Source organism: Podarcis filfolensis (assembly GCF_964270895.1).
Source record: "Podarcis filfolensis genome assembly, chromosome: 2".
Taxonomy (NCBI): domain Eukaryota; kingdom Metazoa; phylum Chordata; class Lepidosauria; order Squamata; family Lacertidae; genus Podarcis; species Podarcis filfolensis.
The window spans coordinates 96,679,962-96,747,162 of NC_139605.1; the positions used below are offsets into that span (position 1 = coordinate 96,679,962).

The 67,201-nt window shown below is 46.2% G+C and overlaps 2 protein-coding genes and 1 long non-coding RNA gene across 3 annotated transcripts; 2 read left to right on the forward strand and 1 right to left on the reverse strand.

The window, feature by feature from the left end:
• Positions 1–2,381: 2,381 nt before the first annotated feature.
• GPRC5C (G protein-coupled receptor class C group 5 member C) lies at positions 2,382–28,859 on the forward strand. The gene is made up of 5 exons (XM_083598864.1): positions 2,382–3,411; positions 14,818–15,883; positions 21,238–21,332; positions 23,022–23,168; positions 26,313–28,859. Exons 2-5 carry the CDS (start codon positions 14,842–14,844, stop codon positions 26,343–26,345), a joined length of 1,317 nt encoding a protein of 438 aa, XP_083454990.1. The 5' UTR covers positions 2,382–3,411; positions 14,818–14,841; the 3' UTR covers positions 26,346–28,859.
• Positions 28,860–29,651: 792 nt separating this feature from the next.
• Positions 29,652–37,925, forward strand: LOC310755761. The gene is made up of 2 exons (XR_014544519.1): positions 29,652–35,962; positions 36,647–37,925. It is a non-coding gene; the product is annotated as an uncharacterized lncRNA (long non-coding RNA).
• A 9,980-nt stretch (positions 37,926–47,905) lies between these two features.
• GPR142 (G protein-coupled receptor 142) lies at positions 47,906–55,744 on the reverse strand. The gene is made up of 4 exons (XM_083598932.1): positions 55,702–55,744; positions 53,474–53,714; positions 51,520–51,666; positions 47,906–49,044 (listed from the first exon to the last, which is right to left on the reverse strand). Exons 3-4 carry the CDS (start codon positions 51,644–51,646, stop codon positions 48,143–48,145), a joined length of 1,029 nt encoding a protein of 342 aa, XP_083455058.1. The 5' UTR covers positions 51,647–51,666; positions 53,474–53,714; positions 55,702–55,744; the 3' UTR covers positions 47,906–48,142.
• Between the last annotated feature and the right edge of the window lie 11,457 nt (positions 55,745–67,201).

The following is a 67,201-nucleotide window of genomic DNA, read 5'->3' on the forward strand; positions in this document are numbered from 1 at the left end:
TGGACTACAACTCCCATCACCCCTAGCTAGCAGGACCAGCAGTCAGGGATGATGGGAATTGTAGTCCCCAAACAGCTGGAGACCAAAGTTTGGGAAACCCTGTCCTAGGCTAATGCTTTTTCTAGGTGAGGAAGGGTGTTGCAGAGCAGTTGGAATCGTAGAAGTGTAGAGTTTTGAAAGCACCACAAGGGCCATCAAGCCCAACTTCCTACAATGCAGGAATATTTTGCCCAAGGTGGAGATCAAACTCAGAACCCTGAGATTAAGAGTCTCATGCTCTACCAGCTGAGCTGGAGAAAGCTTTGAATCTCAAAGGGGTAAATGACTATGTTTTGGGAGACTTAAAGCATTAAAGCCAATTGAGGAGGGCGAGTAATTTTTTAAAAATTTCTTACATTTATGCCACCTTTTCCTTGAAGGAACTCAAGGTAGTCTACATGGTTCCTCTTTCCCCATTTTGTCCTTAAAACAACCCCATGAGTTCGCTTAGGCTGAGATACAGTGTATGGCCCAAGGTCAGTGGCTGAGTGGAGATTCGAACCCTGGTCTCCCAGGTCCTAATCCAACTCTCTCCCCACTACACCGGTGTTTGAAACTCCCCTTGTTGTAGGGACAGGGAATTTCATTAGCGTGAGCAGTTTTTGAGCTTCGGGAGCAGTACTGCGCCCAAGATTTCAGATTAAAACTGCAGAGTGGAAGGAAAGGAGGACCCCTTTCTGCCTCCTCAATTCCAGCTACTCTCTGAAGACTGGAGAAGAGACCCTCTTAAGAATATTAGGGGGGTGGGCAGGGGAAGGATTGGACCATGTGAAAAATGAACATACCTTGCTATTAAAGAAAAAACATGCCTAGATATTTTGTTGTGCCTCCCTAATTAATTAATTAATTAATTAATCCTATGGTGTTGGAGGAGACTCTTGAGAGTCCCATGGACTGCAAGAAGATCAAACCTATCCATTCCTAAGGAAATCAGCCCTGAGTGCTCACTGGAAGGACAGATCCTGAAGCTGAGGCTCCAATACTTTGGCTACCTCATGAGAAGAGAAGACTCCCTGGAAAAGCCCCTGATGTTGGGAAAGATGGAGGGCACAAGGAGAAGGGGACGACAGAGAACGAGATGGTTGGACAGTGTTCTCAAAGCTACCAGCATGAGTTTGACCAAACTGCGGGAGGCAGTGGAAGACAGGAGTGCTTGGCGTGCTCTGGCCCATGGGGTCACGAAGAGTCGGACACGACTAAACAACAACAACAACAAAATTTAGGATTAAGGTGCCATTTAGCTTCTAGCTTTCATATGTTTCTAACACTGGACTACACCACAATGGCAGTAGCAGCTTCTAGGAGCCAGGTGCTTATGTGCAGTTTGGGGTTCAAACATGCAGCCTGAGAGACTTGGACCAAGGTGTGTAGTGAAGCCACAGACTAGCACGGCTCACACAGCAGCCTGAATCTCTGCCCTACCCCTTCCTCAAACTACTGCAAGCAATTGCTCCTTGCTATTCTGCTGATGGTTGTTTCCCCCTTTGAAATCAAGGAATCATATGTGCTGTCTGGGAGGCAGACCGACACCCTTCCACTTAGTGAGTGCATTGCTTCCTTCCATTTGGAACGGGTTTTACTTGTTTGGTTCCTGCAGTGTTTTATCTGTTTTTATAATGCAACGTTCTATTGTTGTGATCCGCCCTGGGGACTGGGATGAGAGGCAGGTAATAAAATCTGATGCACAAATAAATGAATATAGATTCTGACAATTGCCTCCAGAGTAACAGAAGTAAAAGGGAATATTAAACTAATTATCTCTGCCCGAGCTAACCTTTAACCAAGGCCTCATCCCTCCTTTTAGTACGGAGGGGAAGTTCTGATGCCTGTGACGGAATTGTTTGCACGGGTGGTGCTGTGGGTTAAACCACAGAGCCTAGGACTTGCCGATCAGAAGGTTGGCAGTTCGAATCCCCGTGACGGGGTGAGCGCCCGTTGCTCGGTCCCTGCTCCTGCCAACCTAGCAGTTCGAAAGCATGTCAAAATGCAAGTAGATAAATAGGTACCACTCTGGCGGGAAGGTAAACGGCGTTTCCGTGCGCTGCTCTGGTTTGCCAGAAGCGGCTTAGTCATGCTGGCCACATGACCCGGAAGCTGTACGCCGGCTCCCTCGGCCAACAAAGCGAGATGAGCGCCGCAACCCCAGAGTCGGTCACGAATGGACCTAATGGTCAGGGGTCCCTTTACCTTTTTAACAGCTATCCTATGCATGTTTTCTCAGAAACAGCTCCCACTGCGTTCCGTGGTCTGGGGAAAGTGTGTACAGGATAGAATCTGGTTGCACAGGGCTGGGCAAAGGCCCAATAAGAGCCCTGGATGGGGGCTGATGGCACAGTGATGTCAATCTTGTGTCTTTCTGGAGCCGAAAGCGAGGGAGCGCTGTGCAAGGGAAGAAAGTGCACTCGGGAGGCCGTGGACTCTCCTTCCTTGGAGGTTTTTAAGCAGAGGTTGGATGGCCACCTGTCATGGATGCTTCAACTGAGATTCCTGCATTGCAAGGGGTTGGACTAGATGATTCTTTTGGTCCCTTCCAACTCTACAGTTCTACGATTCTACTATTTGTGATTTGGCAGCAAGCCCAAAGAGATCCCACTGATGTGAGAACAGGGCTGATGTAGCGACAACAAATCCCAGGGTGCCTCTGAGCATATGCAGAGTGCCTCTGAGCACATGCGTTCACCCCCCCCCCCACGTTTCTTATGGCAATTAAGCCACCGGGGCCACCACCTCGTTGTGAAATGCAGCTTCGAAACAAACGCGCACACACGAAAGATTTAAGCTTCACCAGTCATGCGGGATTTGTTGTACCTGAGCGCCTGAATACAATGAAGAAAGAGGGAAGAGGCGTGGAGGAGAGAAGGGGGAGTGTCGGCCACAAAACCAGGTCTGGAATCGCAGCGCCAGAGAACCGACTGGAGGATGAGCCGGAGGAGGAGGAGGAGGCGGGCGCGGCGGCACTTTCGCTCCGGCGCGTCTACTCGAGACACAAAGATTTCGGGGCCGGTGGGCGGGGAAGGTGATTGATTAGCCTGCAATCTGGTTGCACAGGGCTGGGCGAAGGCCCGATAAGAGCCTTGAATGGGGGCTGATGTCACCGTGATGTCAAGCTCGTAGCTTCCCGGAGCCGAAAGCGAGGGAGCGCCGAGCGAGAGAAGAAAGAGCCTCTCCGCGCCCACCCGCGCCCAGCGCGGCTGCTCTGCCACGGCACGCCCCCTGCGCCGCCTGCCTGCTTGCCTGCCTCCCAGAGCCTCAACTTTCGGATCCGGATTGTGAAAGGCACCAGGTGGTAGTGGCCGGACCGTAACCACTTCGGAGTCCCGGGGGCCCGGCTTGGCGCCGCTTGGCTTTGTCCTCCGCGGTGGGGAGAGGCAGGTAAGAGCGCCCGAGCGCTTTTCTTTCGCTCTGGGGACGTGTGGGGTGCGGATCTTCTGTGGAAGTCGCCCACTGGAGAGCTGATCCATCTACCTCACACTCCCCCGCACGGGTCTCTAAAAGTTTGGAACCTCTCCCCCCCCCCGCCTTGCTGACCCGGTTGACTCCAGAATATTTGTGTGCGTCAAAGGTGTTCCCCTCCCTTGGCTGAATGGAAGGGACAGAGCCCGTCTAACAACAACACCCCCTGCCTCCTGTTCTCAATCTCCCCTTCTCTAGCCTGTGCGTTGGGGGAAACTCCTAGGTTAGCCCTTTAAACTATGCATTAGAAATAGCTTACGCAGCTGTAGTGTTTGAATTTGATACAGATGCTTCTCCCGAAGAATGATACTGTCATGGTGTGCATTTGAGTTTTGGTTTTCAGATTTAGGCATTTCTTTTAAAAATCTGTATTTGATACTGGGTGGGGGGGGGGAGGCTTGAAGCTTCGAAAAATGGAGATGAGGAAAGCCTGTTTAAACAAGAGAGGAAATAGCCCGCCCCCCCCCCCAAGGTTAGATTTCAGCAAGGAGACAAGTCAAAGGGTTTTGAGAATCTGGGCTGGCAAAATGTGAATTGGCCTCTGTTTAACCGCTGGTGTGGTAGTTCTGTTGATACACAAAAACGCACAGGACAAAGGGTTTGCAAAATGCAATCTGTGCCTATGTACTAGGTTGTGTCTTAACCCTCCAGTAGGATCTAATAACTGGAATAGGGGAAACTAAACCATAGCGAGTTGTGAGTTATAGTGGAGGGTGGCGTAGTAATGAAAACGGCCCCCAGAAGACCAGGAATCAAATCTCTGCTCATTCTCAAAGCTTGCTAGTGGGTTGGGGTTATTGGGAGGATAATGTGGAATAAGTTCACATGTGCCACCCCAAGTGCCCTGGAGGAAGGGCATGATGCCAATGTGTCAGATAAATAAATGTTGTTTCTCTCACATGTTGCCCTGGTAATGTGGGAATGGGAGTGGTGTGGGTTGGCGTGGAGAACCAGGTGAGCTCTGTTTTGGGAAAGGAAAGGAGTCCTGCGGTACTAAGGGAAGAGTACTAAGATGTAGATTTTGGGCAAGGGATAGTGAGTTGTAAAGCAGAACCCTTAGCTTCTGTCTGGTCCTGTTTAAGTGGATTTGGAGTTTTGGACTCCAGGCCAGGGGTCACATAGTTTTCCAAGCTCTGGAGTAGATGAGAAGGCCTTGCCAAGCTCCTATCTCGGAACCAAGTTAAAAAAAAACCCCAAACACCAAAGTTATACTGCCCAATGGATGGCACCACAGAGCTGCAGGGGTTGCCAACCCTTGCGAGCTAATGGGCACTTTTGCAAACCGAAGAAACAATTCTGAGTGTCTCACACGTTCTATTGGCTAGGATAGAATGCTTCTCCCAAGCCTAATTTCAGTAGCGGGGAGAGGCAGGGACCCTGAGGCTGCCACAGAAGGTCCGCAGATTCATGTGTGCCCACTAGGCCACATTGCCAACTCCTGCTTTCAGGCAGGTGACAGGCCACCCCATGTGTGAGAGTATAGCTCTGTGATTTGGAGTGGAATACAAACCTTTTCACTCCCACTGCCTCCCCACACTTGCTTGCTTGCTAATTTTGCCATATGACCTTCAGGAACTCCCCATTTTTTATTTTGCCTGCAATATGAAAAAGCCAATCCTAGGTACGACGACTGGGGATGAGGCCCACTGGATTCAGCGGTGCTTACTCCCAACGGTCACCCTCTCCTGAGAAGTCCTTGGGGGATTTTGAACTCCGGTGAGAAGGGCGAGATCCAATAGGATCTGCTACACCAACTCCTGACTTTCCAAACCATTCCTCTCTCTTGCTCTCCAAAATAGATAGTCTCTCCTTGCTTCCTCCTGCCTTGCCTTTTCTCCTGCCCTCTGCCCACACCAGGCTCTTAGCTGGAACCAGCCTCTTGAGACAGATCCGGTAACAGCTTCCAGCTACCTTGATAAATGTGGCTTGCTTCCTGGAGAAGGAGTGAATCATACGGGATGGGACAGCCTGGGCCTCTGAAGTTAAACTGGGGCGGGGGGGGAGGGCATGGCAAGTTGCGTGGATTGTTTTGTTTTGCTCTGACGAAGACGTGCCCACGATGGCACTGGGAATGGGAAGCACATTCCCAGTGCTGTGTTACGCAAGATCCTTATTTAGTGCAGTGAAAGAGATCACCCACCCAAGCCTCTGTTGTGCAAGAAGGGACATGAGTGGAGAAGTTTAAAAGACCCTGAAGTGTTTAACAAAAGTGGTTGCCTTGCTCTGTGCTCTTGAGGTGGCATGGAAACAAGCAGATATGTCAGCACTGTTCTTCTTCTTTGGCGATCCCTCGTAGCTGAGTAAGATTGTCTTTCATAAACACGGTTTTAACAGTGAGTCCATAAGTGACTGTGGAGGCCAATTCTGGATCCACACATCCTTCCACAGTGGGGACATAGGTTTCAGGGCAGGAGTTGATCACGGTGTGGATTTGCCGAGTGTGCCTTCCTCTTGGCACGTTTCTCCCTTTCATCCTGAGTTCGAGTTTCTTCAAAGCCCACGACACCTTTGGTAGAGGCTGTTCTCCAACTGGAGCGCTCGCAGGCCATTGTTTCCCAGTTGCCGGTGTTTCTACTACATTTTTTAATATTTGCCTTGAGAGAGTCTTTAAACCTCTTCTGTTGACCACCAGCATTACGCTTTCCATTTTTAAGTTTGGAATAGAGTAGTTGCTTTGGAAGATGATAATCAGGTATCTGCGGTTGTGTCAGCGCTGTGGTTTCACATTGGCATGCGATTCCTCTCCCCTTGAGCAGTGCCTCTACACGGTTAGTATTATTATTATTATTAATAATGCAACATGTTATTTGTTGCTTGCTCCTGAGAAATGTTGATAGCGTGTGAAGCTGTGCTATTACTAAAAATTAGACCATTTGCCTATCTAGCTCAGTACAGTACCTCAGGTTACATTCAGTGGTACCTCAGGTTACATACGCTTCAGGTTACAGACTCCGCTAACCCAGAAATAGTGCTTCAGGTTAAGAACTTTGCTTCAGGATGAGAACAGAAATTGTGCTGTGGTGGCGCGGCGGCAGCGGGAGGCCCCCATTAGCTAAAGTGGTGCTGCAGGTTAAGAACAGTTTCAGGTTAAGTACGGACCTCCGGAACGAATTAAGTACTTAACCCAAGGTACCACTGTACTTTGTTTTTTTTTCTGTTTGGCACTGGCTCTTGAGCAAGGGGTGTTTCCTGTTCCTCCTTCCCAAGATCCTTTTAACTGGAGATGCCAGGACTGAACCTGGGACCTTCTGCGTGGTCACCCTTGGAGCCATCCCTAGGCAGCGATGACCCATTAGAGCAAACCAAATCGAATTTCAAGATGTCGCTGCCAAGACCAACAAGTGCCCAGTTTCAACGTGGTGTAAGCACCGTTTTCTTGCCAATTTAGGATTTGAACTGTAGGAAAAGTGAGGATGAAAGTTAAGCCACTTCACTGACCATATAGGTTTTTTTTTGGTGGGGGGAGTTCTGGTGAGCCAGCAGCGATGTTAACAGAACTACCGCCAACCCCAAGTTGCTCTTCTTCATAATAACTCCCACTGGGGCATCTACACCAGGAGCTTGCATGGGTTAATGTTGATCAAATGCTGTTCATTAGCAGGGCAAAAATGTTCTCTTTTAAAGACAGAGGTGGCGGCGGCAGCTAGACCAAGTCCTCACCGAATGATGGTTTCTTCCATCCTGGCACTCAAGGCAATGCATGTTGGGATCTCAGGCCGCCTCCCATGCGCACCTCTTCCCAAACACATGCAAGCACTCAGACCATGCTTTGGGACACAGTCTCTCCTTCCTCTTAGTTGTGTAGCATGTGCCATAGATGTTCCATAGAGACCCAGGTGCTTAGGGAAGCAGTTTCAGCGAGGAAACCCTGAGGCAAGGAGTGGCGGTGAGAAACTCAGAATTATAATTGCCGCATTCGTTCAGCAAGATAACGAACAAAAAGAACCCCCCCTGCCTTTTGCGAGGTGCAGACTTGCAGAGCAGAATGCTGCTGTAATGCTTCCAGTACACAGAGCAGGCGGCTGGGATTTGACAGTGCCCAACCGTCCGGACTGAGTGACTATTGGGCATGCTGTGGCTGGAGGGGGAAAAAAGGAACACCAGGAATACCTGCACATGTTCATTATAATTTCCAGGCTGTAACAGCAAGCTGGTGGTGTGTACCTCGGTTTCCATATGTAGACTGCAGCTTTCTACACATGCTTAGAAGGACTTAGAAAAACGTATTTTTATTTGTTGCATTAATATTCCGACTCCCCCCTCCCAACGAGCTCAAGGCAGCATGCATAGTATTCCTGCCTTTTCCACTGCAGCCTCCCAAGAACCCTATGAGGTAGGATAGGCTGAGAGAGAGTGGCTGACCCAAGGCCCACCCTGTGAGATTCACAGCTGGGTGTGTGTGGATTTGAACGTCCCCAGTCGTTGGAGAGACGCGGGTGGCGCTGTGGGTTAAACCACAGAGCCTAGGGCTTGCTGATCAGAAGGTCAGCGGTTCGAATCCCCGCAATGGGGTGAGCTCCTGTTGCTCAGTCCCTGCTCCTGCCAACCTAGCAGTTCGAAAGCACTTCAAAGTGCAAGTAGATAAATAGGTACCGCTCTGGCGGGAAGATAAACGGCGTTTCCGTGCGCTGCTCTGGTTCGCCAGAAGCGGCTTAGTCATGCTGGCCACATGACCCGGAAGCTGTACGCCGGCTCCCTCGGCCAATAAAGCGAGATGAGCGCCGCAACCCCAGAGTCGGCCACGACTGGACCTAACGGTCAGGGGTCCCTTTACCTTTAGTCGTTGGAGGTAGCACCGCACGCAAGTGTTTCTCATGCTCCTCATCATTCATCTTGACTATCACGTGGATAGCCTGTAAGCCATAGGGGACTTTGTGGCTCTGCTGAAAGGAGTGATTAAAAAACCCCCACCTCTTGAGGTGTGAGATGAAATCAACCTGCCTATTTCCTGAAATGATTGGCAGAGTAGAATTAAAGCCTCACCACAAACCAGTGGCTTCCATAGTGAATTGCAGCTATTGTTCAATCTACACAGTTATGCGCTAGGCAGGAAACAGTGGATCCCATAGCCACACAGCAAGCATCCGTAGTCTCCACAGTTCTGGAACGCAGTGTGTTTTTTCCCTATGCAAACAATGAAATGGGCTATATAGAATGGTGCATTTGAAAATAACATATATGTGATACCTGATCTGTAATGGGGCAGGTTTGTTGTTTTCCTTCCAACCCCCAAAAGTTTGCAAATTCTTTGCAAAGAAAGCGAATGCGTTCGCACAAATGCATTGCAAGTTTTGTGGCTTAATCATTAAGCAGTCTAACTGTGTGATTATTGAGATGGAAACCACATTAACTAAAACAAAGCCCTGTCCAGCTGCTAGGGCAGGGAAGAAATTTATTTGGAGTAGATGTACTGAAATGAGAGGTGTGGACTGGCAAACGGAACCACCAGCAAACTTCTTGCTGCTCAAGCTAGTCTTGCACCTCCAGACAAGAGGGAATTCTTGAATATCTCTCTGTCCACAGATAAGCCATCAGACAAAACTCTTTTAACACTAGTGGGGATGATAAATAATCTCTTAAGCAGGAAGTCTAATATTCCACACCATGAAAAGTATCCAAGTTTGGTGACCAGAAAATGCTGAATTATGCAATGCTGATTTATGTAAGCTGGGGAGGAAATCACATAAGTGCTCTGGCTTTCATAGAATTGCAGACTTGCAGAGCTGAGAAAATATTCTGTGTGTCAAGCCCTCCCAGATCAATGGTCTCCTCTGAAACAAGAACATTCGTGCCCTAAACCCCTAGGTGTTCAGTTCAGATAAGAGTTGTTCTAACAGTTTCCATTTTACTAGGAACACTGCCAGAAAAAGATGGTTGCACCCCTTTTGCGGGCAGGAATTAATCAGGTTTGCCGTCCCTTGGCATGGAGATGTAACGATGGAAAGACGTGTGGCTGTTTCATGGTGTCTTCTAGATTTTGTGAACTACAACTCCCATTATCCCTGACCATTGGCCCTGCTGATTGGGGGATGATGGGATTTGGAGCCTACAACATGGAGGGCACAGCTCTAGCTATTTCTGAGCATCAGTTGAGCATGGGCATAACATGGACGATGTCCTGTTGCTCCATCATTGTTCCGGGTATTCCTGCCTCTTTCTGATTTTTGAGCTGTATCCATATGTTTTCTGAACCACCGATAGAACTTCAGTCTTAAAAAAATTAAATGGTCTTACTTAATCAGGATTTCATCTAGACCTCCAGGTTAATACATTACATGGAGCCAATTAAAGCTACATTGGTGATGATATATAGAATGCAAGTTGGTACATAGGGATAACGAGGATATACCGTTGGTTGTTTACCATGATGATTGTTTTATATACAGTGGTACCTCGGGTTACATACGCTTCAGGTTACAGACTCCGCTAACCCAGAAATAGTACCTCGGGTTAAGAACTTTGCTTCAGGATGAGAACAGAAATTGTGTGGCGGCGGTGCGGCAGCAGTGGGAGGCCCCATTAGCTAAAGTGGTGCTTCAGGTTAAGAACAGTTTCAGGTTAAGAACGGACCTCTGGACCAAATTAAGTACGTAACCAGAGGTACCACTGTATTGCTGCCTACTACAAAAAGTCCCAAAGCGATTTGCAAGCAGAATAAAAACAAAAAAACCCCAAGCCTATTAACAGCATAATCAGAATACAAGCAACTAGTTTCTGGAGCTGCCCAAATGCCCTGGAGAAGGGAAAAAAAAACATCTTTGCTTGGTGCTGAAACTATGACAAGACAGGCCTTATTCTTACCTAAGCCAACGAAACAAGTCCTTGAACAGTCCCTGCTAAAAGCTGTCTGATGCATTTAGTTCATTTTAACCTTGCATCATTCGGTCTCAAACTTTATGATGGTTATAGTTCAGAAAAGAGACTGAAAGGATAAGGGACCTTCCTGCTTCTCAGCACTTTACCTTGAGACTGGAAAACGTGCTTTTGCATAGCAGAGAACGTGCAGCGTTCATGCTAATGTATGGACTGTTACGTTTTGGAGCTGAACTAGCCCCGTGCCTGTACTCCTAAAGGTAACCCAAACTGAATGGGCGCCAGCATTCTCAGCTAGTACAAGAAGCGGCTGTCTGAATAGGAGAGAGAAAACTGGAGCAGCACTAGCTCTCACATGCTGTAGCATAAAGCCCCAATCCCCAGAAGCTGGGACTAGCCCATGATCCAAGCCCCACAACAAGCGGATTTGGAAGGCATGTGAGAGAGTTCTCTTCTTTCGGAAGTCATCTGGAATCCTCTAAGCCTGGGAACCAAGAAGTGTTGAGTGGCAGCCAAGGGGAGGCCAACACTTTGCCGGCCGATTCTTTCTCAGGGGGAACATGGCTGGTCTGGGAATATGCTTTGCAGTGGGGCAGCTAATTATTTTGTTTTGTTTTGTTTCCCCTCCCTTTTATGCTGCAGTTACAGCTGTTTTTAAAAATGGCATCCTACGTGAGGATGTGTTCTTCTTCCCCTGCCCTAGTGATTTCTAAAAAAATAATAATGATCTAAAAGTCACCTCTGTTTCCTTGAACTCTAATCCTTCAAAAGCCAGCCACAAAAAGGGGGGGATTCAGGCGTTTTTCATTGGCCTGCCTGACCTAGCTTCTCTCTGGCCTCTCTCCTCTCCAGCCTTCAGCAATTTGCCAATCTGGAGGGGAGGGACAGGGAGCCGGATGCCTCCCTTGCTTAGGCAAATCTTTATTTTATATTAATTTTGTGAGCACTTTGAGGTCTTTTTTGCTGTTGCTGCTGCAAAAGAAATCAAGGTAATAGAGTCCCTGGGGTCAGCAGACTTTTTCAGCAGAGGGTGGGTCCACTGTCCCTCAGACCTTGTGGGGGGCCGGACTATATTTTGGGGAAAAAAGAAAGAACGAATTCCTATGCACCACAAATAACCCAGAGATGTGTTTTAAATAAAAGGACACGTTCTACTCATGTAAAAATACCAGGCAGGCCCCACAAATAACCCAGAGATGCATTTTAAATAAAAGGACACATTCTACTCATGTGAAAACATGCTGATTTCCGGACCGTCTGCAAGTCGGATTGAGAAGGTGATTGGGCCGGATCTGGCCCCCGGGCCTTAGCTTGCCTACCCATATAATAGACGTTGGGAACGGAATTGCTAATTTAACTGTTAGCCTGCTTCCAGGGAGGTTTTGGTGAGGCACATAGGGGGTGGGGCAGGATGTCTGACCTAAATCATCCCAAGAAGATGCTAAAGGCAGCTGCCTCTAGGTGAAACCTGAGATGGCTGGCTGCTGGTAGTTTGGTGGTGCGGTGAGTAAGCGTATTTTTGCCTCTAACCTTGGAGTGAGGAAGAAGTCTCAAGAGGGTAGGGTTTAATGGATTGCTGCTGATCACTCTGGGAGTCTTATGGTTTCTTCCTCTCTTTTTTTTAAAAAATAATATTTATTAACAGTTTAAAGACTATAGAAGAAAGAAAAAGAATTCAACAAAAGAATACAATACAATACAAAAACAAAAACACTACGTAACACTGACACTAAAACATTGAATTAACAAAACACAACAAACACACTTTGAAATACATCCATAATTTCAGTATCTTATCTTTCATTCACTTGTTTCCACGACCTCCTCACACCTCCCTTTTTGTATTCCACTTCAATTAACTGTTTCAGCAAATCCTTTCCATCTTCATCAGTGTTCTGTCCTGTAATTTATTTTAACTTATTCTAACCTTATTTTTTTTCCCTTTAATACATTAAAAATCTATTTATACTTAATTCCTTATAACCTTTCTGCTAAAGCCATATAACTTCATTCCAACATTTTTCTAGCATTCATTAATTTTACAGTATTTCTGCAAATAATCTTTGAATTTTTTCCAATCTTCTTCCACCAACTCTTCTCCCTGTTCTCGGATTCTGCCAGTCATTTCCGCCAATTCCATATAGTCCATCAACTTCATCTGCCATTATGGTTTCTTCCTCTCAACACGTTTATTTTTCTCTTCTCGCCTTGGTCCATCATTTTAAATATGCTTCAGCGTTGCCCCGAGTCTATGTAATTGTGGTGTCACCTGCCCATATACCCTTTGGATGGGATAAGAACCTAATGGGCTATGTTATGATAAGCCAGGGCAGTAGCCCATCTAAGCCCCGTACTTTACCCAGATTGGCAGTGGCTTTCCCCCTCTCTCAAGAACGAGCTATGTATTATGTGGGGTGCTCCTCGCTCCCAGTGCTTGAAATTATCCAGGTGCCAGGCTCATTTTTCACGTGGCTATCGGCCACTTGCGACCAAGTGAAGATGCCTGGGCGCCAGGATGATGCCTGACATCTCCACCATCTGGGGATTCTTGGGTCTTGATGTTTTCACACACTCATGCTCCGTCCTGTAGGAATAGGCCAATATATATAGGGTCAGTCATTTAAAAGAGGCACCGTGGGACATGTGGACTCTGTATCCACGGGAGTCCTTATATGTGGCCTGTCCCTGGATCAAGTGACTTTTCTTCTTTAAGTTCTCAAAGTTCTTACCCTAGTTCAACGTTGTCATCTGAACTAACCAGGTGTTTAACAGAGAATCAATCACAGTCAGCCCATCACTTGAAAAATAAGACTTTGGAGTTGTCTTGTCCCAAAATAGACATTTCGTTTTGGCAACTGTAATCTTGGTTTAAGGAGCCATTTGGCACCTAGCTTATATATCTGAGTTTCTGACACGGCACACTTCCTATCCGAAACAAAAGCTGTTAGCGCTTCAGGAGTGGGGAGGCTCGAACATTTCCCCCGCCAATAGGGCTATAACAGCAACTTGAGGGGAAATGATCAGCTCTGGAAGAGAACATTGGCAGAAGGAAGGGTTAAAACACTTAACTGCCTGCCCCCCCAATCCATGCTCCACTGCTCCTATTTGGAGCCCCCCCCCCCAGCCTTAAAGTACCGATTAAAATGGCAGAAGATCTAATCTCGAATGTGTTGTTTGCCCCTGAGGCACAGGCCTGCCTCAGTGTGGAGGAAGTGAATGGAGTAAGTTTATTCTCCCATACTAGAAATTGGGGCCATCTGAGGAAGCTGAACGTTTGGAGATTGAAGGCAGACATGGGGCAGATTTAATAGAACACACTTCTGCAAGATGTGCTAGTGGTCATCAAATTTGGTGGTTTTAATCGTTTTTCTGACAAGCGACTTAATATTAAAACCGATTAAAAACAACACAAGCAAAACAACAACAATTCAAATAAAAGACCAAGAAATCAAAGACCAAAACAAATAGGCAGGGATACAAGTCCTGTCCCTCTGAAAGAGGTCAAAATATACTTCAGATTAAAGGCAAAAAGTTTTTAGGCGAGGTGACGGGAAGACTTTGCTTGTATATGTATATAACCTGTTATATATAAACATTATTGTTGGGAATCACACTCAGGTCTTGCTTGTGGGATTCGTATAGGTATCTGGTTGGCCAAAGGACTAGATCAGGTCTCCCCAAATGTGGCCCTCCAACTGTTTTGGGACTACAATTCCCCTCATCCCTGACCACTGCTCCTGCTAGCTAGGGATCATGGGAGTTGTAGTCCCAAAACAGCTGGAGGGCTGAGTTTGGGGATGCCTGGACTAGATGGAATTTTTGGTCTGATCCAGCAATGCTCTTCTTAAGTTCATTACATCTTTCCAGGTACATTTTATGCTGTACCAACTGAATCATGGCCCTTGCCTTTTCAGTTTTTAAATGCTTCTGTCACCATATGTGTCACCCTGCTCTCTGGAATAATTGTTGGTTAACGCAGTACCTCGGGTTACAGACGCTTCAGGTTACAGACTTTGCTAACCCGGAAGTAGTACCTTGGGTTAAGAACTTTGCTTCAGGATGAGAACAGAAATTGTGCAGTGGCAGCACGGTGGCAGTGAGAGGCCCCATTAGCTAAAGTGGTACCTCAGGTTAAGAACAGTCTCAGGTTAAGAATAGACCTCCAAAACGAATTAAGTTCTTAACCCGAGGTACCACTATACAGTAGCTGGTCTCCTAAACCTCGACAAAGCCTAGCGGGGCTGGGCAGGGTATAGACCAGGGTTTCCCAAACTTGGGTCGCTAGCTGCTTATGGACTACAATTCCCATCATCCTTGGCCCACTGGTCCTACTTGCTAGGGGTGATGGGAGTTGTAGTCCAAAAACACCTGTTGGGAAATGCTGGTATAGACCATCACCGGTTCTGTTATATAACCAAGCACCACCATCGATACTACAAAATTGCCCAGTCCTGATAACAATACGCTTTCTTTCGGCTACGCTAACCTAGTCTTTTTCTTCCTGTTTTTCAGTTCTTTCCCAAAGTGCCAAGGAATATGTGCCATCGCTCCAAAACAATGGGTGTACCCAAGGCGCTGCTGCCATACCTTTGGCTCCTGGGACTTCCCACCAAAGTATGCTTGGCGGAAGTGACTCCATCGCCGCCGGCAGGCTGCGGCAAGGACTTGCAGTCCATCTATTACAACCTGTGCGACCTGTCGTCAGCCTGGGGCGTCGTGCTGGAGGCGGTAGCCGCCTTTGGTGTCGTGACCACCTTTGTTCTCACCGTCGTCCTTGTGGCCAGCGTTCCGTTTGTCCAGGACTATCGGAAGAAAAGCTTGATAGGGACGCAAGCCTTCCTGTTGTTTGGCACCTTTGGGCTCTTCTGCTTGACTTTTGCCTTCATCGTGAAGCAAGATTTTTCCACGTGCGCCTCGCGACGCTTCCTCTTTGGCGTCCTCTTCGCCGTGTGCTTCTCTTGCCTGGTGGCGCATTCCCTCAGCCTCAATTTCCTCGCCCGGCGGAACCACGGGCCCCGGGGTTGGGTCACCTTTGGCATGGCCTTGCTCCTCGTCTTGGTGGAGGTCATTATCAACACCGAGTGGCTCATCATCACTGTGGTGAGGAGCAACGATTCGCCCAAGGACCCCTGCCGGGTGAAGAATGAAGACTTTGTCATGGCGCTGATCTACGTCATGTTCCTGCAAGTGCTTGCCTTCGTTGCCTCGTGGCCTGTCTTGTGTGGACGTTACAAGCACTGGCGAAAGCACGCTGTCTTTGTCCTGCTCACCACCTCCCTCTCTATGGCCATCTGGGTTGTGTGGATTGTGATGTACATTTACGGCAACCAGCAGGAAGGAGGCCAGGCCTGGGACGACCCCACGTTGGCCATTGCTCTCGTCTCCAACGCCTGCATCTTTATTTTCTTCTATGTCATCCCAGAGATCTCCCAAGTCATCCGGCCAGGACCAGAGCAAATCTACGAGGAAGATGTCTACCCCACCCGGGGAGTGGGATATGAAACCATCCTCAAGGAACAGAAATCCCAGAGCATGTTTGTGGAGAACAAGGCCTTCTCAATGGATGAACCTTCTTCAGGTAGGTCTCAGCATACAGGTTGTGGAGAGGCATTTGGCAGTGGGCGTGGGGTTGGTTTGCGGAAATTTCCATCATGCTGTTCTATAGGCATGAACACCACAAAGCTTGTTTTAAAATACAGTCGTACTTTGGTTTTCGAACAGCTTAGTTCCCGAACGTTTTAGCTCCCGCACGTCGCGAACCCAGAAGTGACTGTTCTGGTTTGTGAACTATTTTTGGAAGCCGAACGTCCGGCAGAATTTCCACAGCTTCTGATTGGCTGCAGGAGCTTCCTGCAGCCAATCAGAAGCCACCATTTGGTTTTCCAACATTTGGAAGTCGAATGGACTTCTGGAACGGATTCTGTTCAACTTCCAAGGTATGACTGTATTGCTTTAAAAAAATGCTTAGGTTTGCCTTGTCTTTATCTTCTGAGTTTTTAGAGTACAATACAGTGCAAGTGGGCAGTGCCGCAAGCAGGTAATGGACATCTTTGGCATACCTGGAGAAGAGCAGGAGGAACCAGGGCTTGACTTGTGGTGCAGAGTCAGCCTTACCCTGTTGGTTTCCTGTCTCATTCTGTGTTGCAACATGTTTGCCTGGCTGAATAGACTTGGAAGAAAAACCAACAACACCAAGGCATGCAAGAGCACTCATATGTTCAGTTTGACTTGTGGTAAAAAACAACAACACATTGGCTAGCACTGGCATAGACAGACCTGACATGGCCTTATAGCTGATCTCCACCCTTGCTTCCCTCTCCTCTCCTCTGACTTAGTAATTCAATTTCCTGACTTTTCCTATGTTCCAGTCACTTTCACTTTCATTTAATAATCCACACAGAATCGAGAGCGGCTAGTTCAAATCACAGCTCAGATCTTGGTTACGTTGCAAAGTATTTAGCTTTGCTAAATTGTTTTGGATTTTGAGACTCGGAAACCCACCTTGCAGAGAAGATGTGCTGCTGAAAATTTATAAACTTTTATAAGAGACTTTTTATTTATTTATTTAACAAAATTGGTATGCCTCTTGATTGTACATAAAACCTCTAAGCTGTTTCACACTTAACTTCAGACTGAGAGCATCATAGGATTGGGCTATAAATATATTGTTTGGCTTAGAACATGACGGTGTGAAATTTATTTATTAAATTTCTATCCCGACTTTCCTTCAAAGGAGCCCAGGATGGCATTGGCTTTACTTTCATCCTGGGCTAAGTTCAGGTGATGATAATTTGAAATTTAGGGAGAATACCCTAAATCCCGCTCCTTCTGATTTTCCAGAGCTGGAAGTATGCATGATCTGACATCTGCAAATACAAGATTTGTGTCCCTTTCCCCAAAATTTTAGTTTCAGGAGTTTAGAAACTTAAATGAGAGGAATCGCATCTTGTAAAATAAATTGCTGGATTCCTTTTTGCCCTAGTAGTTGCTCAAAAGGCCACAATTCCATCTGCGTGAGATGATGGACCCAGATGAGTATTTCTGTAAAGAAATTGTTTTGATGATTGGATTACCTTGACTTCTCCCTCTCCACTTACTAGTGCGTGCCCTGTTTTAAAGAATCTACTACTGTGGCACTGATTCTTTGCCAGCGGACTTAGAAAATGATTCATGAGCACATGATGCTGTTGCAGCTCATCACAGATCCCCAAGTGAGCCATTCTGAGCTTCCTAAATGAAGTGTGGGGTATATGTGCCACATATAAATGAGAAGCTGCTTTGCCCGGGTGAGAAGGAGCCATTTCCTGCATTGCTCCCTGTGCTGAAAATGTCACTTAAATATATTCTCTCTAACCTCTGTTCTTGGCTGCCAACCTCCCACCTAAGACTCCACCTTAATCCCACAGAAAGTGTCTTCTTGAAACCTGTTGCCAGTTTAGCCTCCCCCAGTTTCAAGCAGAGGGAAAAACCTGTATGTGTCACCGAAAAGGACAACTTGGAACAAGCTGTTGTCATTCTCTCTCCAGGCTTTATAAGAAGCATCACCAAGAAAAGCCCCAACATGCAAAACTATCCTCATCTGCATGTTATGAAGTGAAGAACTCACAGCATTGTTCTGTGACTCACTTCGAAATGCCTCTGCTTCCTGCTGTTTTACACTTATTCACCATGTCTTTGAATTTCCTTAGATTATCTCTTCAGGGATCAATTTTGCTATGTATTCCTCCTTTGTTTCGAATTTCTGAATATTTCTGCATTGAAAAGTAATCTGCTTTTTCTGTGTCTAGTTTTGGATTCCCTGTAGAACTTGGTTCTCCATATTTCAGACACTGAAGTAACTCCAAAATTGTTCCCCCCCACTTCATTTTTTAAAAAAATTAATCTTTCACTCTTTGTGGAAATATATATACTACACTGCTGAAGAAGTTAAGACCTTTCATTTTGTTGCTCTTCTATAGAAGGAGACAGCAAAGCTAAGGGTGGTATGTAAATCTAAACAACAACAACACAACTAGGTTATGATAGGGATGACAACAACAACAACAACAACAACAACAACAACAACAACAACAACAACAACACAACTAGGTTATGATAGGGACAAAGAACCTGAATTGGCTGTAGAAGTCCCATGTATGTTTGATGGCAATAGTAACCAAGCTTGTTGCCATTTCACACATGGTCAAAAATCTCAACTGCTCCACAATTCTTTGTTGGTAAAACCAATAGGCTAAAATATATGACTACATGGCTGACAGGATTTTATTACAGCACGCTTTGCCTCTTAAACCCTAGAGAGCACTCTCTTATTTAGGAAAGGTCTCCTGAGCACAGTGTGCTCATTAAAACCTACTCTGTCTATAGTTACCCACAAACAAGGCTTTGTTTTATGACTGGCTTAAGTCACAGAATGCCCCAGCAGGCTTCTGATGGTTGTTGCACTTGGGAACATTGATTAGTTAGTGCTTCCTGCTTTGCTTCCAACTGCATGGAAGAATTATAGCAATCACTTCTTTGCAAAGAGGTGAAGGCTTTTGCAAACGCATAGTGGCATATGAAATGAAGCATTGTACATTACGGAGACGAAATCTAACAGTTTTGCTCTCTCAGGGCTAATTTGTACGTCTGACTCTCTCTCTCTCTCTCTCTGTGTGTGTGTGTGTATGTATATACATATATATATACATATTGTTGTCAACAAAAATCTGCTCCTTTCCCTTATGGGGTATCCAAGAGTCCATACAGAGTCCTAATGTAGGTTCTTGGATACCCCATAAGGGAAAAGGGCAGATTTTTGTTTACAACAATATACATATATAGTGATTCAGTCAAAATGAGTATAAATGTGATTGTTGCCCATGCAGTCATTTAGAGCGGCCACCCTTTTTAACCAGGATCTGCTCTTGTAACCGTGTAAATTAAATATGAGTTAATGCAGTGTTGAATTGAGAAAAAAATCTCATCTTTTTGATGCAACTTTGTGAATGCATCATTGGATATTGTGTTAAAATTGGCATGCTTTATTTTGGCTTTTAGGCGTGGTTCTTCTGCTTGCGAGAAGTTTACCATCATGTATGCCTCTTGTACGCCATCTCTGACCCTATATCATGGGTAGACAACATGGTGGCGTTCAGATGTTGTTGGCTGGGACTGATGGGATTTGGAGTCTAACAACATCTGGAGGTTACCATGTAGGGTATTCTATGTATTTGAGGGACGCGGGTGGTGCTGTGGTCTAAACCACTGAGCCTGTTGGGCTAGCTGATCAGAAGGTTGGCATTTCGAATCCCCGTGACGGGGTGAGCTTCCGTTGCTCGGTCCCAGCTCCTGCCAACCTAGCAGTTCGAAGGCACGCCGGAAAAAGTGCAAGTAGATAATTAGGTACCGCTCCGGCAGGAAGGTAAAAAATGCCATTTCCGTGTGCTGCTCTGGTTTTGGTGTTGCGCCGGAAGCAGTTTAGTCATGCTGGCCACATGACCTGGAAAAACTGTCTGCGGACAAACGCTGGCTCCCTTGGCCTGTAAAGCGAGATGAGTGCCGCAACCCCAGAGTTGTCTGCGACTGGACTTAACTGTCAGGAGTCCTTTACCTTTACCTTTATTATGTATGTATGTATGTATTTATTTATTTTTAAACACAACCTGCTTTTCACCATCCAGGTCTCAAAAGCACCAAAGTTTAAAATGTAAATTAAATCTAAAAAAATTTAAAATCTCAGAAATTTAAAATCTATTTAAAAACAACATCAGAAAATTTAAAACGTCAGATAAGTATTCATGATGCAAAGGTCTCTAGGTGTCTGAAACACAGTATGGGCGGTGCCTCTCAAACTTCTAGTGAGAGGGAGTTCAATAGAATTGTGCCCACAACACTGAACTTACGTTGACATGAGTCATGTTTCTGTCCTCTGGGCGGGGGTGGGGTGGGGACCACTATGATCTCAGTGTTCTTTGCTCAACACTAGATTGTGGAGTATGGGCTTTTCCATGCTTCCCTTCGTGCCGCAGTTTCTAAGCACAGGTCTCTGTGACTTCCAGGCACAGGTCTGAGCACGATTTTTTTTCTTTCCCCAGGGAAGCCCACTGTTTACTGCTGAATCGGAACAAACAGCAATTCATGGAAAACCTGATTGACATTTATTATGATTCAGCAGCAAAGAGTGGATTTTCCTGGGGAAAGTGGTGGGACCAAAACGAAAAAGAAAAAAAGAAGATCTGCTAGCACCTGTGTCTGGAAGTCATGGACGTGCCTAGAAAAAGTGGCACAAACAGAAGCATGCATCATAGGATCATAGAGCTGTAGAGTTGGAAGGGACCCTGAGGAGGAGGAGGAGGAGGAGGATGATGATAATAATAATAATAATAATAATAATAATAATAATAATAATAATTTTATTTCTACCCCGCCCATCTGGGTGTGCTTCCCCAGCCGCTCTGGGTGGCTCCCAACATAATACTAAAAACACAATAAAACATCAAACATTAAAAACTTCCCTAAACAGGACTGCCTTCAGATGCCTTCTAAAAGTCAGATAGTTGTTTATTTCCTTGACATCTGGTGGGAGGGCATTCCACAGGGCAGGTGCCACTACCGAGAAGGCCCTCTGCCTGGTTCCCTGTAACCTCATTTCTCACAGTGAGGGAACCACCAGAAGGCCCTCGGATTAGCTAGCCCAACCCCCTGCAATGCAGGATGATGCAACTGTCCCATATGGGGATTGAATTTACAATCTTGACATTATCAGCACCATGCTCTAATCAACCGAGCTACCTGGGGCGAACCACTATTCTGCCTCTTACATGGGTTATTTGAGTAAAAAATCTTCTGCTTCTGCTCAGCCTGCGCTGTCTGAAAACCATCTTTGTCACTGAAGATCTCCCAAGCCTGTGTGCCTTTTAATGTTATTTTCTTGTGATTTCTCTTTCTTTTCAGCCAAAAAACCTGTGTCTCCATACAGCGGATACAACGGGCAGCTGCTGACGAGTGTGTACCAGCCCACAGAGATGGCTCTCATGCACAAGGGGCCTGTAAGTGAGTGTGAAGCTCTGCTGGTGTTTCTTATCTTTCTCAACTGTAGCTTAGCTTCCAGAATGTTGGGCTTTTTTAAAAAAATAAAAATAAAAAACACAACATCCTCTTGAGCAGTTCAGCAGGAGAAGTTGGCTCCTGACAGAGAGAGGTGAAACCTCTCATAAATGTCAAATCCAGATATTCTGTGTAGTTATCTCTAGATAAGGGGGCAGGATAAACAGCGTCACTCTGTGTGTTTGCATTCTTTGGATGTAAACTTAACACTCACAGGTCTTTGAGTGCAGCCCTCTTTCTGGCCTGATACTGCAGGATAATGGGGTGAAACTGCTTCTGATCTGTGCCTTATTCAGATGGCAAGCCTAGGACCCTTTGCCTCAACACCTAGTTTGAAAAAATATTTTCAGAACATTTTATTTCATGGTTAAGTGTTCAGTTATGCGAGCCCTCATTTGGAGTCTGAGAAGGTACAATCAGAATCAGGCTCACCACCTCACTTGCTTCCTGGGAGAAGTAGGCTTGACAGGAACATGTTAAAAAACAAAACAAAAACCAAATAAGTTTATTTGGCCTATATCGTCCTGCAGAGATTATATTTGTGGCAGGGGAAAGGATTGAGGCTAGGGAAGACAGTTCATCTGACTATTTTGTCATCTGACTTGGTCAAAGAAAGCGTTCAGATTCTTATATCTGAGCTTGCAGACACAGCCCTTGGTGCTACCCTTTGCGGGAGCTGGGAAACGAACCAGGAAGTCTTCCAATAACTATAGTTTCCTGTTTCATCCGAACTGGGGGAAACGATGGTTAGCATGAAAAGCTTCAAACAAGCCAGACACAAAACCATGGTTTAAAGTTGGTTTTAATATCCTGGCTTATTCCAGAGTTGTTAACCATTGTTTCCTGCTTCAGACAAAACTGGAAACGATAGTTAATTGGAAGGTCCCATGATTTGTTTGCCAGCTCACGCAAAGAGAGAAATGAAAAGGGGCTGCAGGGCATGGCCAAGAGAGGCTCATCCACACCTCAGCATATTAAAATGAGGCATGATTGTTTAAACACAGTCAAAATATACTCAGTGAATTTGGGATGTCAGAGATGATGAGAGATGAGTTTGCACCTTCCCTAGCATCCATTTGTATCGCCACACAGAAGTTCACCTAACACTGTGGCGGAAGCTGGATTTGGGCATTTACTCAATATCTTTGGTATCACCGCAGCAGCTACTGTATTTCTACTGTTTTGCAAGTTTTAGTATATTGCAATTTAGGAATCCAAGGTGTGCATGAACTTGAAGTGTGCATGTAACCATGCTGTTCCAGGGACCCAAGTGAAAATGCTCTCTGACTGAGTCATGCCCTTGGAAAGTCAAAACAAAACGGTTTTTTCTTCTTCTGTTTTGATCTAAAAAAAGCCTCAGATCTGTTGCATGTGCCAACAGTTTCTCACATGTGGAAATGATGTCAAAAATCAGGAAAAGTTTCATACAGCCTGGTGAAAAGTGATTTGAAAATGGAACAGTTCAAGCCTTCTTCATTGAAGGTCAAATCCGTATTCCTATAGATGACGCGTGCAGAATGTTGATTGGCTGTGTTTCTTTGACCATGCTGCAGCTCCTGGTTGCCTTTCTGACCACACTTTCTGCTCACTTCTTACTCTTTTTGTTGTTGTTGTTGTTGTTTTGCTTCCAGTCTGAGGGCCCCTATGATGTCATCCTCCCTCGCGCCACAGCCAACAGCCAAGTGATGGGCAGTGCCAATTCTACACTGCGTGCTGAGGATGCTTACATTTCACAGAATAAGCAGGCAATGGCACAGAAAGATGGAAAGAGCGGGCAGGTGTGTAATTGGCTAATGCAGCTGCGACTGGAATTCTGTTCCAGTCCCAACTACAGATATATAGTGAATCCCTATCTTTCTGCCCCTCTGAACTGATTTATACACTGCTTCTAGCCCGGCTTGCCTTGATACAATCTCTGCAATTCATAATACACCCATGTGACTGCAGCTGACCTGTATGTTGCTGTTAGTTCATACAGTGGTACCTCGGGTTAAGTACTTACCGTATTTTTCGCTCTATAAGATGCACCAGACCACAAGACACACCTAGTTTTTGGAGGAGGAAAACAAGAAAAAAAAATATTCGAATCTCAGAAGCCAGAACAGCAAGAGGGATTGCTGCTCAGTGAAAGCAGCAATCCCTCTTGCTGTTCTGGCTTCTGTGATAGCTGCGCAGCCTGCATTCGCTCCATAAGACGCACACACATCTCCCCTTACTTTTTAGGAGGGAAAAAATGAGTCTTATAGAGCAAAAAATACGGTAATTCGTTCTGGAGGTCCGTTCTTAACCTGAAACTGTTCTTAACCTGAAGCACCACTTTAGCTAATGGGGCCTCCAGCTGCCGCCGCACCACCAGACCACGATTTCTGTACTCATCCTGAAGTAAAGTTCTTGACCCGAGGTAATATTTCTGGGTTAGTGGAGTCTATTACCTGAAGCGTATGTAACCCAAGGTACCACTGTATTATGTGCCTTGCAGAGCAATGCACGATTTGTGCAACCGCAGAACCTGGAGAAAATACAAGCCGTGATTTGGTCCTCACTTTGAATTTTGGAATATCCTGCAAATTTTATTTAGGTTGATTGCTAATTTTTAAATTATTATTATTACCAGTGGAGTTTTTTTCTGGGGGGTATGCAGGGGTACGCATACCGCTAAACATTTTGTGAATCTTTCTACATTTATCCATTTATTGTATTTATTTCCCCCGATGTGAACTATAAAAAGGGGGTTTTCTTCCCTGTTTTTTTTAATTGGGTTTTATAAGCAGGAATAATGTTATCAAATGGTGATTTTCTTGAGTCAAAATGAGAGTACTCCTAAACATTTTTAAAGGAAAAAAGCACTGGTTATTATACACCACTTTTCAAGCAAAGTGCTTCTCAAAGCAGTTTTCAAAAATGTACACCCCCCCCCACAAATTCCTAACACGGTTTTTAAAAAAGACGTTTTAAACAGCATAAAATACTAGTAAATATATGATGTAGAACTGAGCACCATAATTGGAGGGCCACCACTGAGAAAGTCATGGTTGGCATTTGCCAGCCAACCTACCGTAATTTTTGCTCCAAAACACGCACTTTTTTGCTCCTAGAAAGTAAGGGGAAATGCCTGTGCGTGTTACGGAGCGAATGCACTCGACCGGAGCCATGGCTGCCGTCAGTCAAGCAAAGCGGGAGCCGCTTGCAGGGCTTTGCACGCCTCTAGCTTTGCTTGCTTTACAGCCAGGAGGAGGGGGAGGAGCCGAGGAGGAGGGAGGGAAGGAGAGCCATGGCAGCAAAGCGGACAGCAGCCGCTTACATGGGAGGAGGGACAGACGGGAGCCATAGCGAGCCGGAAAAAGCGCCGCGTAGCCAGCAACAGCTGCTGCAGCCTCAGCTAGCAACGCTCTCTGAACGGAGCAATGAGGCTGCAGAGGGACGGCAGGGCACAGGAGGGCTCTGAGCCACGAGCGCAGTGAAAACCAGTAAAAAAGTTTTTAGAAAGGCTGCTGGGGACAGGAGGGCACGGGATGAGGGAGAGGGGGAAATTACGATTCTCCCAGCGTCTCAGCTGATCCGCTGAGCAGGACTTGGGTTGCAGGGGATTTGCCATTAGCTGCGTAAAGCAGCAAAGAGGGTGAGAAGGAGCAAAGCGGGAGAGGAAAGGAGCTGCTTACACTGCTGTAAGTGGCTGCTGTCCGGTTGGCTCCTTTAAAGCAACAGTGCTCTTTCCCTCCCCCCTCCCCGCTCAGCTCGCCGAAAAGCTCCTTTTCCACACACCCCACACGAGCTCCTTCTCCCCTTAAACCCCTCACCTGCATTATTAGCCGCATCCTTCTCCACACACCCCACGTGTGTTCCTTCTCCGCTTAAACACCTCGCCTGCATTATTAGCAGCATCGTTCTCCACACACCCCACGCGTGTTCCTTCTCCCCTTAAACCCCTCTTCTGCATTATTAGCAGCATCCTTCTCCACACACCCCACGCATGCTCCTTGTCCCTTGAATGCTTTTCCTTCCCTCCCCACTTAAAACATGGTTACAAAGCACGGATCCACATGGATCCTCAGTATTTTTGCACTGGGTCACCCCAAGTTGACCATCAGATCACATAGCATATCCATGGCTACAGCCTGCACCAAAAAACACACATGCACCCACTGTTTCATGGGGCTGCAATGGCGCAAAAACGTGGTTACAAAGCATGGATCCACATGGATCCTCAGGATTTTTGCATTGGGCTACCCCAAACTCACCGTCAGATCACGTCTGTGGCCACAGCATGAACCACAAAAATCATACACCCACTGTTTCATTTAGAATATTTTTTTTCTTGTTTTCCTCCTCTAAAAACTACGTGCGTGTTATGGTCAGGTGCGTGTTATAGAGCGAAAAATACGGTAATTGTCTTTGTAGGTGGGCCTTTGAAGTGGATTTTAAAGGCAGGGACAGGTTGATAATGGATGCAGATGGTCCTTTAAGTAACCTGGTCCCAAATTATTCCAAGGCTTTAAAGGTCATTTGCAACACTTTAATTTGGTTCCAGAAACACACTGTAAATATACACCAGTGGGTGGCTGCATTTTCTACCATCTGAAGTTTCTAAGCAGCTTTTAGAAGCCTGGATGTCGCTAATAAATAGGTGGTGACCAAGGCAAGGTCCATTCTCTCCAGATAGGATTGCGGCTGGTGAACCAACTGAAGCTGTTAAAAAGCACCCCTTGCCAACTCCCAACATCTGAACCACACTCCAGTAAGTGTGGAGTGTGAACTGCAAAGCTGATCCTTCAGAGGAGTGCAACCCAATCTAGGGTCAGTTCCAAACTCAGAAGGGCTCGTTTCCTGCCCCCACCCCATCCCAGTTGGCTTTAGTTAGCTATACTTAAAAGACCATTCCTGCTGTAAGAAAACTAATGTATCAATCTCGTCTTTTGTTTCAGGCTTCATCTCCTTACAGCAAGAGCAGGTGGTAGAAGCCAAAGTCTTGATTTCAGAAGGTCCTGTTCCTCGAGGATGCCTTGCAAAACCTGCCTTTGCGAAGTTGCATCTAATGAGGCTAGGCCTCAGTTAGCCATTGAGATTTCATTCTGGCAGTGGAGACAATACAGTTTTTTCTTGTTACACATAACTCCAAGTGCTCTGCTTGACCTCTGCTTTAGAAAATCTGGGTTGCCGTACTGGGATACACCTGTGGTTTGCTTGTTTTTTAAAATTCTGGACAGCAGGAATTCTGTGTTCCTTGGAGCCTTCAATCAAGTTCTTCTTAGTGCCACCTCTGCAGTACAACTAGCCAGCATTTTGGGACCCTCTTTCCTCCTCCTCCTTCTTCTTTTTTTTAACATGCCACACCATTCATGGACCACGTTGACTTTGCTGTGAGTGTCTCACATTCTTCTGCAATGCTACCTGTTTTTGTGCTGTACAAATCCGCCTTTCCTAATACTGAGATGATCTTGTCTAGGCCACAACTTGGCCTCCTGGTGGATGATTGAGTTGCCCCTACCTTTCACCCCATTGCCAAATCCCACAAGGGAGTGCTTCAGAACTGAGAAGGGTGCTGCTGTTTCGATTCCTCTTCAACGGAGGCCGGGTAGATGCTAGTCCTTCCGCGGAGAAAAACTTTGTCAAGTGTAGAAAGAACTGTGGTAACCGCTCTCACGTAGCCCTCCTGCCTTTGGACCAACCCTGAAGTGCAACAGATATTATGCCTGTCCCAGAATCCTGATTGCTCCGGATCTGCTGCCTCTCCACCCCTCAGGGCAACACAAAATGAAGGCCGCATAAGGACTTTTTAATGTTCGGTGCTTAGCTCTGGGTGCCAAGGTGCATGAGGCGGGTTGCAGTTCTGCCTTATTTTGCAGGCAGCATCTCAGATGTCTGTGACGACTGTGTTTTGGGGGTATTTGTGAGTTCTTGGTGCCACCCATTGAACATACAGGAGGTGCCAACTGATGGGGAAAGCTAAAGGAGACAGATGGGGTACTTCCTAGTTTCCACACAGAGAGAGAGTTGTGGGAGATTCATGACATCTGCTGTTCCCTGTCAGTAGATGCAACGTCAAAAGGGTCCCCCTCCCAGTTCTGCCCCCCAGCACAAGCTCATTTGGACCTCTGAATGAGATTCGCAAAGTGGTCACCTCAGTTACACGACAGATACATAAGTTCATCCCCACAGAAAGGAGAGAAGGAGGGGAGATGGAATTATAAAGTGAAGCCAGAGGGTCTAGCAGTTCAGGAGAATGGGGAGTTTTCCATGCCCAAAGTTGCTGTATTTCCACTGGAGTTTCAGAGGTTAAAGCTTTGGAAGTCTTGGGCTGCAGAGCTCACCACAGAAAAGTAATTGCCTCTCTTTAGTTTTATTCATACTTCACTCCTCATCTGCTGAGAATGGGCCGCACCTACTCTGAATCTCCTGCCTAAAATTCTCTTGGCTTTTATGCCATGCGCATTATAAAGTGACGCCCCCTTTTTCTCTTCCATTGTTAGGCAATCTGTCTCCGCTAATAACAACCCTATAATCCCCTTGCCTTCTCCCTGTATGTATATCTTGCCTTTGACAAAAGTGGGCTTTGACCCATGAGAGCTTTGTGTTGTGATAAAACAGTTACAGTACAAACCTCACCACATAAAAAACAACAACAAAAAACCAAGTCCCTCTGAGCTGAGTGGGGCTTACTCCCAGGTAAGTGGTGCCAGGATCTCAGCCTTAGTCTTTTAAGGTGCCACCACTCACATGCTGCCCGTGCACTGCTCTGTGCCAGTTGTGTTGGGCTATGGCCTGACCGTTTTCCTGGTACTCTTAGCATCCTGAGGCTCCACCACCTTTTATCTCCTCTTCCTTGTTCTCACTTTGGAGAGCGGAAAAGAGGTTCTGTTTTTCTCTCAGATACAGGCAGGGAGGTGGACGCTGCTGTTGTGTGGGCCTGGTTGGGAGAAGGGCTTGAAGAAATGGACATGCAGAAAGTGCTAGCTACACGCTCCCGGCAATGCCTTTGTACCTGGCCTCTGCTTTCCGAGAGTGGGTCTACTCAGTGCCTTTTGTAGATGGGCCTCACTTTTATCTTAAGCACTCTCTACAATGGCAGGAGAGGGATCATATCCAGCTTTTAGAATCTGCCGCCCTACCACTTTGTGCTCAAGAATATGAATTTATGCTCACTGAAGCCAAGGCTAGTCATGAAGAGCCTCACACTGAGTCATGATTTCTGGCTAGCCTTACTGAGAATGATGTTCTGCGCCTTGCTGTTGTATGTATGTGTGTATTTGGGTGAGTTGTTCTCTATATAGATAATGCAGTGTGATTTTAAAAAAATCTGGCTGTGAGTGAATGGCAGGAAGAACTCAGGAGGAGAGCCGTGTGCGAATGTTTTGTTTTAATCCAAGTGTTATTTAAGTGGGGGTCGGGGGAAGAAGTGTGTCCTTTTTAGAACTGGCTTTTTTTAGCCCAGAGTTCTCTGACAAATTAAATCAGTTTTGGTTTTTTCCTAATTTTTGTGGCCGACTTCTTGTTTTCTCATATATTCTTTCGTGAGTTTGGAGAGGAACGGGGTGGGGAGGCCAAATAATATGGGCAGGCCTTTTGGAGAACCAACAACAAACAGGGCCTTCCTGACCTTGAGAGTCAGGTGATCAAGGGAAGCCAATCCCACTCAACTTCCTCAAGGTCTGCTATACTCCTTTAAGGGCTCATCTACACTTACATTTGTTCTGCATTTTCTAGGCACAGATCTGGGCTTTCCTTGCTGTGCCCAAGTGGGGTGGCATTGTTTTTAGGCCCTGGCGCTTTCTCCAAGAAAACCCGTGCTTTACCACTGAATCGGATCAACCCATGGAAAACCCAGCTGCCGTTTGCTCCAGTTCAGTGGTAAAACATGGGTTTACCCGGGGAAGGTGCCAGGACAAAGGCGGGGAAAATGTTCAAACACATACCGTATTTTTCGCCCCATAGGATGCACTTTTCCCCCTCCAAAAATGAAGGGGAAATGTGTGTGCGTCCTATGGGGCGAATGCAGGCTTTCGCTGAAGCCTGGAGAGTGAGAGGCATCGGTGCGCACCGACCCCTCTCGCTCTCAGGGCTTCAGGAAGGTATCCGCAAGCCTTGCACGCCCGGCGGGAGGCTTGGGGCGGCAGCCTGCAGCCCGAAGCTCGGGGAGCCCTCCGGAGGGCGCCCCGTGCTTCGGGCAGGTGTGCGCAAGGCTTGGGGCGGCAGCCGCGGCTGGGGGGAGGAAATAAATTTTTTAAATTCATTCCCCCCCCCCCCCCAAAAAAATGAGGTGCGTCCTATGGGCCGGTGCGCCCTATAGGACGAAAAATACGGTACCTGGAAATTCTGAAACGCAGCCTAGAAACTTCACAAAAGGAAGAGTCCAAAGTGCAAATTGGCCAGCTGTGTGCCACACAGCTCCCATCTTTCCTTGTTTAATTATAGGCCACGATCCTGATGAAAGCACACCCCCTGCCCATGAGCACTCCCCCCCCCAAGCCTTGTGTATCTGTGTGTGAGATTCTCATTGGGATTGCAGTTGAGGAAGGAAGGATTAGGCCTTATGAGAACCTGTCACCCCAGCACCTTTGAAATGAAGAAAAGAATCACCAAGACGTGTGTAGTTGTACATTAAGAGTGCCATTCTCCATCACACAATGGCACACATTCAATATGGGCAAGCGTACCAGATGGAATGACACCCCCCCACTGTTCTGGGGGGCTCTGATCCCTCTGAACCAATTTTTGGGGGGTTCATGGGGGTGGGAGGAAGCCTTGTTGTGCAAGCAGGTGAACTCTGCCCTATGCATTCGGCATAATATGCAATTTTACTCTCAGTTGTGTCCCCTCCCCCCTTAGGGTAGGGTTGCCATACATCCCAGACATGTCCTCTTTTGCGGGGCTACATGCCTATCCAGGGGTATTTTTTACAATTTAAGCAAATATCCAGGGTTTGCGGGGGTGGGGTTTACAAAAAAATATGTGCATGGGCGATTCTGGCTCTGTTTTGTGTTCTGGAGTGGACGTCGGTGGCAGCAGATGGCCGGTGGTTGAGCAATTGATCTCCCAAAAGGCCGAAGCTCAGCATATATATATATTTGGTCCATATTTTTACCTCTGGGGATATGGCCACCCTACCTTAGGGCATGTTTATTACAGTAAAAGCACTTTTTGTTGTTGTCGCTTTCCCCGCATTTGTATTTATTTGTGTGTGTGGTTTTTTTTAATGTACCTTTTCAAATAGTCACAGTGGCTAAATAAATGCACAGCAACAAAAATCCATAAACCACTCCATCACAACCCCAAACACTCAAAATAGAAACTGTATGTCCTCAGCACTAGCAACAACATGGTTCTCAGATGCCCTGGAATGCTAGCTGAAACATTTAATCTAAACATCATGAGGGATGTACATTTATGGAAATGAAAGGGGTTTTCAAAACACCGGTTTCCAAAACTAGCAAAGAATGCCTGGGGAGTCTCAGGGAACAGGTGCTACACAGCTGGTTTCTTAGGCACTCCTGAAAACGGGTGTCAAATAAAATATTGGGGGGCCAAGTCAACCCCACCCCACATAATCACAAGATGCAGCACTTACACAACATTTGAATATTCAACTTTTGGGAGGGACACACAAAGGGACCTCGGCCCCCTGGAACTGGTTCCTATGCCAGAAAATATGAGGAGGTAGCCATGCTAGGCTGTTGCTGCAAAATCAAAGGAGCCTGGGTGCCCCGAGACTCCTTGTGGATATTCCCAGGTGATGGGTTAATTGCTTTCTGCAATCTAGAGGAGGAGCTGTAAAATGACCAGTGCCTCTGATGAAGCTTTAGCGTTCTTCTCGAAAGGCATCTGGTGGAACAAACTTCCCGGAGTGCTTCAGCAACTCAATGGTGGGCTAGAGGTCGTGCCAAGGTCAGGCGGCACATCTCCTGGTCAGATAGCCTTTCCTATCAGCAGCAATTTTTCAGCCACTCAGGAAATGGCAGCCGAAGCAAACAGAGACACCATTAATTATTGAGCGCTTCGGTGTGGCTGGTGGAGACTCGGTGACCTTCCCGTTCTCCTTCAGGCAGGACCAGGAGCGCTGCAAAGCAAGAACTGGAGACTGGGTGCTTTGCGATGGAGCCGCATGCATTTTTTAACGAGCCTGTTGGAAATAGCATCATAGAATCTTAGGGCTATATTCAAGCAGCTTGCTGGGCTAGCAGAAGCTAGCACAACAGGACTCCCCCCACTTCTCTTCTTCCCCACAAGCCCCCCCACCTCCCCAAATCTGCTCTGGAACACACACAATCTTCATTATAGTCCAAAGACCCGCAGAAAACAATTCTGAAAGCAAACTCTGGCACAAATACAGGAAAGGCATTTCGAGACAATCACTGTGTTTTATCCAGAACATGCTGATTTCTAATTCTTATCACCTCCGAGAGAATTTTTTTGCCACGGTTATATCATTTATCTTATCTCCAAGGAGATACCTGACAGATGATATCAGCGTTTCCAGGTAAATTCACCAATAAGGGCTTAATTAATTGGTTCCTGGCTTGTTTATATAGCCTACAGTGTAATAAAATATGTTTCATACAATCGGCAGCCTGAGAATATAAGCAGAGTCTATCCTGATGAGGTATATTGGTAGGGTTGCCATATTTCTAGAGGCAAAAATCTGGACAACCCCACCCCCAAAGCCCTAGATATTTGCTTAAAATTGTAAAAGTCCCCCAAAATATCTACGAGGGACCTGGTCAGCGAAGGCTGAACTGCAGGTGTTTGCCCAGCCTCTGCTTAAACCTGTGGTGTCCAAACTTTTTTCAAAGAGGGCCAGATTTGATGAAGTGAAGGGCCGTGAGGGCCGACCAAAATTATCCTTTTTTAGGATTGAAGTTGTTGAGTGTTTTTTTATGATTTTACCCCAAAGTTAGGAATAAACTGCCACAGGGGCCAGATTAAACTGACCGGCAGGCCGGATTAGGCCCCCAAAACAGACTTTGGACATGCATGACTTAAATGCTTTCAAAGAAGGAGAGTCTGCCCACCTTCCCAAGACATTCCGATCCACTAATGAACAGCTCTCTCTTTTTAATGTCTAATGCTGTATTGTTTTTAATATTCAGTTGGAAGCCGCCCAGAGTGGCTGGGGAAACCCAGCCAGATGGGCGGGGTATAAATACGGTAATCATAATCGTAATAGTAATAATTATCTTTAGGACATTTATTTCAATGTTTAGCCATAATCTTACCATTTCCACCCATTGGTTCCTAGTCTTGTTCTGTAGGACCTGTAGCTGCCCCTCTTTCTAACCAGCTGTCGTTGGACTATAACTCCCATCATGCCTGACCATTGGACATGCTGGCTGGGGCTGATGGCATCCAGCAACATTTGAAGAGCTACAGATTCGCCAGCCCTTCACTAGAGCAGGTTTTCCCAAATTTGGGTCCCCAGCTGTTTTTTTGGACTACATTTCCCATCATCCCTGGCCACTGGTCCTGCTAGCTAGGGATGATGGGAGTTGTAGTCTAACAACAGCCGGAGACCCAAGTTTGGGAAACCCTGCTCTAGAGCAGCAAAAAGCAGGCTGCTCTGTCTTCCATGTTTCCTTTCCCCACCTAAACAATAGAAGCAATCCAATCACAAGAAAGAATTGGTAATCTGGCCATAAATCAGGGTGAGAGCTGGCCTTTCCCAGCTGCAAAGTCTGAGAAGGAGCTGTTGTAAATTCCTGTTGGTCTAAAACCATCTGTATCCAGAGGCCCCTGTTTCACGGCTGCTTGGCGTCAGAGACCCTAAAACTGTGAGCTGACCTTGTCACAGCTACAGAAGAAATACTTAGGCATGAGGGGGACTTCCTGGCAGGTCCTAAGGCTTAAGATAACAGAACAAATACTTGCTATAACTGCTCCATTGACTGAACCAGAGACATGAGAGAAACTAGCCTTGGTAAGAAGCACTGACACCCACTTTTCCAGTTTCTGTCCTTGTAACACAAGGTTGTGGGACTGTTAACCAAATTGTGAGACGTGTGGCTCAACCGCAGTCTGCATGGCAAATGATCAGGGGTGATCGGATGATGGGAGTTTGTAGTCTACTAACATTGGAGAGCCATAGGTTTTTCATCCACGATTCAACAGCAGCCTGCCATTAGACTACCTACCTGTTTAATTAACACTTCTCATGATTTATTGCTATGCCAGAAAAAAGCTTCACCTGCCAAATTTCCAACTATCAGGGTTCCATGAAAGAAAGAGAAACCTGGGCCACACTTTTTATGTTCATTGCAGCATCTGGGCTTGGCAAGGCATGTGACCCTCACCTCCAACACTTATTTGATTTAGATTTATACATTTTTTGCCAATTTACTCGGTGTTAGATACCATCAATATATCATTTTCATATAATTTTCTCTTAGAACATAACATGCTGAAAATCCATATTCTACAATTGTTTCCATGCTTCCATGACTATATTTATGACCGATATCTATTGCCCAATTTATCATTGGGGATTATGAAACTAACTCTTGTGCCTTCGCCTCCTTCCCAATAGTGCTGCCACCCCAGGAGCTGCTTCCATGGCCTCCATCCACTGGTGGGGGAAACTGAGACATTCTGGGATCAAGTCAGAAGCCGTGACGGCTTGGGGAATTTACAGGACCGTCCCGGGAAAATTGGGGCAGTTGGAGGGTATGTTGTGATCGGATCCTGAAAGTACTCAGCCACATGTACAGACGTAGGGAGCATGCAGGAGACACGGAAAAGCATTCTCTTTTGTTCTCTGTTGTTCCCATTAAATGGAGGCTACGTGCTGTCTACAGCCCGTCATTTGAAAGCCACTATCCCATGTGGCTGCAGTGTGCGCACATGAAAATCACAACCACATGAGAGAGAGCCAAGCACTGAGTTCTTTCTCACCCAATTGGCACCCTCCCTCTCAAAGGGAACAAAGCTAACCCGACGTGAGGTGGCGAGACCTGCGCAACAGGCTTGTACGTGGCTGGGTGAGTGCGTGGAGGAAAAGTTTGTGATGGGAAAGAAGGAGGATAATTGGGCTCTGTTTTAAATTGTACACAGCCAAATTTCATGTGGTTGCTTCTGAGTCTCAGCTGCTGCTCACCAGGCTGGTTCACTGTCCCTTAGCCTCAGGACACCACCTCTAAATTATGAACCTAAATCATGACCTAAATTATGAACCTAAATTATAGTCAGGAACATTGAGAAGGAAGGAGGTAAGGAAATGAGCCCATGCAGCTGATCTCCCCCAGCTCACTAACAAGAATAAATCTGACAAACAAATAATAAATCTACTGAAATCAAAATTTCTGGTATCTATGTGGGGCCCACAAAGGGTTCTGCTGGTAGAGCTAGTGGAGCAGATCTCCACGATCTTTGATGGACTGTAAGAAAGTCCCAGGGCAGTAGTGGGGGGCGTGATGGATACAGGGGGAGGATGGGAGACCCAGTCAATGCTGTTCATTCATTAAGGCAGCCGCTGTCAATCTATTGCCTGGGCCGGGGCTGATGGGAATTGTAGTCCAAAACAGCTGGCAGTCATTGGGTTGCAGTGCGACTCATGCAACACGTTGGCGATTAATATACACAGAACAATAATTATACATACTTTATCAACTTTCTGAGAAAAATACATAACATTAAACAAAGCCACAAAGACTTGCGAACTACCCAACCTAAAATGAACTTATAATGTCTGTTTTCAATAGATTTTTTCAAATGCTTAACTCAGTCTAGTCTTTTAGATAAGTTCTTGAAGATACCAACAAAAGGTAAGTTTGGTGATATTCACAATACCAAGAGATGCTAGTAGAGTTGTAGATAGAGACAGGGTGCTGGCGTTTTGCATCTGTTTCGCCCTGGCAGTCCAAGTAATCAAAAGGCCGCTGTTTGCCCCCGATGGGGCCCTTTAACTGGGGCTTGCAGGTAGCACACTCCCAAGATAGTTTTCCGGGCTTCTTCAGTGGTCTAATCTCAAAGTCTTGATACGTATACGTTGCATTTTTCTGGCAGTCATTAGGTTGGCAAAGGCTACACTAAGGGGCTCAGCTAAAAACCAGACAGCAAATGCCATGGTGTTAGCGATGGCCTTGCTTCTTGCTTTCCTGACAATGGATTCCAAAGTGGGAGAGGTGGTCAGGCTGTTTTCCTTATTTCTTTCTGCTGCGTGGCAACTCTATGTCACAGTGACAGACAGCTTGTGGCTTGCCAGCTATGTTCTGTTTGACATTGGTCTCTGGCAGAGGAGGTGGCAGCCACATGCAACAGGAGAGGGGTGTGAATGATGCCCTTCCTTTGCTCTCTGACAAGCAGAGAATGTTACTCATTCTTTTGAGCGGACAGGAACTCTCATCCTGAGCTTATCGCCCGGGGCAACCCATGCTGGTGTGTGTTTGATCCCAGCAAGGAATGAGAATGACAGTGCGGGTGGAGGCTGGGGTAGGATGTCCCGGGGGCAAAGCAGATTTTGCCAGGGACATACTCTGCCCTGCATGTCCAGCAAAGTAGCCATGGTAGTCTGTTACAGCAAAGAATAAGGAAGAGTCTTGCAGCATCTTAAAAACAAACACAATCTGTCGAAATACCCCATATATGTGTTGTAAATAAAAATATGCCCTTTTCCCTTATGGGGTATCCAAGAGCCCATATAGAGTCCTTACATAGGTTCCCTATTGGTAGGAGAAAATAACAGAGGCCAACCAGAGAATATTGAGAAGCAAAGCAGCTAGTAAGCTTGATCTTTATTGATCTGTTGCAACAGGGTACTCCCCTCACACGCAGGAGAGGAGGAGGACCCCCAAAATTGCTGTGCAAGGGCCTACGAACTTTTGAAATTCCCATCCTGTAGATCAAGACCACCCCCAGAAACATTATGCATACATCACAGAAGGGGTGTAACCTAAGACCACCCCTCAGATACATCCCACCTACATCACAGAAATTTAAATGTTGTTTTTCTCCTGTCACAGTTTATCTCCTGTCTGGCAAGTTACTTGATTGGATTTCCTGGGGAGCCTGGCCATTCTTTTGTAGTGGTAAAATACTTATTTCCTGGGCCAGGTCACAGGCTCACACCTTATTCAAACAGACATATCCTTGAGACAGGATTTGTGAGGAAAGAGACAATGGGGAGGCTTTTCCAGGTTAACCTTGCAGAGAAAGGATTTGGTCAGTTTAGGAATCAAAATGGTTCCAGGTTGGTCTTCCTGTGTTGATCTATGTATGTGCAGTTATGAACATTACCATATATCTAAGACCATAAAATTCCTATCACATATGTAAGCTGTGAATAGGGCAATGCGGGGCCTTTATCGGCTGGTTCTGCAGATGCAGTTTGTGCCGCAGTGTTGCCGATGGCATAGACCTTCCAGAGAAAGAGCAAAAAGGATCCATTGTGTGTGCAATCACTTTGCGGTCCTTCGTCAGCGTAGCACAAGGTAGTTCAGCTTCCCCATTTACTAATGCACAGTGGGCTGTGTGGCTAAACCTTGGAAGCAGTAAAATGTGAGTTTTGTTTGTTTGTTAACGGGCTGAGAACACTATGTACCTGTGCAAAGTAGATGGTTTGCGTGTGAATCCCTTTCTTAAATCGGCTTTGTTGTAAACAAAATCTGCCCTTTTCCCTTATGGGGTATTCCGCAGCACGTATAAAGTCCTTAAGTGGGTTCCCTATCGGTAGGAGAAAATAACAGAGGCCAACCAGAGAATTTTGAGAAGCAAAGCAGCTATTAAGCTTGATCTTTATTAAACTGCTGCAACAGGGTCCTCACTCACCACAAGCAGGAAAGAGGAGGAACCCAGAACAAAGGTGTGCCAGCCACTATATAAACTTTTGAAATTGCCCACCCTCAAACTCAGGACCACCCCCAGAAATATCATACATACATCACAGAAGGGGTGTAGCCCAAGAACACCACCCCAATACATCATACATTGTTGTTTAGTCGTGTCCGACACTTCGTGACCCCCATGGACAGCTAAATCCTGTCTGGCAAAAAATGGTCACTGATTGGATCACCAGGGCAGCCTGGCCATTCTTTTGTAATGATAAATACTTAATTCCTGAGCCAGGTCATAGGCTCACCCTATTCACTCCTTAAATGTGCCCTTAAGGCAGGATTTGTGAGCACAGAGACAATGGGGAGGTTTTTTCATTTCCTCCCTCCTTGCAGAGAAACATATGGTCAGTTTGGGAGAGTCAAAATGGTTTCAGGACTGTCTTCCTGTACTGTTTCAGACATGTGGTTTATATATTTATGTACATGTTTGCCTTGTACATTTAATTTATATATCTGAGACCTTAAATTCTTATAACAGCTTTAATACGGAATGAGCAGGTAAACGACAGAGTTGGTAGAATTCTGAACTGTACCACTTCCGATTATTCTGCTGCTGTTCAGCTTTGTGCGTTGATAGTTTTTAAAGTCTTATTGCGTTTTTATGTTGTCTTTTATTACATTGAAAAAAGGATTTGTGAAAAGGTCGGCTCTAATACCGTGTAAATAAATAAAATGTGGTGTATTTTTTACAGACGGCACGTTCTCTGAATTAGGCTCCACCTGCTTTGAGCAAATACAGTGTGTATGCATGTGTGTGTAGTTCTGTGAGTTTGCATGCACACACAGGCACAACATCTTCCCCAGCTATAGCAGCTGCCATCTTCCACCAACATTATGTGTTCATATTTTGGGAAGGGGGAGAGAGAACCCTGGGAGCAAAACCATTCAACCCAGCCAGCAGTGCCCAAGGACACATCAGCACACCAACAGGAAATCCTTTGTTCAAACAGAGCAGATGAAGTCAGATGGACACTTTACGCACAGTCAACAACAGCCAGACCTTTGTCTGTGTTTGCCAAGTGAATCCAATCAGCCCCTAATGACTGGAGAGCTTCTTGGAGGATTGAGGTGGGGGAAGGGGCGCTACACCAACCCTATTAACTCAGGTCTTTTTCTTAAAAAGCACACACCAAAAACAAAACAAAACAAAACAAAACAAAACAAAACAAAACAGTCTAACAGCGAAAGCGACCTTGTCTGCCAGCCTCCTCCACTTTGAAGGATGAAAAGAGTATCAGCGAGCAGATTAAGCAGGCAATAGGCACCAGATGTCATGGATCGGTTGGATGCAGAGGAATGGCGGGAGGAACCAGCTGGGGAACCCCCAAGAGAAGACAGCTCAGAGCCTGGGGACTGGTGGTGGGAAGACAATGAGAGGTCATAAAGAAAAGAGAAAGTCTGGGAGGTGGAGGTGCCAGAAGCTGAAGAGGTAACTTCTTCTTCTTCTTTGGCGATCACTCGTAGCTGAGTAAGATTGTCTTCCATGAACCCGGTCTTAACAGGGAGTCCGTAAGTGACTGTGGAGGCCAATTCTGGATCCACACGTCCTTCCACAGTAGGGACCTAGGTTTCTGGGCAGGAGTTGACCACTGTGAGGGTTTGCCAAGCATGCATTCCTCTCAGCACGTTTCTCCCTTTTGTCCTCAATTTGATCGTCTTCAAAGCCCATTACACCTTTGGTAAAGACTATTCTCCAATTGGAGCGCTTACAGGCCTGTGTTTCCCAGTTGTCGGTGTTTATACAATATTTTTTGAGATTTGCCTTGAGAGAGTCTTTTAACCACCAGCATCATGTTTTCCATTTTTAAGTTCGGAATAGAGTAGTTGCTTTGGAAGACTATAAAACGCAATACACTAAGCCTTTCTATGCTGGATCAGAAATTCTAGCTAGGGCAGCATTGTGCTTTCAATAGCAAACAGGTGAGTGCATCTAGAAAGTGCCCCTCTCATCAGCACGGGCTATTCAAAGAGGTAACAGGGCTTAGTGAGCTAGGGGAGTCTGTGGCAGAGAGAAGTCCAAAATCAGAGGCAGAGGCTGAAGCAGGAGAGGAGGGAGGCCAAGAGGCAGAGATGAGTCCGGGTGGTGAAGAGTCACGGGAGTCTCCCTCTCCTGCTGCGACAAGCTCCTCACCTGGTCTCCCAAAATCAGAAGAGGCATGAAAAGGGTGGAGGAGAAATTAGCTTCACAAAGTCACAGTCTCTGATTGCTTGGGGGAAACCCTGGGGAGGACAGGACTTAGACAGCTGTGGGGAGGTGGGGTTTTTTTCCCAGTTTCAGCAACTAATCCATGGGGCAATATATACTGAGGATGAGCTGCTGTGCCCATTAGGCCTGAAACTCTGCCAAGTCTGTACAGATTGGGTTCTTGCTCATAAAGAGCGAACTCCAACTTGCATAACTCGCTCCCAACACCAATGAATGAAAAGAAGACACATTTTTCTCTCTATTTGGCACACCCTATGTTATAAGATGACCATGCAAAGGTCTACCCCAGGGGTCAGCAAACAGGAGGGCCGGTTCAACGTCTCTCAGACCTTGTGGTGGGCCAGACTGCACGTGGTGGAGGGGGGCTTCTATCTCTCCCCCTCTCTCCCCCCTCCCCTCCCCCTGCTTTCCTACCTCCTCCTCCGCTCTGCCTGAGGTTGGGAGCCGGTGGCAATGGCGGCACCTCTTTTCTGGGCCAGCTTTCCCAGGCGCCAGATGTGGGACCAGCAGGCGCACCAAGCTCCAGCCGAAGCCCCATGACGCATCAGTCATGATGCCCACAACGCAGCCATGGACAGAGAGGCTGGCGGGCGGATGGCGAGTCTGGGCCACGTCTCAGTGTGCGGGTGGTGAGGCTTCGGATTGGCTGGCACCAATCAAAGCCCAGCTCCCTTCCTCCACCTGTGGGCCTTAGTTTGCTGACCTATGGTCTACCCCTTGGCATCTCTAAGTAGGGCAGGAAGAGATCTTTTCCTGAGATCCCGGAGAACTGCTGCCCGTCACTGTGGACAATACAGTCAGATTGATGGATCAAAGCTGGTGATCCACTGAAGGAAGTTTCCTGTATATCAGACGGCATGATTTCGAATGACACTGAATTCTTTTTCCTACTGCAGTGCCAATCAAAATGTCTGTATTCTCTCCCAGGCTACCAAAATAGATACCTTAATTCAAGGCAGCATCCCTTATTGAAAGAACCCTAAGAAAGTCTCACATAATGCATGTGAGTTGATATAGGAGGCTGTCACACAGCAGTTTATTGCAAAACTGGCGCTGCTCATGCATGCAAACTTTTGGGGGGTTTTCTGCAGCGACCACACAATGACCTCATCAAAAATGCTCTCTCATCTTTTCTTCCCATTCAATTCAGATTTACCATTTCCATGGAAAAATCTGCTAAGTACAGTGCCTTTTTTCTGGGGGGAAGCAGGGGTACACATACCCCTAAACATTTTGTGAATCTAACGGGAGAAGAAACTAAAAATGTTACAATTTTTAGCTTCTTCTCTAGCAAAGTGAATCGTCAGTTCCGTTGTTACCACCTCCGATGGCGGCTTCATTTCCTTTCCCGGTGTTTCCTGAGTCTCAGACAGAAGCGAGCGTTTAATGTGTGAAGCAGTGTGGAATGTGGATGTGGGGTGTTTTATTGATGAAAATTTGACCTCATTGAGGGGCAGTATTTCAATATGAGTAGGAAAATTACTATTTTTCACCAACAGCAAGCAGAGGAATTGGGAAGATGTTAGTGTACACAACCTCACGCCAACATGGAATTTACTGCCAGCTGCCAGCTATGTAATATGAGATAATGCATGTTCTTTGTACTTTTGTCCATTTACTGTATTTATTTTCCCCAATTTGGACTACTAAATGGTGATTTTCTTGAGTCAAAATGAGAGTACCCCTAAACATTTTTTAATAGAAAAAAAGCACTGGCTAAGTAATATAATAAAGCACCATGTGGAAATGGTAAATCGAGATTCAGCGCTTGGGAACAGGGTGGCATGTTTATGAGGGTGATGTAAACTGGAAGCTGTGAAGAACTTGAATGCATGAGCTGCACTGGGCCCACAGCAAGTGGTTTTCTTGAAACACCCCATTGACTTTGCTTTCCAGCCCTACAACATCCCACTGCTCACCTGTCAAAGCTGCCCAGTTAGCTAAAGGACAGCAATCGGCCTCTGGATCTGTGCCTGGAATTTGAGCAAAGGGAGCTACTTTTGGCAAGCGGCCATTTAAAACCTGCCAAAGATGGTAACAGCAGCCAGAAGAAACGAAACGTGTTTTAAAGCACAGAGGTGTCATTGTGCAATAAGAGCAGCCATTCCAAAACACCCTCTGAGGCAGAGTGTTTTCTGATAAAGATGTTGTGTCCAGTATCAGAGATTTTCACAAAATGTCTCCATTTCCAGACCATCTGCCTCACAGGGCCTTTTGGGATGACGTCTTTAAAAAATGTACCGCCATCAGCTGCTCATTTGCTATGGGGAGATCTAGACGTATCTTTTCCTCTGCAATTGTGTTTATATTGTTTTATTTATCTACTTGCGTTGGTATGCTTTTGAATTGCTATTTTTTATTGTTTTATTTATTTCTATTTAAAATCCTGCTTTGTTGAGCCACCGCCTCTTAAAGCAACTAACAAATATGTATACGCAGTGCTTTTTGCTTTAAAAAAATGTTTTGGGGTACTCTCATTTTGACTCAAGAAAACCACCATTTTATAGTTCCAATGGGGGAAAATAAATACGGTAAATGGACAGAAGTACAAAGATTCACAAAATGTTTAGGGGTACGCATACCCCTGCGTAGCCCCAGAAAAAAAAGCACTGTGTATATGATTGCACTCGCATCCACTCACTCATTTATTTTGTGCAGAGAGCAGTGATAGAAATTCACTGGCCACGAATAAGCCTCTCATTGCCTGCAATCCTATATCAACTGAGTTGGGAGTAAACCCTATGAAATCAGTGGGGCAGTGGGACTTCCGTCTGGGTAGACATGTACAGAACTGCCCTGTAAAGAGAACAGAGAAAATGCTGTTGAGAAAATGCAGTTTTCTCCCTCTTATCAAGGGCACTTGCAGTTTGCAGCACCACACACTTCCATCCAGTGTCCCTTGCTCCTGCAGCTACTGGCTACTTACCATGCTTCGTTTATGGATACTTATTATTTTGCACTATTTTACTGATATCTCTAATGCAAATATTAAAACCTGTGTGATACTTTTCTTAAATGGCCTGCTGAGAAAGCATTTTGGTATCCCAAAGCTTTGCTGTGCTGCTAGTGGAATGTAAGATTATATAACATTTGTAAGTCAATGTGACAGATCCTGAAGCTGAGGCTCCAATACTTTGGCCACCTCATGAGAAGAGAAGACTCCCTGGAAAAGCCCCTGATGTTGGGAAAGATGGAGGGCACAAGGAGAAGGGGACGACAGAGGACAAGATGGTTGGACAGTGTTCTTGAGGCTACCAGCATGTGTTTGACCAAACTGTGGGAGGAACTGGAAGACAGGAGGGCCTGGCGTACTCTGGTCCATGGGGTCACGAAGAGTCGGATGCGACTAAACAACAAGAAGTCGTCAATGTGAAATACAGTGGTACCTGGGGTTAAGTACTTAATTCGTTCCGGAGGTCCGTACTTAACCTGAAACTGTTCTTAACCTGAAGCACCACTTTAGCTAATGGGGCCTCCTGCTGCTGCCGCCGCGCCGCCGGAGCACAATTTCTGTTCTCATCCTGAAGCAAAGTTCTTAACCTGAAGCACTAATTCTGGGTTAGCGGAGTCTGTAACCTGAAGCGTATGTAACCCGAGGTACCACTGTAATAAAAAACTAAATACAAGCATGTGAATATGTTTCACTGACATGAGTGGAAGTGCTCAAGCGATCTTTGGAAAGATCCTTTCTCTCCAGTTCTAGCACTCTGTTGTAACACAAATTATCTCTGAAAAAAGTTGTTTCTATTTAAAAAACAAACAAGGGAGGGGGCAGCCTAAATGTTTCCCATAAAATGTAAGCTTTCTTTTCATTTTTTTTGTTTTTAAAAAACATTGCGTGATGGGAGCTACTAAAATAGCCTTCTGGTGAAAGCACACCCAGCCAAAACCACAGGATCAGAACTACATTGCTAGAAAAATTGACTCAGTTAGGAGCATTCAGCCATTTCTTCAGCTGAGCCTATTCACCAGGGACTGTGAGATCTAAGTCCCTTGACAATCAGGTGACTGCATATTACAATTGTACATTCAAAGAAAGGCACACAGATCAATACAGTACAATCCTTGCAGGCTTCTCTGTTGTTTATTTTCATTAAAGGTGTGATTAAGGACACAGCTACATTAGTAAAGAAAAAGCGTTTTATATGCGTTATAACACTGTGGCACCAGATGGCGCTGCAGAGTCCCGTCTTTGGCCAATGTGATTTCCCATTTTGAAGTTTACAACACGTTTTCCTGAAACACATTTTTTGATTTGTCTAGGTCCAGCCTAAGTTTTTACATCTATATTGAGCAGCCAGGCCCGAAGGAAACACCCTTAATGGGGAAAGTAGTTTCTATTCTGCTCTCCCCCTCTTAAAAAAAATGCAAATGAAAAACCCCTCAGGCTTGTGGAAAAAACGTCAAATGTCGGTAAAAATCAATATAGTTTTTCTCAAGTCTATTTCTATCCGCTCCTTTCCTGACGCTGTCTCTTCTGCCCTCTTGTGATGGGAGAGAGAATATTGACTGGTGATGTTTAATGTGTATTTAAAAAACTCAGACATTTTAAGGCTCCTTCCAGGTAGGGACTTTGTATCTCAAATGGGCTGTTCAGATCCAGTTTTTTGTTTTGTTTTTATAATGTGTGCATGATTAGCATTGTATCTTCCACATATACTGGTCTGATTCAGCTACACTTCAATATGTGGTTGGAAACCGCTACCTTGAAATGTGCATGTGGAAGGCGATTAATAAGCATCATCATCATCAACAACAAGGGATACCCTATCCTTTTTGAGTATCCCTGGTATGGTAAAGTCCAGATTGAGGAAGGGGAAAGTGTGGCAAGACCCTGAAGTGGCCCAGACCCAAGTTTATCGCCTCAGTGAGAAGACTGGGCCATGCTGGGATACAAGGAGGATTCACAGGGTCTTTGAGGGACACGTGTGGCACTGTGGGTTAAACCACAGAGCCTAGGACTTGCCGATCAGAAGGTTGGCGGTTCGAATCCCCGCGACAGGGTGAGCTCCCGTTGCTCAGTCCCTGCTCCTGCCAACCTAGCAGTTCGAAAGCATGTCAAAGTGCAAGTAGATAAATAGGTACCGCTCTGGCGGGAAGGTAAATGGCATTTCCGTGTGCTGCTCTGGTTCGCCAGAAGCGGCTTAGTCATGCTGGCCACATGACCCGGAAGCTGTACGCTGGCTCCCTCGGCCAGTAAAGCGAGATGAGCGCTGCAACCCCAGAGTCGTCCACGACTGGACCTAACGGTCGGGGGTCCCTTTACCTTTTTACAGTGTCTTCAGCTAAGCCATCAGTCAAACACCTTCAACCTGTGGTGGAACCGCCTTTGAATGGACCACATACATTTGTGCTTCTGCTTTGCACAGCCATATACAAACGTGTGTGAATGTATATGTGTGTGTGTGTGTGTGTGTGTGTGTGTGTGTGTGAGATGTTTGGAGCTGAAATGAATGCATCTTGTGTGAGAGAGCATGAGCTGATGATGAGCATGGCAGGATACAGCCAGTTTTTCTCCCAGGCAGTGTTACAGCCTCCAGCGACTTGGGATGCAGCCAGGTTTGAGAAGCACTCAGGACTGGTGTGAAAGGAGCTTTTCAGAGAGGGAGAGAAACCCACCCAAAGGCAAATATTATGGGAGCAAAAAGCAAGGGGGTGGGGTGCGAGGAGAAGCGTGCCTGTAGTCTTGAAAACGTGGAATGGATTTTGCAGGCTCGGGCATTGACTGAGCTCATTGCTCACCTTTCAGCTCCCTGGTTTTCCACTCTGGTCAGATGCTAAGTTTTGTCTCCAGAATAAAAAAATGCTGTGTCTTGGTTCTGGACCAGGGCTGGTACGAAAAAGGAATAAAGAAGAATGGGGAGTCCGGCTGGGCTCCAAATCCCACCCACCCAGCCCAGAAACTGACAGCACTTCTGTGGTGGGGGTATCGCATTATTTTCACACTTGCACCCTGCAATATTTTGTCACTGGGGAAATGTACTCCTGCCCCATTTCCCCCATACAGCATCAGTTAGGAGTGTTGGGTCGATTATGGGTGGTATTCAACTAAGCGATACCTATAGCAGACCTACTGAAATGTATGAACACGACTAATCAATTTCTCTTAGTAACACTTACTTGAATGCCATCCTATATCTGTGTGGGTTCCATGACCCACCATTGGGTAGGATCTGTGACAACATTAGTGCTGAGCAACAAAACTGAGGATATTTGCAAGTCCTCAACATAAAAGGAAGGGTTGCAGGTGGCACTGTGGGTTAAACCACAGAGCCTAGGACTTGCTGATCAGAAGGTTGGCGGTTCGAATCCCTGCGACGGGGTGAGCTCCCGTTGCTCAGTCCCTGCTCCTGCCAACCTAGCAGTTTGAAAGCACGTCAAAGTGCAAGTAGATAAATAGGTACTGCTCCGGTGGGAAGGTAAACGGCGTTTCCATGCGCTGCCCAACTCCTGCCAACCTAGCAGTTCAAAAGCATGTCAAAGTGCAAGTAGATAAATAGGTACCGCTCCGGCAGGAAGGTAAACGGTGTCTCCATGCGCTGCTCTGGTTCGCCAGAAGCGGCTTAGTCATGCTGGCCACATGACTCAGAAGCTGTATACTGGCTCCCTCGGCCAATAAAGCGAGATGAGTGCCGCAACCCCAGAGTCAGCCACGACTGGACCTAATGGTCAGGGGTCCCTTTACCTTTACAGCATAAAAGGAGGACGAATTACTCCCTCTTCCCAGCCAAACAAAACTGAGCCAAGATGGAAGGGTTATGTCAGGATGAAGCCATGTTTTTATTCATTGGGTGAAATTTGTTACCTTTCGGAGTTTCTTCAAAGGCTCTCAGGGCAGCCGAGGTGGCAGCTAGTTATTCCCCTTATTCCTCATCACAATCCTGTGAGGTAGGTAAGGGCTGAGGGACAGTTACTGGTTCAGTGGCCTTTGTGGGGATTTGAACCCATGTTCGAGATCAATGGACTAGCTGCTCACGACACCAAACTAGCACACAGGGCAGCAGCTTAAAATATCCCTGTGTGGTACCTCTTACTGTGTGTGTGGAGAGACAATCAGAGCAAACGGAAGGCTGATCCATACTGTTGTTTAATGTGGATAGCAAAGTTTCTGTGCCTCCATTAGTTCTCTGTTTTTTCAAACTCTCTCCTTTTTTGAGTATCTCTGGTATGGGAAAGTCCAGACTGAGGAGGGGAAAGTGTGGCAAGGCAGTGATTTGGAGGAGAATGCCAAATGGACAGTGGAAAAATAGTACTACTACTACTACTACTACTACTAGTAGTAGTAGTAGTAGTATTTTTCCACTGTCCATTTGTAGTAGTAGTAGTAGTAGTAGTAGTAATAATAATAATAATAATAATTTTATTACAGTATTTATATGCCACCCATCTGACTGGGTTGCCTCAGCCACTCTGGGTAGCTCCCAACAGAATATTAAAAACACAGTAAAACATCAAATATTAAAAACATCCCGGTCTTCATATGTCTTCTAAAAGTCAGATAGTTGTTTATTTCCTAGACATCTGATGGGAGAGCACCACTACTGAGAAGGCCCTCTGCCTGGTTCCCTGTAACCTCTCTTCTCGCAGTGAGAGAACCGCCAGAAGGCCCTTTGTGCTGGATCTCAGTGTCCGGGCTGAACGATGGGGGTGGAGACGCTCCTTCAGGTATACTGGGCAGAAGCCATTTAGGGCTTTAAAGGTCAGCACCAACACTTTGAATTGTGCTCAGAAATGTAATGGTAGACAATGTAGATCCTTTAGGGCCGGTGTTATATGGTCTTGGCGGCCACTCCCAGTCATCAGTCTAGCTTCCACATTCCGGATTAGTTGTAGTTTCCGAGTCACCTTCAAAGGTAGCCCCACGGAGAGTGCATTGCAGTAGTCGAAGTGGGAGATAACTAGAGCATGTACCACTCTGACAAGACAGGGCACAGGCAGGTAAGGTCTCAGTCAGAGTACCAGATGGAGCTGGTAGACAGTTGCTCTGGACTCAGAATTGACCTGTGTGGCAGTACAGGAATCTTGCGATCCACAATAAACCACAGTATAGATGAACCCTGAGTGGCTCCTAGTTGCCTCCTCCCTTTGATTTTTGTCATGGGAGCATGTTGACTCGTGGTGTGGTCAAAAGCAGCAATGACCTGCCCTCTTACGTCCCATTGGTTGGGATATTACAGATGACCAGCTCCCCATGTGGATATATGCACACTGTGGAAACGCTCCTACTTTGTAAATGGTTACAGTGGTACCTCGGGATGCGAACGGGATCTGTTCTGGAGCCCTGTTTGCATCCAGAAGCAAACATAACTAGCGATAGCACGTCTGCGCATGCACATGTTGCTTTTCGCCGCTTCTGCACATGCGTGTGACGTCATTTTGAGTGTCTGCACATGCATGAACAGCAAAACCCGGAAGAAACTCATTCCGTTACTTCCGGGTTGCCGCGGAGCGCAACTCAAACATGCTCAACATGAAGCATATTCAACCCGAGGTATGACTGTATCTCTCTGCACACGAAGTCTCTCTCTCTCTCTCTCTTTCTCACGCACACCCCGTCTCCATGCACAGATACACAGAATACATATATGCAAACATACATATATAGATATCCATGCACACATATGCATCCATGTCTAGTAGACCCTCCTGTGTTGTCGTCTAATGCTCTGGATTCAGAGTCATGCCAGGACGCCAAGCCTATCTGTCCCAGTGAGCTGTTGGGCTGTGGAAACTTTCAGCAATGTTGGAGCTGGTTGCAGAAGGGAGATGTTCCTCCTAGAATGGTCCCATCTAAGACCCCCAGGGGTTTCAGGGCCGGATCCGAGGGGCCATTCCTCCTCGGTGATTGGGTGCATGGAAGCCGGATAGACGCCAGCACCTCACAGACAGTGCGCCGGAAAGTCTTGCTGACGAAGCAGTAGAGGAAGAAGTTGAGGGAGGTGTTGAGCATGGCCACCATGTTGGCAACGTCCATTGCGAGGTGGACTTCCCAGTTCTGTCTGACAGAGGCCACGTAGAGGTGGTAGATCATGACAATGGTCCGTGGAGCCCAGAGGATGATGAAGACGGTGGTGACGGCCAGCAGAATGGCTGTGGTCTTGCTGAGGCGCCGGTGTGGCCAGCCCGAGTGCTTGAGCTTGTAGATGATCACAGAATTCGTCACCAGGAAAATACTACAGGGGATGAAGTAGATGAGGAAGCAGTGAAGCCATTTCAGGACCTTGTCCATGGTGGTGGGTGGGTAGGCATCATGCCAAACATCCAGCCACCCGTAGAAGGGGATTCCGGTGGCCAATGATATTGCAAAGACGGTGCCAATGATCTTCCGGGTGCGCCCTGGGTAAGACACAGCCCTGTACTGCAGTGGGTGGCAGAGGGCCACATAACGGTCTACAGTGAGCAGGACAGTCACCCAGATGGAGGCATGATTGGCTGTGAACTGCAGCACATTGATGGTGAGGGTAAAGGCGCCCGGAACCTCGCGGCCCAAGATGGCCGCCTGCACAATGAAGCCCGCAAAGACAACAAAGACCTGGGTCATAATGTCGGATGCTGTGAGGGCCAGGAGGTACCAGTAGGAGGACTTCTTGGTGCGGGCAGCCAGGCGGGTCAGCGCAACGGCAGCCAAAATGTTCACTGAAATGAGGAAGAGAGGCAAGTGAGTTGGAATAGGTGAGAGATTGTCACAGAAAACAACAACAACCACAAGCAAGGTACAGGAACATAACCAATAGCTTCCATCTGCAAATCCGCTCGATTCAAAACTCAGTTTTACAAATTTAAAAAAAGAGAAATGGTTTTGTGGTGGTAGTTCCAAATAGAATGACTCTGCTAAAGACAGGCAGTGTGGCTGTCAGGGAGCCCTGGGTTCAAATCCCCACTCAGCCATGAAACCCATTGGGTGACCTTTTGCACATTCCTTCCCCAGCTTTCCTCAATGTGCCCAATGTCTCTCCAGGCAGTAGCAGAGCATTTTCTTTGCAAGCCGAAGGTCCCATGTTCAATCCCTGGCGACTCCACCAAGGGTGGGGAATGTCCTCTGTTGGAAAGCCAGGACAGGCATTGCCAGTCAAAGTGGACCACACTAAGCTGCCAGATGGGCCAGTGGTCTAACTCAGTACAGTGGTACCTCGGGTTACAGACGCTTCAGGTCACAGACGTTTCAGGTTACAGACTCCGCTAACCCAGAAATAGTACCTCGGGTTAAGAACTTTGCTTCAGGATGAGAACAGAAATCGTGCTCCAGCGGCGCAGTGGCAGCAGCAGGAGGCCGCATTAGCTAAAGTTTTGCTTCAGGTTAAGAACAGACCTCTGGAACGAATTAAGTACTTAACCCGAGGTACCACTGTATAAGGCAGCTTTCTATGTTAGCAGTGGAGGTCCCTATCCCATCGAGATCCAAAGTCTTCTTATTTATGTTGGGGAAGCATGTGTACCTCAATTTGGGCCTGGCTCTGAACCTTCTCCCCTCCTCAGTGCAAATCACATTCTCCTTCACACCCCCTGATTCTCTTTCAGGGCCTCCGGTCTACTTTTCCCCAGCACACATTCACAGAGCTGCACTTGCTGAACTGTCCAAACTAGTCGCATGTCCAGGATTGTCTTATCTACATGAGCTCATGGCTCCCTCTAGTGATTGGCTCTAAAAATAATACTCTGCTTTACATAAGGGGACCATCTATTTGTCCTAAATAACCTTTCCTTTCCCAAGCCAATCGCTTATATATATATTTTCTTCGTTTCCTGAAGGTATGTCACAGCGTGCTGCAATTTTTTCAGCTCAAAAAATGTGTCCCTTTTACAACACGGGGGGGGGGGGGATGTCCTTTTGATGCAGTTGGCCACAGACAAAGAGATGGGTCTCTTGTGAGTTGTGCCTTGGCAAAGTATCCCAAAGTTTGAGAATTAAGTGACATTCATGCAGATTATAGTTTAGAATTTCAGAGAACTTGGTGCCGTCAACAAACACCCCCGCTTTGTGCAGAATAAAAGAAATCCCCACGAATTCTCACTGTAGCAAGGCCGCTACACCGTGGTGGAGTTTTGGCACAACATCCCAATTTGCTATCTATATTTATTTCCAACCACTGGCACAACTTTTTTAAAAACCTCACATTTATTTGCATTGAAATGGGTTTCATTCTCATTACAACGTCCCATTTTTTTACGAAATGAATTCTGTGAGAACTCAGCACTCCTCTATTTACAAAGCTTAGTAGCATTTATGACTTCTGCTCATATAGGACATTTCATAACCATTTTCCATTTCCTGCTTTCAAATATGGTGTGCGAATGCTGGTAACAGATAACTGCTGGGTCACTATAAATGAACCTCGCTCCATTTAATTAAAAAGGTTTCTTATTTTGTGAACAAGGGATAAATTAATCCACACCAAGCAGCAATGTATCAACAAACCCTCACTTGAAAAAAAATGCCTTTTTAAAATTTGTTGCTTTGTTCCCTTTCTGCTCTCTCATCACATGACCCCTTGGCTTTGCATCATTCTGAACTCCCTAAGGTTATCGTGATCATTGTCAGATTTTGTTTGCAAATCATTTATGCAAACACTTCTCTAACCTATTTCCTAAAGCCCTTGCTATCTCCACACCCAAATTTCCCCACCATTTGCCACTTTCTCTCACCCTAGAGCTCATGATCTACATGGTCTCAAAATTTTATTCCCTTTTTGTTGATGGGTACCAGACACAGGTCCTTCTCAGTGGTGGCTCCACATCTTGGAATAGTGCATCTGTTTGGCCCCTTGGCATCAAAGTTTTAGGTTGGTTCCAAGAAGCATTTATATTATACCAGCTCTCTCTGTGATTCTGTTGTGGGCTTTTATTTGTTTCATTTTTTAAAAAAGTTGTTGTGATGTGTTTTTGATTATATCATTTAAATTTTTAAAAACATATTTTTATTTAATAAAAATAGAAAAACATATTTTTATTTCACTACATTTAAATTCCACTTTTCTTTCAAAGCAAAGTACTGCGGATTAAAAAATTCCTTCACTCTGAATTGCTGCTTCTCTTCCTCCTTGTTCTTTGTATCTCTTAAGCTTCTCCCAGACACACCTGCGGAGATGGCTTGCTTCTCATCCTTTTCCTTACCTGGCAGACCCACACACAGCAGGATGCAGTAATAGATGACAGCAGCAGTGCCAGCAAGACAAGGTGATTTTCCATCCCCATCTGGGTCCCTGGCATCGTTTGCCCATGTTGCATCGGTCATGTTCATCTTTCCTTAGCACCTTCCAGCTAGGAGGGAGGCAAAGGGGCAAATGGTGAAGAATACAGTCAGCTCTTGGCCTGCATCACCCCAGTTTCCCACAAAGCATGGGACACTTTGATTGAAATTCTCCCTTTGCTAAGCACTGGGCGAAAAACAACAGTACAAGCAGAGAGATCGATTTAGCAATGGTTGCAGCAGCTCTTGGCAACTGTTGATTATGTTTTAACCTCCTGGTGTACTCTGTGCATCCCTAGATTGTGGCAGACCACCCTGATCGGTATCAATATATAAACGGAGGCTCTCTCGCTTGGCCTGCTGCTAGCAGTCTTGTTCATGGCGAAAACAGATGGAGAAGTACGAGCTGGATGCCTCTTCTCTCCCCCAACCCAGGTATGATCAGCCACTGACTTCTGTTTCCTGAAGATTATCAGCTGGCTACAGGTTTTTGGGGGATGCGGGTGGCGCTGTGGGTTAAACCACAAAGCCTAGGACTTGCTGATCAGAAGGTCGGCGGTTTGAATCCCCGCAACGGGGTGAGCTCTCGTTGCTCAGTCCCAGCTCCTGCCAACCTAGCAGTTCGGAAGCATGTCAAAGTGCAAGTAGATAAATAGGTACCGCTCCAGCGGGAAGGTAAACGGTGTTTCCGTGCACTGCTCTGGTTCGCCAGAAGCAGCTTAGTCATGCTGGCCACATGACCCAGAAGCTGTACGCCGGCTCCCTCGGCCAATAAAGCGAGATGAGCGCCGCAACCCCAGAGTCGGTCACGACTGGACCTAATGGTTAGGGGTCCCTTTACCCTTTACCTTTACAGGTTTTTGAGAAATGCCACGACAGCCACTTCCCACCTTCCCGTCCAAAAGGAATGAAAGGTGCCATCTAGACATGTAAAGCGAAGTGGTAGAAGGGTGGTACACAAACACACAAGCATGTGAAATCACGCGACAGAACCCACCGCCAGTGGATTGCTGAAGCCTCAGAGACAGGAGTGGGTCCAATGATTTAAGCACCTGCAAAGATGCCCACTTAGGGAGTAGGCAGCAAGTGATCATTAAATAGAAGCAAGTTAAAATGAGGGATCTGTTTAGTAAACCCCCCTAAGACAGGAGCTAAGTAGAGGTATATGTGGTTGGAACGGTAGGGATGAAGTCACACAGACGGACAACAGCATCATGAATATTGGAAACACACACACACACACACACACCTTTATAATGGGTGCTGATAACTTATTTCAACCTTTCCTAGTTATCTGGACCCCTCCATACAGACTGAAGGTGTAAATAGGTGAATAAACCATACAGTGGTACCTCAGGTTACATACGCTTCAGGTTACAGACTCCGCTAACCCAGAAATAGTACCTCGGGTTAAGAACTTTGCTTCAGGATGAGAACAGAAATCGCGCGGCAGCAGCAGGAGGCCCCATTAGCTAAAGTGGTGCTTCAGGTTAAGAACAGTTTCAGGTTAAGAATGGACCTCCGGAACGAATTAAGTACTTAACCCGAGGTACCAGTGTATTTCCTAAAGCTAATATAGTCTCTGCCATGTCTCAATCCTTCAATGGAACACAGATCCTGGGTGAGTGCCTGGAACCCCCTGGAGTCTTGCAGACAGTGGGGGTGGCACCCAGCTTTTGTAAGAATATGCTGGAATCTCCTGTCCGTCTGTCCCTTGGGTCTCATGGAACTGAGCAAGGTAACATCACACCTCGGGTTAATTCCAGGGTACGCGTCCTCTTACCCCTTGTTGATCATGCCACTCTGCTCAACTCACATTACTAGAAAGGTCGATGTTTGCAATGCCGTCCAGCAGATGGATGCTGGTGGGAATCTTACCTTGACGCCTGTGCTGCAGAAAGCGGTGCCCTGTTTTGTATTCGCTCTTTCTTCTTCTCCCTGATCAGATGGTTCAGCAGTGCATCTCCTCCTCCTCCTCCTCCTCCTCTGTGCACCAAACCTGTAAGCCTGCTCTTGAGAGCCAGCGCTGAGAGGCAAATTGTGAAATAGGCTGAGCGAGCGGCCAGAGACTCAGAAAGAGGGAGGAGCAGCAGCAGGTGTGTGCTTGATGCAGACAAACCTGGAATGAGTGGAGAGTGTAAGTGGGCTGGCGTAGCACAGATGGAGTGGCCACAGGGCATTTTTTGTCACGCTCCTGTTACATGGTATAAACGACATGTGGAAAGAAACAGAGCCTCAGATCTGTGTGCTGAATGCAAATTATGTGGGCAGCCCATGTCAGATGGGCAAGGTATAAATAATAAAATTATTATGTGTAGTAAATGCCTGTCAATTGCTATTCCTGGGACGTCAAGCCCATTTAACATCACATACACCTTTTTGGAAGATTTGTTGTGGTGTCTGGGGATCAAAACTCAGTCTCACTAAACTGTGGGAGAAATGGCTAATACAAACTGGTTGTCTTTTAAACATATCTACTCTAATATGCTGATCGACTCTTGAGAGTCCCATGGACTGCAAGAAGATCAAACCTATCCATTCTTAAGGAAATCAGCCCTGAGTGCTCACTGGAAGGACAGATCGTGAAGCTGAGGCTCCAATACTTTGGCCACCTCATGAGAAGGGAAGACTCCCTGGAAAAGACCCTGATGTTGGGAAAGATGGAGGGCACAAGGAGAAGGGGATGACAGAGGACGAGATGGTTGCACAGTGTTCTCGAAGCTACCAGCTTGAGTTTGACCAAACTGCGGCAGGCAGTGGAAGACAGGAGTGTCTGGCGTGCTCTGGTCCATGGGGTCACGAAGAGTCGGACACGACTAAACGACTAAACAACAGCATGCTGAGCGAACCACTACCAAGGACCTAGCAGTTAGCAAGTGATTATACTACCTAAAATGTCTGAAACAATAATCTTAAAGCAGCAGAGGAGTGTATAAGGGCACAGAGCACATTAAATTACAAGCAATGCAAGCCACACTATTTCTGGGGACTGCGAACAACATAATTAGAGACATGGCAACTATCTTAACTGCTATTTTATCTATATGCTTTTTTTAATCCTGGTCTGAGACCGTAATAAAGTTCATTCATGGCAACTATCAGGGCTGATAGAAATGCAGACACATTTCTAGGTATTGTTGGAAGCAAGAAAAGAAAAACACTGTTGATTACCAACACTCATTAGGTTTTCAGTTTTCAGAATGCTTAGAAGCAAAGAGCTACAAGAAATAGCATTTGGCTTGATCCATCCTGCCATACTGAATTAGGGGCAAAATAGAAAATTTTTAAGCAAACACTAAATCGGTATACTTCTTCAGTGACTCAGAAGATCAGGTTCCTTGCAAGTTAACTTGCATATGACAACAAAAATTAAATGCACCTCAGAATAAACAGTGTATATTGACAGGACGGATGTAAAATGGAAGATGGTTGCACTTACAGTGCCAATGGGTTGGCAGCAAGACTGTTGGCATTTGGTTTGCCAGCTGCTGCTTTGGTTGACCAAACCATACATTTTTCTTGGCTAAAGTGACACAGCCTTGCTGGCTCAAGGACTCAGTGGCACAGAGTCAGCACTGCAACTAAGAAGCATCCTCAGCAGGGATATACCAACAAACAATCAAATGACATAAAAAAGCAAAGGTCCTGGTCCAAGCTGACCTCATGACTACAACGTCCAGCCTACTTTCGGTGCTTTTTTATTTTTATTTGTGTCCCTGCTTTGTGTAGCCTCTTGCCTGATGAAGAGTTCTGGAGAACTCAAAAGCTTGCCACAGTTTTGTGGCATTTGGGTGGGTCGTAATGAAGGCATTGCCCATGAATGTTAGAATCAAAATACAATTTTAAACCATGCATTTGATGAAAGACACAAGTCAAGGCTCTTTTGATCCGAGGAGACCAGATTCAAAGACCAGATCAAGTCTATTTGCATATGACTAGCAGTTATGTGCTAGGAGATGGGATTGGGTGATCTTAGGCATGGGTCTATGCCCATCACATGAGCAACTAAACAAGAAAGCAGGTTGGCAGTGGTGGAATAAATCTTATAGGCATGACAAGTTCCTAAAACCAACAGACTTCCAGTCTTGTTTTGGGCAGCCAAATACCTTCCAGTTGACATTCAGCTGGGGTTCCCTGGGTGTATGAGCTGATCAACAACAAAGAGATCAGCAGGAAAAAGCAAGAGAAACCGTACGTCTCTCATACCCTGGTGGTGCAAATTCTTGGGTTTGGGAGCTTTGCAGCCTGAAAAGATGGGAATATGGTAGTAGGAAGTAGTGGGAGAAATTGGGATCAAATCTCCTATAATCACAGAAAGAAAGAAAAAAGGTTTGTTGAAGTAATTCTCCTCCCCCACCCTTTTCATCTTCCACATTTGTCCTGCCTGGTTTCAGAATAGCAAAATATGATCAAGTTTTTGAACAACAGGAAGCCTCTGGGTTTCCCACTGCCTTCCAACATGGTGGATGTAAATGCAACAGCCCGAGGGGGTCGCACAACCCCATGAAATTCATTTAATACAGCTCATTTGCTCAGTTCCACAGGCAACAGGGTTTAACAGGAGGTCAAGGAAAGTTACAGGATTCATTAGTATTGTAACACCTCGGTCAACTTTAGCAACCGGAACTTAATCAGTAACAAACTACCATGTCCCTAAGATTTCTTAAAAGAACTGGTGAGAGCAGCACAGTAACTTTCTCTAGCCGCCGATTTAAGAAGCAGACCGTTCTTTTACCTGGCTTGATTACCAAGTTTTAGAAAAGCATTCTGAAGAGGGGGAAATGTACCGTATTTTTCACACCATAACACTCACTTTTTTCCTCCTAGAAAGTAAGGGGAAATGTCTGTGCGTGTTATGGAGGAAATGCCTACGGGTGGCATGCCTACAGATTTTCCTCCTTTAAAAACTATGTGCGTGTTATGGTCGCGTGCGTGTTATAGAGCGAAAAATACGGGTTGGTCAGTGTACAGGATTTTGTACTGGCTGGCCAGTGTACAGGATTTTGCCCTTTCAAGCCAGTTGCACATAGTCACATAGTTAGCTGTACTTAAATCCACTAGAATCACAAAGACTATGCTTGTCCTTCCCAAAGACCATCTCTGTGGGAAGAAAGATGTCTCCTGTCACTTCTCAAGCATAATCGCAGAGGGCGAACTGTGCTTGGACAGGATGGTTGTATTTGGGTATTAGGTTTCTTTTAAAGATGTTGTTGAGACACTGGTTTCTTCATTTTTGTGAGCTGAATTTTATTGTTTGAATTTTATAGATTTGTGAGCCATGTTTTTGGCTGAAAGGCAGCACAGGATTAAACTCTGCCCTATCTTTTCTGCCATTGGGTCTAAGTTTTTAGACTCAGCTCTTGAGGGGAAAAACCATCTGGTCTGAGTCGCGGAGAACTGATTTTCCATGGGCTACTTGTGTTAAGACGACCCTTTTAGCAGTGGCGAGGTTTGCTTGGGCAGTTTGAGCCAATTTTCTGAAGTCTGAGCCCTTCGGTCTGATAAACAAGTGACGTTGTATTGTTACTATGAATATCTTGGAGGTTTTCTTTGTATTGCTGGTTTGTATTGATTGTTTTTGTTGTTTTACCTATGGGAGAAGCAGAGCGATGGACCAATTCACTCACAACATAAACCTTCATTTGGCAGAAAGTACACAAAATGGGGGGAAATGAGGCACCTGATATGTGGAGGCACCTCACCCCCCCACTAACAAATTATACCATGTGTATATTTGTAGACCAGCCTTTTCTCCAACCTGGTTCCATCTAGATGTTGTTGGACTGTAACTCCCATCATTCTTGACAGTTGTCTATGCTGCCTGAGGTTGGGAATTGCAGTTGAAATTCCTGGACTGCTGGAGGACAACACACTGGGGAGCGCTGATGTGGCAACACCCTCTCTAACCCTCTAACTAAGAAGCAATAAAACAGTAAAAGTAAAGGACCCCTGGACGGGTAAGGTAAAGGTAAAGGGACCCCTGACCATTAGGTCCATTCGTAGCCAACTCTGGGGTTGTGGCGCTCATCTCGCTTTATTGGCTGAGGGAGCTGGCGTACAGCTTCCAGGTCATGTGGCCAGCATGACTAAGCCGCTTCTGGCGAACCAGAGCAGCGCACAGAAACACTGTTTACCTTCCCGCTGGAGCGGTCCCTATTTATCTACTTGCACTTTGACGTGCTTTCGAACTGCTAGGTTGGCAGGAGCTGGGACCGAGCAACGGGAGCTCACCCTGTCGCGGGGATTCAAACCAATGACCTTCTGATTAGCAAGTCCTAGGCTCTGTGGGTTAACCCACAGCGCCACCGGGTAAAAGTAAAGGACCCCTGGATGGGTAAATCCAGTCAAAGGCGCTCATCTCATTTTCAAGCTGAGGGAGGCGGCGTTTGTCCACTGACAGCTTTCTGGGTCATGTGGCCAGCATGACTAAACCGTTTCTGGTGCAATGGGACACTGTGATGGAAACCAGAGCACACGGAAACCCTGTTTACCTATTGATCTACTTGCACTGGTGTGATTTCGAACTGCTAGGTTGGCAGGAGCTGGGACAGAGCAACGGGAGCTCACCTCATCATGGGGATTCAAACCGCCACAATCTTCTGATTGGCAAGCCCAAGAGGCTCAGATCAGAAGTAAGTCCCATGGAGTTCAGTGCAACATACTCCCAGGAAAGTAGTGGCTATAGGACCTCCACTGCTGAACTAGAACCACGGACCTCATGCAGCAGGACTCTTTTCCTGTGTCCTTAAGAACTACAGCCTAAGCCCCCAGCTGCCCAGGACACTCAGTGACAATGGCTGAGTTGGAGAGGGGTCCTGTTTCTGGTCACATAGCCCCTTTTGGCCGCTGTGCTTGCTGAGTATTGCCTTGTGTAAATATCACTAGGTGTTTAGCAGTGAACTGATGGACTGATAGAGGAGCTTTGCACTTGCCATCTCAAAGTAAACAGAAGCTGCCGCTCAGTGTGAGAAGGCTGGGAAACCACCGGCAATGGATGAAATACCCCACCCTCTCAATTCCTGCCGCTCCCTCCCTGCTCTCTCTCTCTCCCCATCCCCACCGCACACCTGCAAGCTCAGGTAAAGAGGTTTCTCTGGGTGCCTGTGGGAAACAGACAGTTGGAATCATAATGCAGCACCCAGAACAATATTTTTAGATGCCTCGTGACTGATGATTGTGCAAAGTGGAGGCACAGCAAATAAAAACAGAATAAACCCATTGATATTTTGTGGATGTCGGTGCACCCATTTGTCTAGACATCCTGTTAATTTGCTGGGCTGTGTAACTATGACTGTGCAGAAAAAGTTTAATCTTTCAGCGGAGAATATTCTATCGAGCGATATACCTACTGGAAGGAAATTAACAAGGGGACAACGAAAATGGACCATACGCACCCCAAATGGTGGACAAGAGATAGATTTTGATGAATTGGAAGAATAAAGATATGACACCCTTTAATCAATGGATTGACAACAGGACGTCACTCGCAACCTATGAACAGACTGCTAGCATTGGAAGATGGACCATAAATGTAGCACAGATCCTGCAGCAAGAAAAGTCAGCGGCTTTGACTGAAGCAATCGGAAGACCATCGGCTGAGTCATTCACTCTTCTGTGCAAATGAATCACCTTACGTAAATCATTTTCAAGACAATTTGCCTCTGATGCTTAGCGCTCACAGGGGGAGAAGGGCAACATCAGTGTACGGAGGAAAAGTGCTAAGCAGTTAGTTGATGGGTAGGCAAACTAAGGCCCGGGGCCCGGATCCGGCCCAATTGCCTTCTAAATCTGGCCCGCAGATGGTCCGGGAATCAGCGTGTTTTTACATGAGTAGAATGTGTCCTTTTATTTAAAATACATCTCTGGGTTATTTGTGGGGCATAGGAATTCATTCATCCCCCCCCAAAAAAATATAGCCTGGCCCCCCACAAGGTCTGAGGGACAGTGGACTGGCCCCCTGCTGAAAGTTAGCTGACCCCTGAGCTAGTTGCATATAATTGCCCACCTCAGAAAGAGGGCCAATAGAGAGAAGCTTCTAGAAGCAGACAGTCTGAACAGGAAGTAGTTGGCTCTGGGTGAAAACAGCTCAGCTTGGCTCCCACTTGCCTGAACAAAGTCTTTAAAAAAAACAAAAAACAAAAACAAAAACTTTTTTACAAGTATTTTGTACCAGTTGTCCATCATCTATATACCCAGTGATGGTCCTGATGAGCCTTGCCCTTTGCAGGATCTCACCCACAGGAAGCACACCTATTCCTGCCAGCCACCGCTAATTGTCCAAGGCCCTAGCGCTGTTCCTTCCCTTACCGCTTAGCTTCCCCATCCATCCATCCATCCACCCATCCATCCATCCATCCATTCCCTCCCTCCCTCCTTTCTCCTTTATGGCTGCCTGCGTTGCCTCAGCAAGCTGTTGTTTTTCACGCTGGCGGTTAAATGAGCCATTGGCAGATGGCCTGTCAAACAATTAACCTACCAAATGGCAGGCAGTGCCGAGCACCATCGCAGATACTAATCCAAGAATCCATATTTGCCCAGTTTGGCAGCCTTACTTAGCGGTAGATAGTGGTGCGTTCAGGGTGACAGTGCAGCCGTTCTTTGCACCTAAAAAGGCCAAGAGGTGACTTTGCTTTTTGTCCCTGTATCTTTCTGAAATCACATCTCCATCTTCTCAGTTCAGAACACTCGGCTCCTTTCCAGGGGAGTCACTACCCCCACCCCCCCACCCACAAAATATTGTCTATACTGGGGAACTTGTTCCTATGCAGGATAGATGGATAATGGATTTCAAGCCTCAATATGGCATACTAGAAAGGGGCAATTTTATTGCAAAGGAAGAGAGATTTGAAGGAGGATTGTTCTATCTGCTGTGCCAGACCCTCCAAGGGTCCCTGTTTAACAGAGACACAACCAGATTTACAGAAGATGCCCTGGTTTCTGATCTGATAATGCAGTGTCCCATTTTCCCTTTGGATGTCTCTATTTTCATCGGAGAAAAGTCGGAGAGTATAGTAGGATGTCCCCAGTTTCATTGGAGAAAAGTTGGAGGGCATTCAGTTATGTGACCTCGAGCCAAGGGGGTCACATAACCTTTTGAAGACATCTGAAGGCAGCCTTGCATAGGGAAGGTTTTTTAAATGTTTAATGTTTTTTAATAATAATAATAATAATAATAAGAAGAAGAAGAAGAAGAAGAAGAAGAAGAAGAGTTTGGATTTGATATCCCACTTTATCACTACCCTAAGGAGTCTCAAAGCAGCTTTCCCTTCCTCCCCCACAACAAACACTCTGTGAGGTGAGTGGGGCTGAGAGACTTCAGAGAAGTGTGACTGGCCCAAGGTCACCCAGCAGCTGCATGTGGAGGAGCGGAGACGCGAACCCGGTTCACCAGATTAGGAGTCTACCGCTCTTAACCACTATTTATACCCCGCCCTCCCCAGCCATAGCCGGGCTCAGGGTGGCTAACACCAGTAAAATTACAAATACACACACACACACACACACACACACACACACACACACAATTTAAAATACAGATTAAAATATAATTTAAAATGCAGCCTCATTTTAATAGTAGCCCATAGCTCAAAACCATAAGGGGAGGGAAACATAAGGGTCAGACTGAGTCCAAACCAAAGGCCAGGCGTTATGTTATTATATGTGTTGTAAGCCTCCCAGAGTGGCTGGGGCAACCCAGTGAGATGGATGGGCTATAAATAACACTATTATTGGTGTTAAAAAAGGATAGAACTTTCTTTATGTATGCTACAACAGCATACAGCATACAGTCGGCCAATTGGTGTTAAAAAAGGATAGACCTTTCTTTATGTATGCTACAACAGCAGCAAGAATACTCATCGCAAAGCATTGGAAGACGCAAGATTTACCCACTCTGGAAGAATGGCAGACGAAGTTGATTGACTTTATGGGATTGGCAGAATTGACTGGCAGAATCCGTGACCAGGGAGAAGAGTCGGCAGAAGAAGAATGGAAGAAATTCAAGGATTATCTACAAAAATACTGCAATATTAAGGAATGTTGAGTGATGTTGGATTGAAACTAAGTGGTTTCTAGCTGTAATGGTACAAAAGAATATGAAAAAAACAGTTCTTTTTTCTTTGTATATAAGTAAAAGTTTAAGTTACAATAATTTAAGAAGATGGATAGAAAATAAGGGATGTTTAGCTGTAATGCTATGAGATAAGGATTTGCTGGATAAACAATTTGAACTGGAATACAAGAAGGGGAGGCATGAGGAGGTCAGGGAAATATGTTATTGAAAAATAAGTTATGAAATTTATGTGTTTTTATTATTTTTTCTTTTTAATTTTTTTCTTTGTTTGTATAAAATGGAAAACTTTAATAAATATCTTATAAAAAAAATAACAACACTATTATTATTTTTAGTAGTAGTAGTTGTCGTCGTATTGAACAGGACATCCCTATTTTTACTGAATAAATGTTGGAGAGTATGCTTTGGCCCAGGAGAAAGAGGTGCCTCTATTCTCATTTCCCATGGCATCATTGCTCTTGGCACTTGTGTGATCCTCCTTCCTGTTTCCTACTAAGATTGCATAGTGATGGTGCCCCACCAGAGGGAAAAGATGCCCTTCTAGAAGTAAGCAGATGGAGTTGGGGAGCTTCTCTCACCATTGCAGCAAAGGGCTGGGAGGAGAGGTGGGCAGGAAGCTGTGTTTTTCCACCCATTGCCACACGTGGCTAGAGGGTATATGGTCACACTGTTAGGCTAAATACAAAGGAAGGAATGGGAGGGGAGCCATGTCACTCACCGCTAGTGAAGTTGCAGGCGCTGCATAGCAGAGACCGATGACACTTCCACGATCACATTTGACCCACTGTAGCAAGGGGATGTGATCGCTTGCTTGGGCGTGGGTGGGGAATCATCTAATTTTCATCAGCAAGAAAATGGTTTAGTTTGAGGGTTGGGGAAATGTGATACCCTTCCCAAGGGAATGGAACTTCGGAGAAGACACCTATATCCCTGCTACAAATGCATTTTAACGTGTTATTCTCACAGATCTGTGCGTTTTTATGCACACACACCCGCTCAAATGTTCACATTATTTGGTCGCAGAACTGCATCACAACATTTGGAGAAGTGTGAATTTCAAAGGATGGACGGTGTTTCGGAAGACGCAAATTATGTAGGCTTGCGTTCAATCTGAACTGAGCTGAGTTTCTCTTCACTCCCTAGCAAAGGCTGGCACTGGTCACGAGCTATTGGCATGCTCAGTGCTGAGACACAGGTCAAGGGCTCTTCCACGCCTCCCACTGCGAGACACAATAGAAGCTTTGCATTGCCAGTTTGAAGAGTGGACACTGTTATCAAGACGGGGGAGTTGAACTTTAGGGGAGGGGAGTTTTTCCTTTAATGCACTCCTGCACCTCGCCATGCAAGACAATGAAATCGCTCAGGCAATGGACCTCTCTCTCTCTCTCTCTCTCTCTCTCTCTCTCTCTCTCTCTCTCTCTCTCTCTCTCTCTGCATAGGCGTTTTCTATCTGAAATGAACAGGGGCAGTGGATTGAAAAGGCTGGATCTGCAGCCTATTCATGTGGCCACCAGGAGACACTCTTAGTCAAGAAACGAATTGCATGAAGTCTTATTCTCTGGCCTCTTCAGAAGCAAAATGAAGAGAGAACCATCCACCCCCATTCCTGATTGATAAGGCTGAAATGATATTGATTATAAGGATTCTATAAGCTCTCTCTCTCTCTCTCTCTGTGTGTGTGTGTGTGTAGGTTTGCAGCCTCAGCCAATCAAACTTTGTAAAGTCTAGTTTTAAGGACACTGCGTGTTGCTGGAAAGAATAAATGTAAATGTGATTAGCAGGCTATTTTTAAGTGGATTAAAATTTTGTTTTAAATATTTGATTAGATTACACACCTGGTGTTTGCTGCAGTGTACCTACTTAAGAGCACTTAAACCAGATTACGTACCCTTTTATGCACTTAAAAGCCCATGCAGTCCCAGCGTGGGTAGAAATATTTGTTCAACTTTTCAAATGTGTGTTTGTTGATGAAGTTGGGGAAACTGTTTCTGCTGGTGACTATGCTTACAGATTTTTTTGAGCAGGGTGTGTGTGTGAAGCCAGTGTCCCAGATGAATCAATGTGCCCACTGGGCAGCCCAGGACCTCCATAAACACATGCCAGGTTTGCTCCCCAGCGAGGTCACTTTGGCGCTGCTAACACAGCGGTTTGACTTCATACCTGGAGGTGCACTCTATTGTCTCTGGAGACGGATGCCACCAACAACACCTTTGTCGTTCTGTGTATTCCCTCTGCACAGGAAAATGCCACCTATGGGCCATCAGAGCTGTTGTCCAGAATTATTTTTGTTCCCCTGCCTAGGAGTTACTTCCCCCCTCCTATGGATTTATGGAGCCAATAGCCCCACTCTCCACGCTCCCATGAATCTGCTACTGTGCCGTGCATCAGAGCAGCCAATACCATCGCTCCAAGAACCCCACTCGCCTCCTTATCGCCAGCTTTTTACATCCCATCTGTGTGTTTCCAAGCATAATTCTGCCTGCGCCGCCGCTTCTCCCAGCGAGAAATAATAGCCCTGAGTCAACAAAGCAAGTGCAGCTAATGGAGAGTAAACACACTCTAAATTTCCTGGGATCAATATGAAGTGGCTCTCGTAGAAGGCCCTGGTACTGGTTTTAGGATGGTGCTGCAATTGTGAGCTGAACATGTGGTCCTAGGAAACATGGACCATGTTTGCTTATCAGTAACATCACTGGTTTGGCTATTCGGGGCTATTAGCCTCTTGTTGGATGAAGAGAAGCACAGAGGATAAAGAAGGACTGCAGCAGAGCCTAACAGGAGCAGACACGAGAGGCTCTGGGGGTGACAGAAGGAGGAGGCCAGGAGAGCCTCCTTGCGCCCTTCCTGTGCACAATAGCCTTGTAAGGTGGGACAGTTGCAACTTGACGATCTGGTCATCGCTGCCACCACCAGCCCCTTTCAAACTTGCAGCCTCAGACCAGAGCTGTAGCTAGGTGATCTTGTGCCACTGGCAGAACTGTCCAGATTGCGCCCCCTGGCCACTGGCAAATTTGCTCTTCTTTCTGCCTCTCCTCCACCACCACCCCATTCAATTCACCCTCTACAGTGGTACCTCGGGTTACAGACGCTTCAGGTTACAGACTCCGCTAACCCAGAAATAGTACCTCAGGTTAAGAACTTTGCTTCAGGATGAGAACAGAAATCACATGGCGGCAGCAGGAGGCCCCATTAGCTAAAGTTAAACACCTCAGGTTAAGAACAGTTTCAGGTTAAGAACGGACCTCCGGAACCAATCAAGTTCTTAACCCAAGGTACCACTGTATTTAAAACATTTTCTTATAAGGCAATAATCAATATTTTTATTTATAGACATATTTATGGACATTTTTATAGCCGATTTTGCACGCCCCCTCGCCTGCGCCCCTGGCGGGAGCCCATCTCACTACCCCCTAGCTACAGCTGCTGTGCCTCAGACAAGAAGGGACTCTAGGGTGCAAACAGGGCCATAAATAACTGCCCCAATGCCATCATGACCCCCCTTTTTAAAAGGATGTCTGGAGGCGGTCTCAAACACCACAACAGCGCAGAGAGTTACACTTAAGATGTATGCTTGCCTCTGCCATCTGGGCCGGATTGAAGAGGAATCTGTTTCGGCAATAACTGTGTCAGTAAGCAAACATCTGGAAGCTCAGTGTCTAAATCCGCAAAAGATACCCGGAAATAGCAGTCCCTGCCACCACCATCACCGTAGGGATTTAAACCTACGTGTGATAATTTCCTGCACTGTTTATAGTCCCAGAAGGCAAGCGCTTGAATGCCGCCACACCAATTCCTCTGCCTCAGGTCCCCACAGTAGTGCCTTTTGACCTTGGTCAGCTAGAATCAAGGAGCAGAAAGGCCTGGGCAAATGACCACAGCCAACAGCCTTTTGGGCAGGGCAGCGGGAGAGATTGATATTCCCTGTGACTGAATCTGCCCTGGCAGTTCACGTTTTGAGTCAGGGATGCAATAGTATGTCAAGGGCAGGACCATATTTCCCATCAGCTGCGGCATCCACAGGGGATCACTTCCTTTAGTGCTCAGCTTTCATTCTTTCATTCTTAAAAACACACACACACAATTCCTTAGCTCTTTTATTTGTCAAAATATAAGGGAAAGTGTGCAGGCGATATTAAGTAGTCAATGTGCTCCATGATTTTATGTATTCTGGCCAACCAGTGCAAAGGCACTAGGCTTCTGCTTGTGGCTCCCTGTCCCTTCTGCATTAGGTAATGTCCAATTGGGACGCGGGTGGCGCTGTGGTCTAAACCACAGAGCCTAGGGCTTGCCGAGGAGAAGGTCAGCGGTTCGAATCCCCACGACGGGGTGAGCTCCCGTTGCTCGGTCCTTGCTGCTGCCCACCTACCAGTTCGAAAGCACGTGCAAGTAGATAAATAGGTACCGCTCCAGTGGGAAGGTAAACGGCGTTTCTGTGTGCTGCTCTGGTTCGCCAGAAGCGGCTTAGTCATGCTGGCCACATGACCCGGAAGCTGTACGCCTGCTCCCTCGGCCAATAAAGCGAGATGAGTGCCGCAACCCCAGAGTCGTCCGCGACTGGACCTAACGGTTAGGGGTACCTTTACCTTTACCTTTAATTGCCTTGGCAGCAACATATCTCTGTGGATCTAAAGGGAAATCCATATGTACCTTTTGTTTTTCTGGCTGTGCAAGTTGCACCAAAGAGATCAAAAAAGGCACATGGTTATGCTTGGGAAAAGGGCAGTGGGCATTGACTGAGACTTGCACAGGGAACAAAAGGTACCAGAGCTATGACAATACCCTCCAACATTTCTCCAACAGGGATGTCCTATTCAAATAACAACAACAACAACAATATTTATATCCAGCCCATCTGTCTGGGTTGCCGCTCTGGGTGACTTCCAACACGTATAAAACACAATAAAACATTACACATAAAAAACTTCCCTATACAGGGCTGCCTTTAGATGTCTTCTAAAAGTTGTACAGTTCCTTATCTCCTTGGCCTGGGGGGTGGTGGTCACATAACTTCCTACCCTCCAACATAGGCATGGGCAAACTGCGGCCCTCCAGATGTTTGGGACTACAATTTCCATCATTCCTGACCACTGGTCCTGTTAGCTAGGGATGATGGGAATTGTAGTCCCAAACATCTGGAGGGCCAAAGTTTGCCTATGCCTGCTCCAACATTTCTCCAATAAAAATAGGGACACCTTAAGGAAAAGCGGGACATTCCAGGATCCAATCAGAAACTGGGGCGGCTTCTGTAAATCTGGGGCTGTCCCTGGAAAATAGGGACACTTGGAGGGTCTGCCATGAATTATTAAGAACTTGGGTGGCATATCTGCCCTGAGTATGTGGCCATGTAGGAGTGATAGGAAAGTTGCACTGAGAGCACTGGAGAGTTGTGAACAAGTCATGGGCCGGATCCTTCCTTCCAGCTATCCTGCTGTGGGTGAGAATTCCATCACCATGTCCTCTTGCCAGCGGGAGTCACATTGACACTTCTACTCCCTGTGTGTGTGTGTGTATCTGTGTGCGCATTGTCTCATTCC

Bases quoted from the DNA above. Each gene is read 5' to 3' on its own strand.
- GPRC5C (XM_083598864.1), top strand. From the start codon at position 14,842: ATGTGCCATCGCTCCAAAACAATGGGTGTACCCAAGGCGCTGCTGCCA. The intron at 15,884-21,237 runs GTAGGTCTCAGC...CTTTCTTTTCAG, and splicing joins AATGGATGAACCTTCTTCAG to CCAAAAAACCTGTGTCTCCA. The intron at 21,333-23,021 runs GTAAGTGAGTGT...TTTTGCTTCCAG, and splicing joins CTCTCATGCACAAGGGGCCT to TCTGAGGGCCCCTATGATGT.
- GPR142 (XM_083598932.1), bottom strand. From the start codon at position 51,646: ATGAACATGACCGATGCAACATGGGCAAACGATGCCAGGGACCCAGAT. The intron at 49,045-51,519 runs GTAAGGAAAAGG...TCCTCATTTCAG, and splicing joins GCTGTGTGTGGGTCTGCCAG to TGAACATTTTGGCTGCCGTT.